This window comes from Rosa rugosa, chromosome 6 (genome assembly GCF_958449725.1).
Source record: "Rosa rugosa chromosome 6, drRosRugo1.1, whole genome shotgun sequence".
Classification (NCBI taxonomy): Eukaryota; Viridiplantae; Streptophyta; class Magnoliopsida; order Rosales; family Rosaceae; genus Rosa; species Rosa rugosa.
The window spans coordinates 43,004,247-43,075,779 of NC_084825.1; the positions used below are offsets into that span (position 1 = coordinate 43,004,247).

Sequence of the window (71,533 nt, forward strand, 5' to 3'; positions counted from 1 at the left end):
GCTTGCCATTGTCAATCAGATTCTTGGCATCCTCATCCCTATCACAGATCAACTAGAGGAGTATGTTTGGGGACCGACCTCTAATGGTTATTAATCTTTGGATTAAATTCAGTTTACCTCCCTGAGGTTTGGGGGTAATTTCATGTTAGTCCATGTCCTCTCAATTTAATCAGTTTACCTCTCGAGCTTTTCAATTTTCCTCAACCGTGTCCATTCCGTCCAATTTGGACGTTAAGTTTGACAAAAAAGCGCACTTTAAGGGCTAAAATTGTCATTTCAAGGAAAAAAAACACCATGACAAAAAAAAAAACCATGACAAATTTTTTTTTTTTGTCATGGTTTTTTGTTTATTTCTCTCTCATTGAAGAAGAAGAAGAAATTTTTTTTTTTAAATTGTCATTTAAGGAAAAAAAACACCATGACAAAAAAAAAATTCTTCTTTTTTTTTGTCATGGTTTTTTTTATATTTCTCTCTCATTGAAGAAGAAGAATTTTTTTTTGAATTCTCTTCTTCTTGAAATGACAATTTTAGCCCTTAAAGTGGCTTTTTTTTTTTAGCAAACTACATATACCCCCTTGATAGGATTTCAAAACACAAAAAACTCTACAACATTTGGTTTTGAACATTTAAGGACAAAAGTTTACACTTAAGGACAATATACTCTCCACTTGCCACATGTCATGAGTTAATTTACTTTTTTACCCTTAACTACTTATTTTGACTTGTAATCCCTTTGTAAGGATTAAATTTTACAAATAAGGACAATTTGCTCTCCACTTGCCACATGTCATGAGTTAATTTACTTTTTTACCCTTAACTACTCATTTTGACTTCTAATCCCTTTATATTACTTTTTTTTGTTTTTCTGAGAATAATCCCTTTATGTTACTGTTTTTTTTTATCAGAGAATAATCCGTTTATGTTACTTTTTTTTCCCCCTTAACTACTCATTTTGATTTCTAATCCCTTTATATTACTTTTTTTTTTCTTTTTCTAAGAATAATCCCTTTATATTACTTTTTTTTTTTTTTTCTGAGAATAATCTGTTTATATTACTTTTTTTTTTCCTGAGAATAATCCATTTATGTTGCTTCTCAAAAGAAAAAATATATATATATATATATCTTTCTTTTACACGTTGCTAAGAGAAAGAATCTCATACCTCACTCTCCTACTACTCTTATCTCATCGCCTAATCCTACTATTGCACTCGTCCAATCCTGCTACTGCACTCGTCCAATCCTGCTACTGCACTTGTACTTGTGTCCAGTTCTGCTACTCATGTTCTGCTACTGCACTCGTCATTGCCTAATCCTGCTACTGCACTCGCTGCACTCATACTCCGTCTAGTTCTGCTACTGCCCTCGTACTCGTGTTCTGCTACTGCACTCGTCATCGCCTAATCCTGCTACTACACTCGTCCAATCCTGCTACTGCACTCGCTGCACTCATACATGTCTAGTTCTGCTACTGCACTTGTACTCGTGTTTTGCTACTGCACTCATTCAATCCTGCTACTGCACTTGCTGCACTCATACTCGTCCAGTTCTGCTACTGCACTTGTACTCGTGGTCTGCTACTGCACTCGTCATCGCCTAATCTTGCTATTGCACTCGTCCTGACCTGCTACTGCACTCGCTGTACTCATACTACATGATGTTAGAACTACTACAGGATGTTTGGTACTGTGTTGACCGTTGCACATCTGCTACAAATTTGGCAAACTTTGAAGTAAATATATAACTTATAGTGTACAAACACTCCATCTCGCTAAGTACAGACCACACACAGAGAAGCAAAAAAAGAAGCTCAAATCTGAACAAACAGTCAACTACAACTAAAGCACAATGAGTTTGGGAATAAAAGCATCCCCAAAGTTGGACCTGCCTAGCAAACAATGCTCTTGAAGGATAATATTACATTATAGTACTAAAAAATGGAAACAAACGACTCATAATTTCTTGCAATGCAGATTGCATAGCAGCCTAAACAACAGTAGCACTAATAACAAAGCAACCAAAATCAAAAGGCAAAACCATATATGGCGAGACACGAATTGTAAATAACTATGCCAATACCATTCAACCTGCTGGCATACGCGCATAATTTACAATGATTGAAGAGTACTTATGAACCCGAAGATTCAACCCAATTCCTCTACCATTGATTTACCATAATTTTCCTAAAGATTTCACGATTTTAAAGTAGCACCTCTTCTTGCTCTTCAATTTCAATTTTGAATCCTGTTTCTGATCATCATGAAGTGGGTCTGGGTTGTTAACAATACCAGAATCAGAGGAAACAGAACAAGAATAAGAAGCAGTACCTGTAGAGGCAAAGACACATCGTTTGAATCAGACAAGCAAAGCTGATTAAGCTCGGCCAAGGAAGAGTTCGTACTCAAGGATGCCAGAATTGAATCGAGAAACCCAGAACAGCTGCCGGAAACCACGAACAATGCGACAACCAACGCTACCCAAAAACACCAATTGTTCAAAACACCAGCAAAACTAAAAACTAATTATAGCACGAGGTGGAGCACGACGAGAGGATAAATTTTCCTACCTCATACACCACCGGTGATTGCCGGATTGGCCGGAAAATTCCCAGAAACCGACTGAAGATTCAGGCTTCACTCCGTCGCCGTCCGTTGTCGCACGAGAAAGCCGAGACCAGAAATAGATCGGCGTTGAGGAGACGAACCAGACGCCGGTGGTCCGCCGTCACTTGGTCGCCGGAAAACAGAAATTTCGGTCGGGTCTTCTTCTGGGTCGCTGGGTCTCGAGAATGGGTCGAGTTGTCTCGATGCTTTGTTTTGGGGTGTTTGTATGGGTCAGTGGCATACGTGTAAATATCTCATCAAACTAAGCATTTTGGTCTTTTTCCATTAAAATTAGGAGTCAGGCTTGCATCATTTCACTTTTGGGCCTGGGCTCATGTCCTTATTTGTATAAATCTTTTTGAAAGTAGGTTTTCTGTGTTTACATCTTTGGTCATGTGCTACTATGTAATTTTCTATTTTTTTTTTTCCAGACTTAACGTTCAAATTGGACGGAATGGACATAGTTGAGGAGAATTGAAAAGCTCGAGGGGTAAACTGATTAAATTGAGAGGACATGAACTAACATAAAATTACTCCCAAACCTCATAGGGATAAACTGAATTTAATCCTTAATCTTTAATAGTTATTTTACCTTAACAGAAAAAAGGTATTAATGACATTTTCTGTAGTTATACATCAGTTTCTTACCGATCAACGAAATGAATTTATTAATCGATACATTAAACCATTCATATGATTTTCATACATGAGACTATGAGAGAGAGAGAGAGAGAGAGAGAGAGAGAGAGGAACCTTCATATAAAACGACAAAGGGTTGAAGTCAAAATACAAAATTGGATAGAAAAAGAAAATGATTAAGAAACACAATGAAGGATTGAAGATGAAGATAAAGAGAAACATAACAGACGACGTCATTTGAGGGTTGCCAATTCCCATAAAGACTCCTCCTTCCAAGTTCCAACGTCAAAAAAAAAAAAAAAAAAAAAATTCTCTTCCTCGTTTCAGAAGTTGGAAACCCAGAAACACAAAAAACAAATTTCACTCCAAAGAGTCACTAGGATCCTCTGTTTGTTCGTGTTTCTGGTACTTGAAGCTCACCTTGTGGAATCAGAAGAGAGAAAAAGATGCATCTATGGCCCTCAACGATGATCAGAGACTCCTTCAAGCTTGATTACCTCCGAAGGCTGGAATGGAACCTCCAAAGAATGAATAGCCAAAAAGCATCATCAAGTTCAGTCAATCAGAAACTGATGGACACCCAGAATGGTGCTTCAGGCAATGAAGAAGTGCCAGAAATACCAAATTCAAAGGATCATATGCAGATGCTTCTGTCTTACTGTTTCTGCTGCGGAGGTAGCTGACTTTACCTCAACCCCTTTTGCTTTAGTTACAAATTTTGGGTTGGAATAGAAGTTATATCATATGGGATTTGAATTATTTGCTATTTTTTTTGAGGAGGGTGTTGACTAAATTTTGAAGATCTAGTCTGTTTTAGCTTGCAGAGGAAAGTTTGGGGCTTTAATGTGTACTCTGCGATTTCTCTGGGAGAAAGAACCTTTCTTTGGGCTAAGCCATTGTTAATTACGTACTGTAGAATGGAAAATGCTAGTTTGAATATAAGAAGTGCATGCATTCTGCAGACCTTTTTACATATTATCCTGTTTAGCACTTTAGCATAAACAGAAAGTGATGATTGTTGATACTTAATAGCCATTAGCCAGTAATATGAGTCCAGTCCTCATGTTCTAGGAATTGATCAGTTGGAACCTGCTTTTGTGAGCCTGTTTGCCTCAACACTTGGTATACTTTGATAAGATTGTTGCTTAAATTGTTTAATGTAAATGGTATTGTTCTGTTCATTTCAAATTTGTTTGAGGGGGTTATTGAGCCTGGTTATTGAGGTGAGAAGACGAGATGCCAGAGATATTTCCAAAGCTTCTAGGACACTAGGAGTATAGCATAAGCTGTGGATTATGATCAAACATGAGGAATGAATTGGATATGAATTCTCATGTATTGAAGGTAGAAATGCAAGCTAACCTCCAGCTTTTGTTCAACTTTGAGGAAGTAAATTGATTAATTATGAGGAGTTCATATCCCACCATTTTGTGAGGATTGAAAAGATTTTCTTAATGAAATCCATCTGCTTCCTTCAACAGACTTGCGCAAAAGTTCAAAGTTAGCCTTCATTTCTTCCTTCAACCAAATGATTTGGTTATCCAATCCAATCTTGCCCACCAAACAGGCCAAGAAGTTTTGGTTACCAGTTAACAGTTTATAGTTCAACCATCTTTATAGTCTCCTTGAGCTAAGAATGGTGACATTGCATGACCAAAAGGATATAGGAACTCTCTGATAAACTACATTCTTGTTAATACTTCTTACTTTCTTAGATAGTACCCTATTAACATGTGTTGTAGGGTGATTTAGTTTCAAAATTGGTGGAGGATCTGATCTTGGTGTGAGGCAAAGCTGTTTCTTTTTCTGTACTCACAAAACTTATTGTTGCTCCGATGTAGTTATGTCTGCAAATGTGCAGAGAACGAATACCCAAGAAGGCTTTGATTTGAATGCTTTGTATGCTAGTCAATGGTGCAGATTGCAGGCATTATGAACTTCTTAGCTAAATGTAGAGGATGTAGTACTTCTCAAAATTTATAGATGTAGTAACCAGAATATGTGGGTTAGTTGTGAAGGTCAACTGTTGTGATAAAAGGATCATATGCTGGCTTCTTTAAGTATTCTTGCCATGGATCAATTAGTTTGTGATTTTCTCAAACCACTTATGATTTTGAGTTATCTTTCTCCCCTATTGGAGGTTATCGGTTCTATTCTCCTGTCCTCTTTTAATTCCCAGCAATCGTCTTTCAGATCCTACATTAATGAGTTCCCTGGCCTAATAGACTCAAGTATACAATCACTTGCTGTAGAGAATCTAGTAAATGGTAATCTGATATGAGTGTTCTTTTCTTGCAGCATTCGGAGATCACGAGGAGAACTGATAAATCCTTAGGAACTGAATATTAGTAATACTAGTATGTTGTCATTAGGTTCTTCTTTTATTCGTAGTATATGTACAAAAGTAAATACAGCTTAATCTCCAATGCTGAAGTTTAAACTACAGATAACTCATTAAGAAAAAATCATATGCACACAGTTTCTTTCAAGTATGGAGCAAGATATACCGGTACAGTATATTGCTGTGAATGTTACTTTATCCCTTCTGTTATTTAGGCTCAGTTGTATGGACTCGCCTTTTACATGTACATCCTCATCCGACATGCTTCTAGGCGTCTAGCACCAAGACCAATCCTTGCACATGAATATTCATCGCCTTTGGCCTGAACTTTCGCCCTGACTCCCCCTCCATGGACAATCCTTGCAGAGGAAACCTTTAAGTTTTCGGGGCATTGGACTCTCACCAATGTTTTCCTTCCTAAAACCGGCATTTCTCCCTTGGGAGCTAGAAGCCATCTCAGAACACCCCCCAGGGTTGTCCGGAGAGTCTTCGGTAAACGGCCGTGTACATACACGGCCCATGTGCAACAACTCTGATTGGTTACACTACGTGGGCCCAGATATTTTGGATCAGATGATCAACTTGGATAATGTATCCGACGGCTCAGATTTCACCACATACGCCGTGCACATTCACCCTCCGTGTACTGAAGAATTTTCGAGGGTCGTCTGAGACTCCAAGGCCTTTGAGCAAGCGTTTATTTCCAGAGAAAGATCGGTTGTATGGTCCAATCCACATGACACCCCACCCCCCCCTGGGGGGGGGGGCGCCATTATTGATAACTGCAAATGTTGGTTGCTGTACTAACCATCCAACCCAACCACCCCTAAAACCAAACCCAATAAGTAACTCTATTCTCTTCTACTCCAAACCTCCTCTCCCTCTCCCTCTCACTCTTTCACTCGTTGTTGTTTCGCTTCCTCCATTTTCTCCGGCCCAAAAAATGCCGCACCCGATTTCGGAGGCCAACGAGCAGAGCCCCTTTGGCGCCTTAACCGCCGAAGAGTTCTACTCCCGCCACTCCGTCTCCCACGGCTCCGACTACCTCACCAACCCCAGAGGCCTCAAGCTCTTCACTCAGTGGTGGACCCCGCTCCCTCCAGCGGAGGTCCTCGGCGTCCTCGCCGTCGTCCACGGCTTCACCGGCGAGACCAGCTGGTTCGTCCAGCTCACCGCCGTCCACTTCGCCAAGGCCGGCTTCGCCGTCTGCGCCATCGACCACCAGGGCCACGGCTTCTCCGACGGCCTCGTTGCCCACATCCCCGACATCAACCCCGTCGTCGACGACTGCATTTCCTTCTTCGAGTCCTTCCGCGCCCGCCACGCGCCGTCGCTGCCGTCCTTTCTGTACGCCGAGTCCCTCGGCGGCGCGATCGCGATTCTCGTCACGCTCCGCCGCGTGGGGAGGCCCTGGGACGGGCTCATCCTCAACGGCGCCATGTGCGGTATCAGCGCCAAGTTCAAGCCGCCGTGGCCGCTCGAGCACCTGCTCTTCCTCGTCGCCGCGGTCATCCCGACGTGGCGCGTCGTCCCCACGCGCGGGTCGCTGCCGGACGTGTCGTTCAAGGAGGAGTGGAAGCGGAAGCTGGCGCTGGCCAGCCCGAGGAGGCCGCTCGCCAAGCCACGCGCCGCCACGGCGCTTGAGCTGCTCAGAGTCTGCAAGGAGCTGCAGGGGAAGTTCGAGGAGGTGGAGGTGCCGCTGCTGATCGTCCACGGCGGAGACGACGTCGTTTGCGACCCCGCGTGCGTGGAGGAGCTCTACAAGCGCGCGTCGAGTAAGGACAAGACCCTCAGGATCCACCCCGGCATGTGGCACCAGTTGATCGGTGAGACGCCGGAGAATGTAGAGTTGGTTTTCGGAGAAATGGTGGACTGGCTTCGTACCAGAGCCGCACGCGCCTCCGATAATGGTGGTGCCTAGTCGGATTTCCTTGTTAGTCAAAGCATAGACCAATGGCAGCATGCCACATGTCATGCAGTTTAAATAAAAGGAAATGGGACTGTTATGTATGAGCTACCAAGAGTCAGTCAGTCAAGTATATGTCTCTATCAATTTTAAGACGATGATTTTGAGAACAAAATTGATTCACAGGTTCAAATCTTACCGATTTCATAAGATAAAGTGCCATAATGAGCGGAATGAGGATAAAAATTATCATTTATATTCGGAAAAAAAAAAAAAAAAAACCCCGAAAAATACCGTTCTTGATGTTAGAATAGGTCACCCACATTTATAGGGCAATGATGAGAAAATAGAGATCATTCAGAAAGCTAGAGAGTTTCTCATTCTAGTTTCTGAGAAAGAAAAAAAACGAGAGATGGATTCGACCATGATGTGGATTGTGCACAATGCAATGAACAAAGCGCATGCGAAGATGAAATCGAAAGGAGGGGTTCTTGAGCGGTTGAATGGGATATCCAGGTTCTATGAACTGGCGGCGATGCAATTGGAGGGGTGTTTGAAGTTTGTTCGGCAAGAAACCAGCTACATTCTCGAGAGCAGTGATGAACAGGTGCTTTCGGACTTGAGTGAGATACGTGACCGCCTTCAGTTGCGTCTCAAGGAGTCTGAGATGGCTATCAAGGACAAGGACAGGGAATTGGCTTCTCTGCAGGCGAATCTCAACAAGCCTGCGAGGTCAAAGAGTGATCCTCTTGAGGAGTACATGGTTAGTAATCGAGTGAGTGGCGATAATGATGGTAGAGATAGTGAGATTTGTGAGTTGAAGAATTCGGTTGATCAGCAGGTTTGGCATATCAGACAACAGCTTGAGCCGGAGCACAAGTTAGAAGGTAAGGAAGGTAATGCAGAAGTAGTAGAAGGGTTGAACAATAAGAAGATTGAGCATTTGGATTCGGATATAGGGGTGTTGAAGGAGACTTTGGATCTTGCTTTTGGGAAAATGCAGAAAGCTATTTTTGGTTCTGAGGTCGGGCCAATAGAGCAGCAATGGCAAGGAGCTGTGGAGAGAGATACAATGTCTGTCTTGCTTGAAGGGTTTATGAGGGATTTCCGAGAAAATGTTGAAGAACAAGTGTGGAAGAAGCAAGAGAAGTGGGTTTGTTTTGGCTTGAAGGAGTACTGGTCTGATTTGATGAATGAGGTTGAGAACTTGCAGCGCGATTTAGAGCCTTTGGCTGTTCAAAATGAGGTACCCAAGTGTAAAACAAGTGAAAAGAGTTCAGCAGATGATTTTGATCATGTAAAGCGTCAGCGGTCCTCAAAGGCTGAAGAACTTATGCAAGAACAACATGAAGAGGAAAAGAAAGGGCAGGAAGGCCACTCTGTTTCTAAGATGATAAAGAATCATGAATCAATCATCCAGAGGAAAAGTGCGGAGGCGGAAGAACTGAATATTTTGAAGCGCGAAATTCTTCGACATAAAGCGAATTTGTCTAGCAGGAGAGAAGAGGACACATTTGTGAAAAGAAGGATGCAAGAAGTTATGGTGAGGCTAGACAATTTGAGAGATTGGGATGCCAAGCTGCAAGAGACTTTTGCTAACTATGATAAGTTTGTTCATGGGCAAGAAACTCCTTCAGAGAAGAGGTCTCCGAAATCTGATGCAAATTTTTCTGAGAACTTGGAACTTGATACTTTGTCAGAGATATGGGAGAAGATGGATAAAGTGCCTTACGGAGTAGATGCAGAACTGCAAAATGAGGGGACAATGCTGAAGCTAGAACAAGATGAATCAGACTTGAAAGATGTCATAATGAAAGAGATCTATGTTACTATTTTGGAAGGTTCAGTAAAAGAAAAATGTATTGACATATACGATAACGAGTTGGAAAACTTGCTGTGGAGGGATATATGGCAGGTTTTATTCACAGAAGTGATGAATCAGTGGAAAGAGAACACTAAACGTAACAACATTGAATCTCAAACCAGGGAAGAGTTCTACTGCACTATACACTGCACAGTCCTTAGTGAGGCACTCAAGGATTATGGCTCAAGTATAAACATAGCATTAGCAGAGTCTCGCAATTTGAGGGCTGAAAATAACTTAGAAGCTGCAATAAGAGAGGATATATGTTTGACTCTTTTGCGTGAAACGACTAAGGAATGCACTAAATGGAAAGTTGATTATGAAACTGCATGCCTTCTTAGGGAAGAGATAGATCAGCTGGTTTTTCATGAGACTGTCAAAGATATTGTTGATGCTGCGAGTTATCATTTGGCTCAACCTCAGGATATTGTTGCTAGGAAGGAATGGAATAAATGGAAAGCTGACTATGAAACTGCATGCCTTCTTAGAGAAGAGATAGACAAGCTGGTTTTTCATGAGACTGTCAAAGATATTGTTGACACTGCGAGTTATCATTTGGCTCAACATCAAGATATTGTTGCCAGGAACTTTCTTCAGAGCGCGGAAAGTTTAGTTAAGGAGGATATCTATATGGTTTTCATCAGAGAAACTATCAAGGAATGGAAGATGGAGTTGAGTGCTTTTAATATGGAGAGTCTGATTAGGGAAGAAATATATCATTTTGTCATTGTTGAGGCGGTGAAAGATGCATTTGTCCTGTTCAGAGAAGAAGCTGATTCTGGGAATCAAGACAAAATCTCTGAAGCCATGCTTTTCACAAACAAGTTAAACAATAGTAGACAGGTCAATACAGATGAAAATGTGAATGAAAAGATTGGGTCTCCTTTAAGCTGTTCAGAACTTGAGGAAGACATGGTGCAAAGTGAAAGTTTTGGAATGAAGGGATACAATGCAGACCTTGACTTTGTAAGCTTGGAATGTGAAGCAGGTCAGCTGGGTTCTAGTGTAGGCATAATAGTTGGTGATTCTGAGAAGGGTTATAATCAAGTGCCTCCAGAAGTAGGTTCTATACATTACGAAAAGTTGTCTTACTGCCAGCCAAAAGCAAACGAAAAGGTGCTGTTAAACCCATCTGACTCTCTGTCTACACCTTTCCTCCAATTTTCAGAAGAGTTGGTGAATTTTCAGCACACTACAAAGGAAAAGTTGGAGATGAACTTCTTGAGGTATTGTTCTATAAACGAATACTTGCTAATAAAGCTTTGATTAATGTAGGTAGTCTTGCATAACACCTTATGATGGTGCTGCGAGTAGTCTAAGGATTCACTGTCCAACAGTGATTGTACTTAATTTTCTTGTCGACTCTGATTTTTGTTTTGTAAATAAATAATATGATATGACATTATAAATTGTGCCTCATATGATAACTTTTAGCAAATTTTAGTGTTATTGTCTCATTAGTGCAGGTTGACATGAAATGCCATTTCATACTGCAAATTAGATACCAGGATTTGGACGTTTTTGTCACAGCATTCAGTAGTTCCAGATGTCTATATATTTTAGTTTACAATATCTTTTCGTCTACTTTTGACGCCAGAATTCTATCTTCCCATTTCTCATCTTCAAAATCAAAGTCTACAACTAGAATGTTCCTGGAGTTCATTCTTGTAGACTAATCAGACTGCTCTGATACTTTTTGACAGAATGGACAACATGAAGCATCATGTAGATAAACTTTCTGTACTGATTTCTTCCTTGAGAAAAAAGGAATCGCTTTATAGGGAAGCTTTTAGAAGGAGATGCCAAGATCTCCGGAAGGCTGAAACTGAGGTTCTAAGCTGCAGTTATAATGTTTTGGTTTTGAGTTGCTTCTGAATTGATCATATTGAGTTCAATATTGGATTTTGACTTTTTATGTGGGTATTATATAGGTGGATCTCCTGGGGGATCAAGTTGATGTTCTACTAGGTCTTCTTGAGAAAATATACACAATATTGTATCGTAATTCACCGGTTCTGCAGCAGTATTTTGAGGTATGATGGATCAATGTGCCGTGTTGGATGCTATAATTTCTTGAAGATCCACCCTTATCAATTGGTTTTGTAGCTTAAATAGTTAATTTCCTTGGCGTTTTGATTCTCACTCAATTTTTCTATAGGTCTCGGACATCTTAGAGTTGATCAAGAAGGAACTAATTGGAGATTTCAATGCATCTATAGATTGACTTTTGTGTGGAAGCAGAACAGAGAGGAAAGGAGGCTAACCAAAACAAATGACAGAAAGTCAAATACTGCAGGAGAAGACGAATAGGAAACCAACAAGGAAAAAGAAGAAAAGAATACAACATTTATGCAACATTGGAATGTAAGACGGCGAACTGTACTATGTTGCATGAAGATCCAAAAGCAAAACTAAAGATCAAGCTGGCATTGATCATTTTATCTTGATGTTTCCAAACAGGTTTGTCCGCCCGTATACTTCTTGTCCTTTCTGATTCAGTGAAGGATATATATGTAACAAGTCCACTAAAGATTTCAACTCATTGACTGTTTGATCATTCTAAGCTCTCATGGCCACACTAATTCATGCAGGGTTGTATTCTCTTCTAGTTTTAGCTCTCTACACCAACTTTGTAAACCCTTTCTACCAAGTTAGTGGATTCACGGCACAAGTCCCGGCAGCACCCCCAGCAGCACCACCGGCAGCACCCCCAGCAGCACCCCCGGCAGCACCACCGGCAGCACCCCCGGCAGCACCCCCAGCAGCACCCCCGGCAGCACCCCCGGCAGCACCCCCAGCAGCACCACCGGCAGCACCCCCGGCAGCACCCCCAGCAGCACCCCCAGCAGCACCACCGGCAGCACCCCCAACAGCACCCCCAGCAGCACCACCGGCAGCACCCCCAACAGCACCCCCAACAGCACCCCCAACAGCACCCCCAACACCTAAGTTACCGCCGCCACATGACATAACACCTCCAGGAGGACCACCACCAAAAAGGTCGAAAGGACTGAGTGGTGGACAGAAGGCGGGGATAGTTTTCGGAGTGCTAATCGGGGTAGGGCTGCTCGGTTTTGGTGCATTTGTGTACAAGAGACGTAGTGATAACGTGAGAAGAGGAAGATATGGAGCTGCAGCCAGGAGAACCTCCCTTTGAGTACATGCATCTTTATTATAACAATTAGAAATTGAGGTAGGAAGGAGACTAGGGAGACCTACATTTGTTAACTCAATCATTTGTTGTTTCTTTTGTTTCACTGTGTTTGAATTTTCATTTGAGTGCTACTCAGTATTGAGAAAATTTGCATTTTGCAATAAATAGTGTTTTAAAACACAATTACCATTACTTGAGAAAGTGTTGCAGACAACAGTTATTCAGAATAACAGCCTTTTGTAGATTCATCTCTAAAGAAATGATAGTTACATGAATTTGATGATAATTCATTTCCTTTTTCTTTCAAAAATGAAAAGAAGAGGACTATCATCCTCCTGCCCTCCATCCCTAATCCAACATTCGCCGTCAGTTTGCATCGTGCATGTACTGCTATATATCTTGTTTATGTCCAAAATTACGTACGTTGTTTGAGCATCTCATTTGCTACCGTTATCGCTACTGCATTATTTATTTCGACACAAACACAATATCAAGTATCAGCATGATGAGATAATTCCATGAACAGTGTTTAACAATAAATAAATATATATTCTGGTTCAGGGATAAAATGGTAATTGCACTAGTAAACATGTTTAAGAGATTAATCAAAGGCCATTTTTGTTTGATTGTTTGAGCGGCTGAATCCTCAGAAGTTAACAACCTAGGTTACTCAGGTATGTTCTTCTCTCTGATTTGGTATTACTGTATCCATTTTTGTTCTTTGATAAGAGAATGTATCAGATCGGTGATATATAGATTCCTTTAATCTGATAGAGATCTCTCTGATTAGAATGTAATGTCTGAAAATATGCAATGCAAAAATCACAATCCAGAAACTTGGTTTGTTTCTATCAAATTGTTGTTAATGGCAAGTTTTCATGATGGTTTCTTTCTGAAATTGATTTTGTTGACTATCTGTGGCTATTGTTAGTGTCACCACCCGAAAACTTACTTTTGATGTAGTTGGGAGGGAGTTAGATGAAGAATTAGGGAAAGGCACTGATCATTTATTTATTATTTTTATTTTTTATGGCTAATTGAAATTTCTATTACAAAACTACGGAAAAGTGGCAGAAGTACTGGATAGAAAGAGAGTGGAGGATGCATGTTTAACCTGGTTTTCACATTCCACATTCTATTTAGCTTGCGCTGCAAGCCAATCTGCAATACCTTTAGCATTTCTGGGCAGTACTGCAGTAGACTCCATCTATTTATTTATTTATTTTTATTTTTGGGCAATCTAGACCCCATCCATTCACTGCTGAAACTCAGATTGAAGTTCTAAAGGGTAGATTTTCACCTTGATCAAGAGGGCAGATCTAAACTTCTCATGCATTTAGACCAAACTGCAAAAGAAATCCAACAAGTCACCTCCCTTTTCATAACTTCATTAGACCCCAACTGATCAATTATGCACTCCACGTAGCCATACAACAAATATTGTTACAGAGGCCAAGCTAACTTTATAACAAAAAAACGCAAAACCAAATTAACCACACTTTATTAGTTCAAGGACACAGTAACCAGAAATTAATGTTCAATAGTTTCAGGAAACTCCTGACATATTGGGCACAATTATGGTGAGGTCGATCACAACCCCTTCACAACTGCTTAACCACTGTACAAGCAGCATTAGCAGAAGCCCTTGAGAGGAAATGTTAACTTTAGGAAGGCATTCGGCATTATTGAGGAGCAATGTTATGAGAGCAGTGGCTAGATTGTATGGAATGCAACTTTCTGTCAATATAAATTGCATGCAATGGCAGCATGATCTAACAGTGTGTGCGCCCTTTTTCTAATAAGGCAACCAGTCTCTCTTCCTTCCAGGTATCATAAAATAGGAATAGACTCATCATGCACTTGCATTAACTTCGTCCTCATATGAATATTGCTTGAAGGGGTCTAGGTTCTATGAAAAAAATTCCTAGTGATTGATTAAGTCAACCACTCATTGAGTTGGTGATCCTGTAACTTTCCCACGGAATGCCTGGAATCCATCTATCCCGCCAGTTTACAATTGATATTTGACATCTCCAGGCACTGATCATTTACTTAGGAAAACAAGTTTTTCATATTTTTACAACAAATTGTTCATTTATCTACAAACGGACTCATCTAGAAAACCTTGACAATGAAAACGGGAGGGAAAATACTGAAATGGACCTCATCCAAACATTATGAATAGAAATTCCACTGGAATCCTAGAGTTGATAGTAATTTGCAAAGTGAGTTCCTTACAATGAAGTATGAGTTCTCTATTATAAGTGCAAGGGAAACAAGTAGCGGACAACACTTAGCTTTTAGCTTAAGCATTCATTACTTAACTTATGAACTGCTAGTGCTTGAAACCATTGCTTAGTCTGGTCAAGAATGATATTGCAGAGGAAAGATAAAGTAAGAACCAATTTTGGTACTAAACATTTTTATAGTAAGAGAGGAGTTCCTCTGACAATTTCTTGGTTGATTAACTCAAATGTCTCTAGATGGTTTAAGTTTACTCAGAATGTTCAATATGTTTCATGAGTAGGAAATTGAATTTGGAATTTGATAAATACTTTGTAGTTGAGAACTGTTGTAAATCATTATGGCTATATCATGTAAATAGATATAGGGTAAATCATTATGTTGTTATAGGCTTACCCTTTCCATGTTTTATGGATGACTTTAGGAATCCTTGTTTTATGGAGGACTTTAGGGGTCCTTGTTTTATGGAGGACTTTAGGCTACATGTTCCCTATCTTCCACTATATGTAGTCCATTTCTCATCCATGTTATGAGATGAATACAGAAAATACTACACTCCTTCTCTGCATCTAAACTCTCTCTCTCTCTCAAGTTCTTTGAAGCAAAGCTCTCTCCATTTTCTGCATGAAACACTTTCTATGTTCGTTTTACAACACGTTATCAGCACGAATAGCTCTACGATTTGGATTGCAGATTGACAAGAGGAGAGGTGAATAACTCTTGGGTTGCAGAGAAGAGGCAGTTCATCATTCAATCAACTTCACTCTACCAGCTCTACAACCAAGTAGGTTTTTCCAAACAAAAACCGATTTTGCTGTTTCATTTTACCTTCTGTTCTCTGTGTTCCAGTATTTATTTGAAATAGTAAATCAACTCTAAAACTCACCAAATTTTGTATGCTGGAACCCCTGTGTGTTTACTGCATCTCTGTAAATTTTCATATTTTTCTGGGTAGTTTTGCTTAGTGTTTCAGTTCGTCTTTCGACTGTTGTTCAGTAAGAACTGCAGTCATGATTTATGACTTTTGTTGAAGCATCTAGTTTAACCTAATCCTCTATGAGAGACACTTATTTCTCTTGCACTATAATTGGCATAATTGAATGAGAAAAAAGGAAAATCAGTAGCTTTTAATTTAGCTATCAACTTCTTCAGTTCATGTATATTGTGGCAAATATTTATATATACTTGTTTGGACTTTGTGATAATGATACATCTTTCCTTCATTATTTATTATGATAATGTTTTGTGGTGTTACCTGCTCATATTAAATTTAAATATTTTACCCGCTTAAATTCTTTGCATTAGAATATATATGTGCGGAATGCAGGTACTTAACGAACCGGAAGTTCACACACATAAATATTGAACCAGAAGTTCATACATAAATATTGAACCAGAAGTTCACACGTATCGAACCCGTAGTTTCGATAACATTGAAAGGTTATGAATCTTTCCAAGTAGGCGCACCCAATTCGATGCGATGTCTAGGCAAGATACAATGAGGCTGTGTACTTAAGAGAGCCTCGCTCCACCCAAACCTCATACTCTTACCTGGTCGTATTTAATTGGAGTTACCAAAAGGGTTGAGTAATAACTTTTCATTCCTTGGCAGACCAGCTTGAGCCCAGCAGGCCCACTCTCCCTCTGCGGGACCTAGCAGCCTAGCAGGCCTCACACACCATTTGAATTACGCATGAAAGGCCGGATCACAAGCTCGCAGACTAAGCCCGATAGGCTTCACTATCAAGCCCACTCCTTTGGTCCAGCAGAATCAAATAAAAGGAAAAATGATTTGATATTGTAAATAGATTCACCATATTTAATATGTGTAATTAATTGCCAGAAGCATTTATTCACATAATTGTGTGATAATTAATATGTTATTTTACTAGCATGCAATTAATATCTCAATTGATTTGTGATTTCCATTTATCCAATTTGTGAGATTATTTCAATTTGCTCAATTCAATATTATTGTGTTACTTGTCTAAATTTTCGCACTAGAATATATGTGTAGAAAATGCAGGTACCTAATGAACTAGAAGTTCTAAATGAACCAGTAGTTCATTCACATATCGAACCTGTAGTTTCGATAATGCCATTTAAGAAACTTGAAGTTTCCTTCATAAATTCACCACACATGATAAAACCAGTAGATTTTACATGTTTAATCCGATTTTCCATACCATGTTATAGAACCTGAAATTCCTATTAGTTGCTTATGGACGATACTACCCAAAGCACTAAGATTATTTGTTCCTTTCCTGTAAGAAATGCCAAATCTCAACAAACTTGACTTTGTTGCTTTGGAGGTTTCCAGAAGAAACTATCTAAAGTGAACTCAAGATGTGAAAATTCATCTGATTGCAAAGAAGATGAGATCAACAATCAATGCTAACAATGTCGTCATTGAGGCTTTTAATATGAGTGCCATAATTTTCAAAGGAAACATATGGAGAAAACACTCCAAGTTGAGTATCCGATGAAGAGGATACACAGACTCTTTGGGTCGCTCTAGAAGAGCACTTTCACCATCAAATGACCATTTTCTTGCTTGAAGCAAGACATGATTGGCAGAACGAAATTAGCCCATATGACCGTCTGCCACTTGGCCAAAGCCCAAGAGGCCATGTAATCAGGCTCCACGTGGCCAAGGCCCACGTGGTAGGAACCATGATGCCATAACTCAGCAAGCCCAAGTTGAAAGGAACACTGGTCCGGCCCGCTGCCACCAGAATCAGCATGATCTTTGTTATCAATGTGAAGGAATTGACTGCTGGTCCCGCACCTGTTGTGCGATAGCCTAAGCAGTAGATGAGTATTACGCCGGTCGCGGAACTCGAAATACCAACTTTATTAAAGGGTCATTTTCTATCGATTCCACACTAGAGATCACGGATTTTCAGGCAGTTACTGAACATACCAAGGATTAGAACTCGAAGACATGGGTATAATTGGCCCCTTGTGCCATATCTATTTCATCTTAATGAATGAAACATCTTCGGATTTTGGTGATTTATGTTTTCAATTATTTTGGATTATAGAAATGTGGTTATGTTCGAATATATTTAATTCAATAAACTTATTCATACATGTGATCCATTGAATTAAATAAATGAATAGGCATATTCTGTGGGGAAGTTTGTTGTCTGGTTAAAAGTGCTATTACGCACACCATATTCCCAGATCGGAGATATTTTTCAAACTTATTGTCTATTCATACCTCTGTGACAACCGTATCAGGCCAATCCAACCTGATAGAGGGTTATGGCAAAACCCACTATATGTTGTCCAATGGTACTGAACCTACCATTAATGAGGCATTATAATCTCCACGTTCCAGAAGAACGTTATTGAGTATTAAGGATATTCGAACCAACGGTTATCACGCTGAAACCACTGAGAAAAATGAGTGTAATATCTTTGCATAACCTCCAAAGTGTGTGGCCAGAAGCGTACATTGGAGAAATTGGAATCTGTTAGCTAGAAGCTAACTAATTTAAGCAACTACTTGCTATGGCATGACCGTTTGGGACACCCAGGTCAAAGTATGATGCACCGTATCCTCAATTCATTGCAGGTGCATCCCCTTCTGAATAAGGGTCTTGTATATAATGACACGCTATGCCATACTAGACCATCATATGCAAAGACTAGTACATACATCACCATTTTTCTGCACAGAATGCAAGGGAAATTTGTGGACATATATATCCAACCACCATGTGGACCAGTTAAATATTAATGGTTTTGGTTGATGTATCGACAAAGTGATCACATGTTACACTATTGTCCACAAGAAAACGCTGCTTTTGCTAAACTCTCACCCAGATCATGAAATTGAGGGTTCACCACTCGGATTATCCCATAAAGTCTATAAGACTTGATAATACCGGAGAGTTTACATTGAAGTCTTTCGATGATTATTGCATATCCCTTGGGATTGATGCTGAACATATAGTTCCCTATGTTCACACCCAAGATGGTCTCGCAAATAGAATCTTGGTAATGCGCACCAAGCTTCTAGTTTTTGCGTGGGGCTATGCAATCTTGCATGCAGCTATGTTGGTCCCGTTGAGGCCCACTGCTACCCAACCTTACTCCGCGTTACAGTTGGTAACTGGGTACGAACCTGATGTTTCGCACTTACTCGCATTTGGGTATGCAGTCCGCGTGCCAATTGTGCCGTCACAACGTACAAAATTGGGTCCTCAACGAAGGATGGGCATATATGTCGGTTATGAATCCTCATCCATTATACGCTTTTTAAAGCCCTTGACAGGCGATCTCTTTACCGCTAGATTTGCGGATTGTTACTTTGATGAGACAGTCTTCCCGCCGTTAGGGGGAGATAAGAACGTTACCGTTCCTGATGAACGACGTGAATTGACGTGGAAAGTCCCCACTATGTCTCATCTTGATCCCCGAACCGCACAATGTGATAATGAAGTGCGGAGAATTCTAGATCTACAGAGTGTAGCCCAAAATATGCCAGACGCTTTCTCTGATCTAGCTAAGGTGACGAGATCACATATACCTGCTGCAAATGTGCCTGCAAGGATAGATGTCCCTGTAGGACGCGTCGTCCCAGATGGACGAGGTACGACCATGGCGGCTAACCAGTCACATATCCCTGCCCAGAAGCTAGGTAGACCACTAGGTTCGAAGGATTCTTATCCCCGGAAGAGGGTAAAACCGGCACAAACGAATCCACTAGACATCGCGATCTCAGCTGATCCATCTCACGAGATAATTCCAGATTATGGGTCCGTCCTAGAAGAGACAACGTTGGGGGACGCTCCAACGTCTGAACCCACTCCCGAGAATAGAGAAATCTCGGTAAATTATGCATGCTTAAGTGAGATCTGGAATCGGAATGAGATTATCATCGATGATATATTTGTATTCGCAGTAGCTACCGAAATTATAAATAACGATGACATCGAACCTCGCTCCGTTGATAATGTCAACGTAGAGACGACTGGCCAAAATGGAAAGAAGCAATCCAGGTCAAATTAGATTCCTTGACAAAGAGAAAGGTGTTTTGGACCTGTTGTTCCTACACCTCCCCATGTTAAACCTGTAGAATTTAAATGGGTATTTATAAGGAAGCGTAATGAGAAAAATGAGATTGTGATACACAAAGCTCGTCTAGTGGCGCAAGAATTTTCTCAACGCCCTGTGATTGATTACGAGGACGCGTATTCTCCCGTAATGAACGTCATAACGTTCCACTACCTTATCAATTTGGTAGTTTCCGAAAAACTGAATATGCAGCTTATGAATGTGGTCATAACTTATCTCTAGGGGGATCATAATACAGAAATATACCTGAAAGTTCCTGAAGAACTTAATATACCCGATGCAAATAGTTCTAGACCACGGAACACGCTCTCCATTAGTTTTGAGGCGTTCACTTTATGGATTGAAACAATCCAGACGGAGGTGGTATAACCGTCTAAGTGAATATTTAATCAGGATGGGATATGTGAATAATAAACTATGCCCATGCGTGTTTATTAAGGAAACAAGTTCCTAGTTTAGAATTGTGGCGGTCTATGTCAATGACATGAATTTGATCGATACTCCTGAAGAGATCAAGGAAACCGCAAAGCACCTGAAGTTGGAATTTGAGATGAAAGGCCTTGGGAGAACAAATTATTGTCTCGACCTGGAGCCCGAGCACAGTGCAGATGAAATTTTGGTCCATCAACCAAATTACATCCAGAAGATGTTAAGATGCTTTAATGAGGATAAAAGCAAGCACACCCATGGTCGTCTGAAGTCTAGAGAGAACCGTATCGTCCTGCAGATGATAACGAAGAGATATTGGTACCAGAAGTCTCATATCTAAGTGCAATAGGCGCATTATTGTACTTGGCTCAATGCCCTAGATAGGACATCTCATTCGATGTGAACTTGTTAGCTAGATATAGCTCTGCGCCAACACGCCGCCACTGGAATGGCATGAAAGACATTTTTCCGCTACCTTAGAGGTACAACGGATATGGGCTTATTCTATCCCTACGCATCAAGGAATGGATCAAACCCCCTTGATCCTCAGAATGATGCTCGCCTTGTTGGATATGCTGATATAGACTATCTATCAGACCCGCACAAGGCACGTTCCCAAACTGGTTATGTCTTTACCATTGGGAATACTGCAATTTCTTGGAGGTCTACGAAATAGACACTTGTTGCTACCTCTTCGAATCATGCTGAGATACTAGCTCTTCAAGAAGCAGTATGTGAATGTACATGGCTAAGAGCCGTTACAAAGCATGTTCGAAGCACATGTGGACTGCATTCCACCACTGATGAACCAACCATTATCTACGAGGATAATGCTGCTTACATAGAGCAGATGAAGACGGGTTTCATCAAAGGAGACAACACCAAACATATTGCACCGAAGTTCTTCTTCAATCAGCAACAACAGGAGCATCAGAAGATTGAAGTCAAGCAGATTCGATCTGAAGATAATCGTGCAGACCTCTTTACCAAGTCACTACCAAAGTCTACATTCCAGAAGCATGTTCAAGGTATTGGTCTACGTAAACTATCTGAATTACCTAACATGTAATTTTCAGGGGGAGTCGAAATCAGGGGGAGTATCCCGAAGCATATACACTTGACCATCGTGTACTCTTTTCGTCCTTCGTCCAGGGTTATTTTGTCCCACTGGGTTTTGTTACCTGGCAAGGTTTTAACGAGGCACATCTTTAGAATGGTCACCCCACTTATACTACATCCTGAAGATGCTTTGATTTGACATATATGCATTTGCTCATCTTTTCCCTTCGACCACGGGTTTCTCCCACTGGGTTTACCGGGCAAGGTTTTGGTGTAGCAAATCTAAATGCATCCCTCTCGTAGACATACTACCTACTTATGATGCTAATAAGAAGACTCCACTTATCTCCGAAGCTGTGATATTACTACTCCACACTCATACGCGTTGTGCTCTTTTTCTCCTTCGACCAAGGTTGTTTTTTTTCCACAGGGTTTTTATTACTTGGCAAGGTTTTTGATGAGACAACTTAGAAGCGCACAACCCATGCAACACTATTGACATGAAATATCCAAGGGGGAGTGTTGTAAATCATTATGGCTATATCATGTAAATAGATATAGGGTAAATCATTATGTTGTTATAGGCTTACCCTTTCCATGTTTTATGGATGACTTTAGGAATCCTTGTTTTATGGAGGACTTTAGGGGTCCTTGTTTTATGGAGGACTTTAGGCTACATGTTCCCTATCTTCCACTATATGTAGTCCATTTCTCATCCATGTTATGAGATGAATACAGAAAATACTACACTCCTTCTCTGCATCTAAACTCTCTCTCTCTCTCAAGTTCTTTGAAGCAAAGCTCTCTCCATTTTCTGCATGAAACACTTTCTATGTTCGTTTTACAACAAGAACAACCATTTTTTAGAATTATATTTGTATAGAACTTCTATAAGTTAGTTTATTATTAAGAATTTGAAACTTGATGCTTAGTTGATTGACTTTGTTTTATTGAATCTTCTAAATTTCTGGAGAAAAGAATGCTTCTACTATAAATTACACATCATGACTGCAAGAACCATGTTTTCAGAAGTACTAATTGTATTTTGCTCTTTTCATTCAGTGGTAGTACATTTGTGATATCTGGAATGGAAGTCATCAACAAACATAACACAGTTCAACAGCTACTAACTGTGGAGCAAGAAGTTCAGCGGATTTTGAATGCTTCCAGAAATGGTAACTGCAACTTTACATATGTGGTTTCATGTGATGCTATTAGCATTCACCAATGGATTTTGGTCTAAAACCACATGTTCTTTTTGTCCAGCTAAAACGGCTAAACTAAAACAAGCTAAAGAGGAAGCTGAGAAGGAGAATGCTGATTTCAATGCTCAAATGGAAGTTGACTTTCAGAGAAAACATGCAGAGGTAAGCACAGAAGTAGTGAAATTTAACGAACATCAAGTAAAATACATTAGTTTTCTAATACCACCACCACCACTCAACAGAAATTACAATTTCACTTGGTCAGAGTAATTTATGGAAATCAGTTTAATTTCTGAATATTTCGAGTTATTTTATGTCGATTTGTTCAGTAGCTTAACTAACACCTGAATCAAATTTCCTAATATCTTTATATTGTTCAATTATGGAGAATGCCCTTCTCAACTTGGCCATTTTTCGTCATTGAAAGTGTGATAGTTCTTCCATATATATGGGGTTGGTGCATTCTAGAAAATCTTAATGTTTTGCATTATATTTGTTCATTACTAAATAGGGAGGTGGACATTCAGGTCCTCTGAAGAGAATTGAGCAAGAGACAGAGGCAAAGATCCATCATTTGAAGATTGATGCTGCAAGAATATCAAATGACATTGTGCGGATGCTTTTGGAATATACAACTGTGACCAACTAAGATCATGCATGCCTTCATTTGTGATTGCATTATCTCTGCTTCAGATATTTATGACTTGCATCATTTACATAGTTCCTTTCACAGAAAAAAAAAAAAAACAGACATCTATCTTTTGATTAACCTGACTCTACTCTACCTTCCGGAAGAGCTCTCAACGGTTTTGCTGAATCTCGCACCTAAGAGTATATATTGCTTTGAGTTCATGCTAGAATTGAAATATGAGGATGTCTTGAAGGATTTGCTCTGCCACAATTCCGCAAGCAAGGAGTCCTACCGCCACCAGTACTGGCCTCGCTCTCGATAAAGTCTTTTGATCAGAAGCATTGTCTCTTTCTTTATTATGCATTGCCCAAGCCATTGCTGGTGGAAGAACTCCATATAGCATTGTCATACAATACCCTCCCTAATCCATGATTAATAAGTTCAGTCATGTACATAACCAGCATTTAATTGCATATTATTAGCTCTCTCCTGCAAGCATTTGGATTTATTTTAATCTTGCAAGCCTAGTCTCTATACTTACAGCAACGTCTGTGGCAGTAGAGAATGCATCCGGAACAGTAGTCGACACAAAAAGAGATGGAACAACAACCAATGCCACTGATGTGAAGCTAACTTTATTCCCTGCCCACCATTTCCTCAGACCAAAGAGCATGTTTGGTTTCTGCTACATGGTTAAACAATATGCTAGTGCCTTAGAAGCATGCTTAGGAAAACTGTTACTAATTGCCTCAAATTAGGGGATTTTTCAAAAGTTACCTGTGTTTGTGTGAGGGGAGAAATCGATGAGAGGCTATTTAGTTGTTCTTTGAAAAACTCAGAGAAGCCAAGAAGAGTGCCAATTAATGATGTTCCAACTGCAAGGAGAGAAAAGGCTTCTACCATATATGAAACCCCACTCCATTTCACCCTAAACAAGTTGCAGGCGTGGTATTCAACTATAGTTAGTCACTGTCACATGAATTTGGTTATAAATTATTGACTTAAACTGGACTTACCAAAGTGGGTTAATGGTTTTGTGTCATAGTAAGATCATGTTCTATATGCAAATTCAACAGGATTTGGAATACCTCATAAGCAATTCAACAGGGTCAACCATTTGGTCAGCTTGGGCAGATAGGCCAAGAGCAATTGCATCCCAAACAAGTAGTCCTAGCAAGGGAACAAGACTACCAAGAACCACCGAAATCCTTAAGCGTTTGAGATCACTGCCCAAATATGCACAAAGAACTGCAAAGGGAGACGAATGCCATGACATAGGATGTCTCAATGTTGCTTGCTGAACAGAAATCAAGTATTTATTCACCAAAAAATATATATTTATATTCCCTTACCAGGTGCCAGATCATGATACACCAAAGAAAATATTATGACAGGTATTGCAGGTGGGACTTTTCCCCAATCTCCACTTCCCTGTAGTCCTGACCAACCTCCAAACACAACTGCTAGCACCTCTATTGCTACTAGTAAACCTGTGAATCAATTTCTTAGTTTTTGAGTAAAAAAAATATGCACAAGCATTATTAGAGCTATATATGTTATGCAGGTTTGGTGTAAATGTTACCTATCATGGAAGCAGTGAGCAGTTGGTTAACTTGATCCGTAGCTTGAGTCCCACCGATGGAAATGAGAAGAGTGAAAACTGAAGTGAAAAAGATGCCAGAAACTGGAGCTGGGAGATTGATCAAGTGAAAAAGGATCTCCCCAGACTTGGAACTGTAAGAAATCATGGAAGTATAACCTAAGAAAATGTAAACCAGAGAGGCTAGAGTTCCACCCCAGTCTCCTAGAGTCTCTTGGGCCATAGTCCTAATTGAAATGATCTCCAACTCATTCTCTTTGTCTTCCTTTCCCTTCCTCCTCCTCATGCTTACATTGATTTCAATCAGTAAAAGAGCCTCAATCAGGAGAAATCCCCAACATATTACTATCGATATTGAACTTGGAATAAATCCCTACGAGATGAAAATGAAATGCTTGTGATTACGTTAATTTTTATCTCTCCCATTCCATTGTACAACAAATGTAAATTTAAACTAAAAAAGGGTGTTCTGTGTTCGTATCAGAAGTAACTTTGAAGCATTATATATTAGAGTATGGTCACCAAATTTGCTCACTAAATGATGCGTTACATATCAGTATAGTATAATACATGTTAGAAATGATACATGGCCACTGTCACATCATCTAGTGAACAAAAGTGGGTGAACAAGTTAAACCAGATGAGACTGAGAGGAAGGTAGTTAGACTAGTTACCGCTGGAGAAGCTTTCTCTGGGAGTGCAAGAATCCCTGAGCCTATACTAGTACCAATTATCAAAGCAACTGCCCCTGCAATAGTTCCTTTCTTCTTATTGGGATCCTTGATGGGCTTTACATCCAAGCTCAACCGTATAGCACCTGTCTTTGCCTTTTTTACAAAACCATTTCGAGTAAACGATGAAGTTTGCTGCTGCTGCAGTTGTTGGCTATAGGAACAAGCATGATAGCTGCAGATGGAGGAATATATGTTTATGGTCAAAGAATTTGAAATCATAAAGAAATTTGTGGAGCTGCAATTTAAGGAATAAGAGAATGGTGGTTACATGCTTCATACATCCTGAAATTACTGGTGCTATTTTTATGGTGTAGTCTAGCCCAGGAGTGATTTGTCTTTGGGTTGAAGTGACTTCTCGTATGCAAGGAGGTACATGAAGTGATGCATTTTGAATCCATACTCTGATTGTCTGTAAGAATGAGATCAGAGAGAAGTTTGGGAGATGAGACTGTAAATTAAGGTTCAGGTTTCCCAAGAATCTTGGAAGTGAACACTGATTGGTCAGTAAGCACGAAAAAGGGGGTCCATGGAATATGATATTTTTATCTACATTCTAGCAGAGAAGAGGATATTTATTTGTGTACTGTTTCTCACTTACATTAGGACCATACACTTAATTCCCTTCTCAAATTCCAATCCTATTTGTCCTTTTTTTTTTTTTGGCTAGAATCCTTTTTGTCTTTATTTCATTCAAACTGAGCATTATGTAATATGTATACCATCCAATATTTGTCAACACATTATATACCATTAAGTTTGAAGCTCGTCATTTGGATTATGGAAACACCAAAACACCCACTAAAAGCTACACCAAGTTCAGAGATATCAAAGTTCATATAATCCTCATACCCAAAATTTCAACACATGTTCTTTTTAGTTTCAAAAAAAAAAAAAAATTTCAACACAAGAAAAGCTGAGCAAAGACATGAGAAGATGTACGTGACATGGCCTCTTTCTATGTACGAAAAGTACCCTTTCCATGCTCTCTTTACCACCCCCTATGGGGGGTCCGAGTTCATTCAGGTATTTTGGTCATACAAGACGACGAACCCGAGCCTAGAGTTTGCTTTGGATTGTTCAAAGACCACGAACTCCAGGACCTGCCTTAATTTCCCTCAGAACAGGAATCTAAAGCTTATGTATCCCACGGCACAGAACTCACCTACTCCTTTTTTCTTCACTGCCTTCATTCCAGTTCTTAACCAACCTTTGGCTTACAATTGTTACTATTCTATTTCAGCTTATAGGAGGCATGCAGGGTGTGGATGGAATTAATCTCACATTATGTTATATGGTCATTAAACTCATTATGCTTAGGGTCGCATTTTCATTTCAGTCGGTGTGATAACTTGTCCCTGTAACGCGTTTTACTAATGTGGTCATTCTAATTTCATATGGTTATTAAACGCGTAATGCTCAAGGTCGCATTTTAATTTGATATGAGTGAACTCAATGCTTGTATTCAGATAGGCTTTGTAGGCAAGTTTACACCAGTTCAACAGAGGAGGACTTAGGAACTTGCTGCTTCTGTACATAAGTACAGAAGATGGAGTTTAGAATCTTATGGGAGTGTTTGTGCAACTCCTTTTAGCAAGTTGGTGATTTACTGGTTGTCCAGAGTTTGATCTTTTTTTATCAGATAGGGAACTGTAAGTACGTTCCTTCTAAGGTAAAGGTTCTTGCTTTGGCAAGCACTTATGTCAAGGTTTGAAGGAGAAGATGAGGCTCTTCCCTATCTCGAGTTCTTAACTGGCGCATCACATGTAAAAAGGGGCAGCAATCTGGGGATCATGTCTTTCTTCACTGTCCAAGTGCTAGTCAAAACTATTTAGAGAGGTGGTTGAATGTTAACTAAGGAAGTTATCTGACAAGGTTAAGTTTCGGAGTCCCCTTTGGGCTACGGTCACTTCTGAGTTAACCAATGACCTTAAGCACCTATTCTTATGGTCAGGAAGGCTGCAGCTAACTATTTGGGGAGGTGAACAGAAGCGAAAATGTTAAGTTTTACCTATCATGTATGTCTACATTCTTTCTTTCTTCAGTGTACGTATGACCTATAGTTTCATGTATGATTATTACAGTTGCTATAAATTTGCATAAATCTTGAAATTTAAAGGCGTGTAAGATTATGTCATGGTGAAAATACTCATTTAGTTCACGATGTACTTCATGAAATATTATGTGGCCATACAGCATTGAACTATGAATTTCCAAATATTGTAGTTTCATCTTCTAGTAGACTAATTGATTGCACAACAGCTTGAATACTTTGAATGGTCTGAACCATGACAGAGATATATATGTCGTGGCAATTGAGATTTCCTCCACAAGAATTTCTTCCTTTAATTGCCTCTCTGTTCATTTCCAGCCTATCTGTTTTAAGTAGTCCTACTTGCTTATAAAGAATAGAGAAATTATATATGTATCAAGCAATTGAAAAAATAATAACCTTCCTGGAAATTGTGAAGAGTATTGCAGGGTTACATCTCAAGAACCACACAATACATCAATAGTTGCAGGAAGTGCTACATTTGCCCAGTTGATGGTGTTTGCTGTTCTCCAAAGAATAAGAAATTCTGTGGTTGAAAGTGAACCGATGAGCAAAAACCTTATGAATGCCTCAGTAAAGCCACATTTGCTCCCATTATGATACTAAAGTTCATTCTTTAAATTTCCATTTTTTGGTTGCATAATGATCAACAACCAAAATTATCAACAGAAGATGGCCCTTATGGGAAATTTGGAATTGGTTGTTTCCTCAAAACATGTGATCACCAGACCAAGGCATGATACAAAAGACCTTTTCTTTTAGATTCATTTTTTCGGTATTGTGAATGTGTAATGGCAGGGAAACCAAGATCAGACCCAACACACAACAGATTCATATAACCAAGACCAATAAAACACCAAATTATCATCAAAGTGTTTAAGTAAAATAGATTTGAGAAAGAATGTAGAGAGAATTGTAGGGAGAATGTAATCATATTATTGAGAATAGGAGCCCTTTATATAGGGATTACAAAGTACTAGTTCTAATGTTACATGGAATACTAATCCGTGTAGGATTGGGAAATCTAGAACCTTCTCTCCTATTGCTACTCCTAGTTTGATAAGGCACACATAAAACTGATTTTCCTTCAACACTCCCCCTTGTGCCGCTCAAACTTGGTGGTGACGCTCAAACTTGGTGGTGACGCTTCATCCGTTGCCTCGTTAAAAACCTTGCTCGAGTGAAAAAACCCTGTGGGAAAAAATACGCTCGAGGAGGAGAAAAAGAGTACAACACGTCCTCTACTCTTCGAGATCGAACATGTAGACATCATAACTCCCCCTGATGTCGATATTTCCCCCTGATTGCTACAATCATGGAAGTTCGGATAACTTTCTCAATCCGATGCTTTTCACATGTTTCTCGAAGGTGGATTTAGGTAACGACTTAGTGAATAAGTCCGCTACATTATCCTCTGATCGGATTTGATTTACTTCAATCTTTAGAAGTGATTGTTGTTGCTGATTATAAAAGAACTTAGGCGATATATGCTTGGTGTTGTCGCCCTTGATGAAACCTAACTTCATTTGCTCAATACAAGCTGCATTATCCTCATAAATGCATGTAGGTTCATATGTGGTAGACTTCAAACCACAACTTCCTTGTATATGTCTAATTATAGACCTTAGCCATATACATTCACGTACGGCTTCATGTAGAGCAATAATTTCTGCATGATTTGAGGAAGTAGCAACAAGGGTCTGTTTTGTAGACCTCCAAGATATCGCAGTGCTTCCCATGGTAAAGACATAACCCGTTTGGGAGAGACCTTTGTGAGGGTCAAAGAGGTACCCTGCATCAGCAAAACCCATCAAAACATTACTGTCGTTTTGATGGAGGGGGATAGGGTGAGGCCGGCCACCCTTGGTGGTGGTGGCGGCGTTGGCGGCAACATGGCCAGCCACTTTGTCATGGTGGACGGTGGCTCCATGCCTAATGGGGTCCGATCCCATTCTTCCGTCATTCCTCTTCTCTCTGTAGGGATAAAATAGGCCCATATCAATCGTACCTCTTAGGTATCGAAAGATTGTCTTTACACCAATCCAATGGCGGCGTGTTGGCGCAGAGCTATGTCGAGCTAACAAGTTCACTGCGAATGAGATATCCGGTCTTATGCATTGAGCTAAGTACAATAATGCACCTATTGCACTTAAATAGGGCACTTCGGCCCCTAATGATTCTTCGCCCTCATCCTTTGGACGAAACGGATCTTTTCCGGGCTCAAGACTATGACCAATCATGGGAGTACTCACAGGCTTTGCTTTATCTTCATTAAAGCGCCTTAGAATTTTCTGAGTATATGCAGATTGATGGATCAAAATCCCATCACTACGGTGCTCGAGTTCTAAACCGAGACAAAACTGTGTTTTCTCAAGATCTTTCATCTCAAATTCGGATTTCAAATATTTAGCAGTTTCCTTTAACTCATCTAGAGTTCCAATTAGGTTCATGTCATCGACATAAACTGCTACGATGGCAAATCCGGAACTTGTTCTTTTAATGAACACGCATGGGCATATTTCATTATTAATATATCCCTTCCCAATCAAGTAGTCACTTAGACGGTTATACCACATCCGTCAGGATTGTTTTAATCAATATAGTGAGCGTTTTAATCTTATTGAAAACGCGCTCCGTGGTTTAGAGCCACTTGATTTGGGTAATTGAAGTCCATCTGGAACCTTCATATATATCTCTGAATCTAGATCCCCATAGAGATATGCTGTAACCACATCCATAAGCTGCATGTCAAGTTTTTCGGAAACTACCAAACTGACAAAAACGTTATAACGTCCATTACGGGAGAATATGTCTCCTCGTAATCGATTCCAGGGCGTTGTGAGAAACCTTGCGCCACGAGGCGGGCTTTATATCTAACCACCTCATTTTTCTCATTACGCTTTCTAACAAAGACCCATTTATGGCCAACAGGTTTTACATTAGGGGGTGTCTGCGTTATGGGCCCAAACACCTCTCTCTTTGTTAGTGAATCCAATTCAGCCTGGATCGCATCTTTCCATTTAGGCCAATCCGCTCTTCGTTGACATTTTTCGACAGAGCGAGGTTCGACATCATCATATTCTATAATTCCTTTTGCAATATGATATGCAAATGCATCATCAATAGCCATAGAATTTCTATCCATCATCTCATGTACACTAGTGTAATTCATGGAGATCTCTCTATTCTCTGGAATTGGTCCTGACATTGGAGCGTCCCCCAATAATGTCTCTTGGACATAACCATAATCCGGAATATTCTCATGAGATGGATTATTCACATCGATGATTAATGGATTATTTTGTGCCAAACTCGCTTTCTTTCTTGGGAGAGAATCCAATGAACCTATGGGCCTCCCGCGCTTCCTGGCAGGAGCCCTGGGCCTAGCCACAACGTCACCATCACTATGAGAGGGGTGAGTATTCCCGCCTGTCACGCGGGTGACCCGGGTTCGATCCCCGGCAACGGCGCCATTGACTTGGATACACATTTACGCAAGCGTACGTATCATTGTCAAGATAGGGAAATATTATGCCCAAAGTTTATCGTACCACGGGGATTAGTGGCTAACCCACAATCCTTAGGTAATCGGAAATAAAGACACTTAGCACACAAAGAAAATAAATAAAAATGTTAATCTAAGGCACCAAGCCTTAGCAATGCTCGGCTTTGGTTTGCACCCAAGCCTAATCAAAACTAAGAGCCTAGTGATGACTATTTACAATGAGGTAGAAATTCAATATTTTGAGAGTTGATTTTAGGTTAACAAAAAGTAATGAAATGTAAAGCAATTAATAAAAATGCAAAGAAATTAATAAAAGTGTAAACCAAATAGATGGGAATGTCAGGTGCTAGGGAGGTTCATTCACCCAAATCTCATGTGCCGGAAGCTAATCTAATGTAGATGCAAATCTCCTACTTTGGCGGTAGTCGTATCCAAGGCGGTTCAAGGCTCAAGGACCGAAATTCTCTTTCATGGTATTCCTACTCCGGTTCAAGGGTCGTAGGAACTCACTTGACATGAATTAGAGCCGGTTCAAGGGTCACTAATTCACATCAAGAGGCCTAGAGTTCGAGGAATTAGACTACTAAGCGACCCGCCCGCGCAATCACGCAACGGGTGTAAATCACCATGCTTATAACCCCTCGAATACGAAATTGAAGGTTTCTAGCTTAGGAATTAGAGGGGGTCAAGCCTCTAACTCCGTCCTAGACATACTTAAAATACACACCCTAGAGTTGACTAGGCTCCTAGACATATATTTTAACCCAACAAAAATAGATATAAGCATCCATCATATGAAAATTGCATCATTACATTAAAATAAGCATCTTTTACACAAAATTTGGGTTAGGGACACAACCCTAACCCCCAACAAGGAAATTACTCACAACCCATAATTATAGACATCAAGATTACAAAATTCAAAGAGAAAAGAGTATAGAAGTGTTAGAGAAGGGTAGACACAATTAGCTAGAAAGCTAACATGACTATCCTTGAATTATAACTCCCACAATTACCCAAGTCTTGAATCTTGTAGAGGAGAAGCCTTTGATGAATCCTTGAAGTTTTTGGGTGAGTAATCCTTCAAATTCCTAAAATAAAGCTAAAGAATATATGGAAAATAGAAGAGGAGGGTGGAGAAGAGAGCAGCCCAAAGGGGCTGCCCTGTTTTTGGTGCGGCTACTATCTGTTAGGGTTCTCTCAAAAGAATAAGATGAAGAGGGTATTTATATTAATTGTCGTGGCCACGTGATCGCATCCCACGTGATTAGTCTTTGCATAATTTGAATGCTCAATGCCACATGTCAGCTCCTAATTGGTCATACCAATTAATGGTACCAAACGTGCATGCATGTTGAATTAAGTAGCTAATTAACCAATACTTCATTGATTAATTAAACCATGCTTAATTGGTTAATTAAGGCATCCATAATTTTGTCCTTTTGTCGAAAGTCACGAATTGCTCTCATTTTCGCGTAATTTCTTCTCGTTTCCGCAACTTCACTTATTTGCTACAAAATAAATGACAATAGATTAATTACATATTAATTGACTTAATGATTAACTTAATTCTAGTATTTAGAGTGCAATTACGCGCATAAAAATGCGTGTAATCAAGGGGACGTTGGCGCCATGCTCAGTTGCCCTTGAGATGGCAACATGTCCTCTAATTTTAGGGACATCAATTCTTGCAGGCACGTTTGCAACAGGTATATGTGATCTCGTCACTTTAGCGATATTATAAAATGCATCAAGCATCGATTTTGCTACGTTCTGAAGATCGAGAATTCTCCGCACTTCAATTTTGGACTGTGCGGTTCTGGGATCAAGATGAGACAGAGTGGGGACAGACCAAGACAATTCCTGTCGTTCATGTTGAACATTTATGTTCTTATCTCCCCCTAACGACGGGAAGACTGTATCATCGAAGTGACAATCCGCAAATCTAGCGGTAAAGAGATCGCCTGTCAAGGGTTCTAAGTAGCAGACAATAGTTGGAGAATCATATCCAACATAAATGCCTAATCGTCGTTGAAGACCCATTTTGGTGCACTGTGGAGGTGCAATTGGCACATAAACTGCACACCCATATATGTGTAAATGTGAGACATCAGGCTCATACCCAGTCACCATCTAGGACGCAGAAAAGGGTTGAGTGACAGTAGGCCTCAGACGAATAAGCACAGCTGCATGCAATATTGCATAGCCCAAGCAGAAATAGGGAGATTTGTGCGCATTACCAATGCTCGAGCGACCATTTGTAGTCGTTTAATGGCAGCTTCTGGGAGACCATTTTGGGTGTGAACATGAGGAACAGGATGTTCAACTTCAATCCCAATGGACATGCAATAATCATCAAAAGTTTTTGATGTAAACTCCCCAGCATTGTCTAATCTTATAGACTTAATAGGATGATCGGGGTGGTGAGCCCTTAACTTAATAATTTGGGCTATGAGTTTAGCAAATGCAGCGTTCCTTGTGGACAAAAGCATGACATGTGACCAGCGTGTCGATGCATCAACCAACACCATAAAATATCTAAATGGTACGCAAGGTGGTTGAATAGGTCCACAAATATCACCTTGGATTCGTTGCAAGAATGGTATATTTTCTTTAGTGTCCTTTGTATAGGATGGTCTCGATCCTAATTTTGCTAAAGAGCAGGCTTTGCAGAACGAATGATGGGCTTTAGAAACAACCAATGAGGATTTTGGTTGAGCCACGAAGTCACAATTGACTGTAGAAGTAAAATTTGGAGACAAAAGAGCATTGGTGGCTTCAAAGCCACCCTTGGGCAGCAGGGGGACGGCAGCGCCGTCCAGTGAAGGCCGGTTTTGGGGGTGAACGGCGTCGTGAGGCGCAGGGGCTCTTTCGGGGTCCAAAATCCTATTTTTACTTCTTTTCGTTCTGAAAAATGGATGTCCGTGTGAAGTCTTTAATATACGGATCATCATATCATGACCTGGATGTCTCAAACGGTCATGCCAAAGCCTATATGTGTCGGAATCCCATAAATCATCTCTCATAACATGATTGGATTCAATTACTCAAATAGTGGTTGCATACAACCCACTAGATCAACACATAAGTTTCTCTAAGACTCTTTTATGTCTGTAGTCATTAGAAGTGATGCAAAGGAACTCTTGTCCATTCTCACAATGTGTTTCCACATGAAAACTATTGGCTCTTATATCTTTGAAGCTCAAAAGGGTTCTTTCAGCCCTAGGAGCGTAGAGAGCTTCAGTGACATTAATGATTGTGCCATATGGCAACAAGAATTGAGCTGGTCCTCGACCATGAATCAATTTAGATGACCCTGCCATCGTAGTCACTGAAGATCGAGTAGGCGTCATCTCAAGAAATAATTGCCTATTTCGAAGTATGGTGTGCGTAGTAGCACTATCCACGAGGCATTCTAGTTCTCCGGGAAACATAATTTTTTTTAATTTTTGTTTTTAAAGGAAGCGGAAATAGGACTAACTCCACGTCCTACCCCGAAATTTTATTAAGAAAAATAATAATGTTGGCGTGAGTCATGCCATGTAATTAGGATTGTGAATATTGTGTATTATTAAGATTATTCTGTTGTAATTAGTTTCCTAATAGGTCTTAGTGTATCTTGTATAAATACTCCGATCTTGGAGAAGGTAAATCATATCAGAAAATCTCAAATCTCTTATTCCTTTGTTCTTCTTGACTTGGTATCAGAGCCGAGATCCATTCAGACTCGGTTTGTTCTTTCCGCTGCGAATATAGGGTTCTTTTGATTCGGTCCTTTTTGATTTGGTTGAATTGGTTCTTTTGGTCGATTGATTCTCTTGCCTTGGTTCTTTTTGTCGAATTGGTTCTTTTGCTTCTGCAAGTCGTGAATTGGTTCTTTTGCTTCTACAAGTTGATTTCATCCTTTGTCCATCAGTTCATCCTTTTTGTTCTTGTGTCCGTCCATGTCCTTCCTGGTTCTTTGGTATTCTTTTTGTTACAATTTGTAGGGTCTAAAAAAAAAAAAAAAAAAAAAAAAAAAAAAAAAAGATGGAGGATTTGACTCTTACCGACGGGAATACTGGAGGATCTCAGAATGGAGGGGTGAACTCTGTGGCCCATGAGGTTGTGATTGTTCAGAATGTGACAGATAATTCAAGTTTTGGTGTAAAGCTCGATGACACCAACTCTGGTTGGAGAGGAGGCAATAATACTGGAGGACGTGGTGGTGGTCAAAGAGGCAAAGCGGCAGTCCAATTGGTGTCAGAACCTAACTTCTACGACATTGCAGGGCAAGATCCCTCACAGGGTAATGTTTCCTTGACTAAGGAAACTCGAGGTAAAATTGGTGTTGCTTTACATGTTTCTGACTTTACTGGTAGTGATACATGGATAATTGATTCTGGTGCGTCTGACCATATGACCTATGATAAGTCCTTCTTTATGTCTATGTCATCCCCTTCTATATCCCATGTTTCTAATGCGAATGGTGCATCTTTTCCAGTCTTAGGTATTGGGTCTGTTCAAGTTACACCATCCATTGTATTGCAAAATGTGCTTTATGTACCCTCATTGTCTCATCATCTTTTGTCTGTATCCCAGTTGGGGTCACAAAATAAATGCTCTGTAACATTTTATCCAATGTATGTTATTTTTCAAAATCTGTGCACCAGGGTGATCATGGGTAAGGGAGACCTGAGGGGGAGGCTGTTTCACTTGGATTACATGTACGTAGAGCCAACACAAGCACCGGAACAGCGTTTGGCCCTGACATTGAATTCTGACAGATTGAGTGAGCTATGGTTGTGGCATAGGCGTTTGGGTCATCCGTCTTTTGGAGTTATGAAGAAGTCCATGCCTTCATTGTTTCTGGGAGTTAGTGAGTCTAACCTGCATTGTGAAACTTGTGCTTTGGCTAAGAGTCATAGTTCTAGTTATCCTTCGAGTTTTCATTCTAGTACTATGCCTTTTGAGTTAATTCATTCAGATGTATGGGGTCCTTCTAAACATTCTACCCTTTCTGGAATGCGATATTTTGTGTTATTCATTGATGACTTTACTCGATTATCTTGGGTGGTTTTACTTAAGTCCAAAGATTCTGTTTTCTCTGCTTTTACAGCATTCCATAAGCTTGTTTGTACTCAATATGATGCTCATGTTAAGGTCTTTCGTTCCGATAATGGGGGTGAGTTTGTCAATCATTCTTTTCATGAATATTTCCAACACCATGGCATAATACATCAAACTTCATGCCCACAAACACCTAAGCAAAATGGGGTGTCTGAACGGAAAAATCGTCATCTTCTGGACATGGCTCGGTCTCTTCTACTTAGTGCTAACATGCCTAAGTATCTTTGGGGAGAGGTCATATTGTGTGCTTCTCATCTAATTAATCGTCTTCTGTCTGTCCCTCTTCAAAGTCGTGTCCCACTTGAGGTTCTGTCTAACTATGTTTCTATTCCATCTTCTAATACTCTTCCTGCTCGTATCTTTGGTTGTATTGCTTATGTTCATCTATATAAGAATTAGAGGTCAAAGTTGGATGCTAGAGCCCTTAAGTGTGTGTTTGTGGGGTATGGTTCTCATCAGAAAGGTTACAAATGTTATCATCCTCAATCCCAGAAGTTTTATGTCACCATGGATGTTACGTTTAGTGAAGATGCATGTTATTTTTTGCCTCCTGTGACTCCTCATCAGGGGGAGAAGTCTTGTTATTATGAAGATTTGTTTCGTGGGCAAGATGGGAGACTGGCATCCGAGTTCTCAAGGTTGGAGTGTTTGGGAACGGAACTTGACAAAGAGGACAGTAGCCCACCTAACGGAGAAGAGAATCTGGGTAGTCAGCTACTGACCAGTCTACCGGATCAATCTGACCGGTTGGCCGGAGAGGAAGTTCCCGATTCTGTTTCCGATGAAATTCCTAATGTCGCCAATGCCATTTTGAACAGTTCTTCTGTCTCTCCCTCTCCTTCAGTGGTCTCACCTACTCAGTCGTCACCCAAGGTATGTTCTAATCCTTCTTTATCTAATACTCCTTCTGTGTCAGCTAGTGTTCCATCTTCTGTGTCAGATATTGTTCCCACCAAAACTCTGCCTAGTCCTTCTGTGTCAGCTAGTGTTCCTTCTTTTGTGTCAGCTAGTGTTCCTTCTTCTGTGTCAGCTAGTGTTCCTTCTTCTGTGTCAGATATTGTTCCCACCAAAACTCTGCCTAGTCGTTCCACCCGTGGTCATCAACCCCCGAAGCACTATGAACCTACTCTAAGTGCAAAAGCTAAATACCCCGTTGCTAATTATGTGTCGACCCATAAGCTGTCTAAACCGTATGTAGCCTTTGTGAATCAATTATCTTCTGTGTCTCTCCATAGTAAAGTGCAGGATGCAATGAGGGATGAGAAGTGGATGCAAGCAATGACAGTCGAAATGGATGCTCTTGAGAAGAATTGTACGTGGGAGCTAGTATGATCATTACCACCCGGGAAGAAGACAGTTGGTTGTCGGTGGGTGTATACCGTGAAACACAATTCAGATAGATCGGTGGACAGGTACAAGGCAAGACTAGTGGCTAAAGGCTATACTCATAAGTATGGAGTGGATTATGATGAGACATTTGCACCAGTGGCGAAAATTAACACAATTCGGGTACTTCTTTCGTTAGCTGCTAATCTTGATTGGCCTTTACAACAGTTTGATGTTAAGAATGCATTCTTGCATGGTGATCTACATGAAGAAGTTTATATGGATTTGCCTCCTGGATATGGTACTTCTACTGGAGAGCAGGTGGTGTGCAGATTGAAAAAATCTCTTTATGGTTTGAAGCAGTCTCCCAGAGCTTGCTTTGGCAGGTTCACCAAGTTCATGAAGAAAATTGGGTACCGACAGAGCAATTCAGATCACACCTTGTTCCTTAAACATCGATGTGGTAAAGTGACTGCCTTGATTATTTATGTTGATGACATGGTTGTGACAGGTGATGACTTTGAGGAGATTCAAAGGTTACAAGGTCAGTTGTCTTATGAATTTGAGATGAAAGATTTGGGTAATTTGAAATATTTCTTGGGAATTGAAGTTGCTCGTGGGAAGGATTGTATTGTGTTGAGTCAGAGGAAGTATGTTCTCGACTTGCTGGCAGAAACAGGTATGCTTGACTGTCAACCTGTTGATACTCCTATTGAGCAAAACCATCGGTTAGCAGAGTACTTGGATCAAGTACCTACGAATAAAGCAAGATACCAGAGGTTAGTTGGCCGGTTGATTTATTTATCCCACACTAGACCAGATTTAGCCTATGCAGTTAGTGTGGTGAGTCAGTTTATGCATAATCCCAGTAAGACTCATATGGATGTTGTATTTCGTATTTTGCGGTATTTAAAGTCTACTCCGGGGAAGGGATTACTCTTTTCAAAACACAGTCACTTGGATGTTTCCGGGTACACAGACGCGGACTGGGCAGGTAATATTACAAATCGTAGGTCTACTTCGGGCTACTTCACATTTGTAGGTGGTAACTTGGTTACTTGGAAGAGCAAGAAACAGAAGGTGGTGGCTCGTTCTAGTGCAGAAGCTAGCAGAGTATAGAGGGATGGCTCGAGGACTTTGTGAGATGTTGTGGTTGAGAAATTTGTTGAGGGATTTGGGATTCAGGCAGAAAAAGGCTATGCCGCTTTATTGCGATAATAAGGCTGCAATTGAAATTGGTCACAATCCTGTTCAGCATGATCGCACGAAGCATGTGGAGTTAGATCGACACTTCATTAAAGAGAAGCTGGATGGACAGATCATTATGTTTCCCTTCGTTCCTACTGAAGAACAGTTGGCGGATATTCTTACAAAGGCTCTCTCGAGTAAAGCCTTCTATGACTCACTTGACAAGTTGGGCATCCGTGATCTGTATGCACCAACTTGAGGGGGAGTGTTGGCGTGAGTCATGCCATGTAATTAGGATTGTGAATATTGTGTATTATTAAGATTATTCTGTTGTAATTAGTTTCCTAATAGGTCTTAGTGTATCTTGTATAAATACTCCGATCTTGGAGAAGGTAAATCATATTAGAAAATCTGAAATCTCTTATTCCTTTGTTCTTCTTGACTAATAAGGTTACAAATGAGCTGGCGGACCAAACCAAACCAAGCTCAAGAGAAAGAGAACAAAAGCAAAAGGAAGCGGGGGACTAGGCCAAGACCGCATCCGATACAAACAAAGTAATAAGTAAGACAAAAATTAACAGGCAATACAAATTGGGACTCAAACCAAGAGCCCAAACAAAGTAACTAAGAAAACCGATAACTAGTACGCGAAGAGTAATCATGACCAAACTCAGAAGTAATAATGGACGGGAGGGCAATCCACCATACCGCTCTATCATGCAAAACACCATAACTAGCCAGCTTGTCTGCTACTTTGTTCCCTTCCCTAAAGATGTGTGATACATGGAAAGTCATTTGCTGAGACTTGAGTACACAACTAAACCAACGAGTTCTGAGCCTCCAAGGAATAAGGTTGGGGTTTTTGAAATATGTAAGTACTAGGGTGGAGTCCGTCTCCAACCAGATATGGGTCCAACGACGAACCCAAGCTACCTGAGTAGCCTCAATGACAGCCAAAATCTCCGCATCAATGGCACTAGGAACCTCAGCTCTTGCTGCAAAGGCCCCAACAAAATTTCCCTCTGCATCATGAAAAATCCCTCCAAACCCAGCCATATTACAGCCTCTAAAGGATCCATCAGTATTCACTTTTAACCAGTGGTCAGGCGGCGGCTGCCAAGTTACAGGCTTGAAGCTAGGGGCTCTACACAATAATGGTGAAAGGCCGAGTAGGTTGAAGATTGGAATGGTACTAACAGAATATGGGTAAGCTTTGAAAACCAGCTGCGCAGAGTCCTTCAGACAGAGAAGAAAGCGTTGGGAGAAGCGTTCGATGCAAAAGGTTCTGCAACTATTCCTAAGGCTGTTGCGCTCAGTCCAAGTTAACCAAAGCAAATTACAAACTGCCATCCTCCACAAAAGCTTCGACGCTGCAGATAAGCTATTTAATAGGTCTGAGGCAAATAAATCTGCCAAGTGTATAACTTGCCTGGGAGGAAAACGGAAAAGAGCAAAAAGCCAAGCCCAAAATTTTTGCATGACAGTACATTCCATAAATAAGTGAACAGATGATTCAGAACTTTTCAAGCAAAGAGAGCATTGAGAACAGAGATGCACACCAATTTTTTTGCAAAAAATGGTCAATTTTAAATCTACCTTGAAAAGCTTGCCATGCAACTAGACTCTTTCTGGGCTGAATAGCTTTATGCCATATTAGTTTACCCTAGTTTACAATCGCGCCAGGAGGAGCCAGAGAAGCATAAACCTCTTTTGCATTCAATGAACCTGAGTACTAGACCAAAGTGCCGTATCTGACATTGTCTCCATAGGAAACTCAATACCAAGAATTTGATCAGCCACATCCGGGAAAGTAGATGAAAAAAGAGGTGGTAAAACCCACTGCTTATCAAAGATAAATTTACTTACTTGATCCTGGAGAAATGAAGCCAACTCCGGCTCAATAGCATACATTGGATTCAGTGGAATGCCTAACCAATTGTCCTTCTAGAAGGAGACACTTTCACCATCACCAATTATCCAGCACACATTGGAAAGAATAGATGGCCATAGTTTCTTCAATCCGGTCCAAACATAGGTTTTTTTTATAGTAAGAGCACGGACGCAAGCCTGATCACAAGAACCTCGCTTGAAGAAAGCTAGCAGAAAGAGAGACTCCCATCACTACCTCCCAACCACGTTTTAATAAAAGAGATTTATTCAAGTGGAACAGATTTTTCAACCCTAGGCCTCCCTGGTCTTTAGGAGTGCAGCAAAGCGACCAAGCAATAAGATTTGAACCTGTTTTCAACGGGTCACCAGTCCAGAAGAAATTTTGTGTCCAGCTTTGGACTTTAAGGAGCAAGGATCGTGGCCACTCATACACCTGAAAGCAGTAAATTAATAGACTTTGGATTGTTGCAGATATAAGTTGCAGTCTGGCTGCTTGAGAGAGTTGTAGTCCTTTCCAAGAAGAAAGCTTGCATTTGACTTTGTCGGCTATAGCTCTAAAATATATTGCGTTTGGACGACCTTGAAAAACTGGTACTCCCAGATAAGTGAAAGGCAAAGAGCCTTCCCGAAACCCAAGTAGACGCTTAATTAGAACCTCTCTTGGGCGGGCATATTTACCAAGAAACACCGAAGATTTTGCTTATTAATTGCCTGACCAGAGTTGCCGGCATACTCATTTAAGAAACGCATCAACCTTCGAATACCCCTTGAATGAGCCTGCATAAATATTATTACATCATCCGCAAACAGTACATGTGAAGGAGGGGTAACGTTACCTGGGCAGGCCAATCTGTCCAAACGCCCTCTGTCAACCAGATTACTCAGACCACGGCTCAACACTTCCTCCGCGAGACAAAATAAGATTGGGGAGAGGGGATCCCCTTGTCTTACGCCCCTAGAGCAAGTGAAGAAGCCACAAGACTGCCAGGTAAGCTGATTTTAGAATGCACTCAATCCAGTTAACGAAAACAGCTGAGAAACCAAAAGCCTTGAGAACTCTAAGCAAAAAATCCCAGTCTAGAGTGTCGAAAGCTTTACTGATATCCATCTTTAAAGCAATGTTACCGCTCTTACACTTGATGTCCAAGAGATTTATGCATTCTGATGTCAATATAATTGGATCCGCCACAGACCTCCCTATGATGAATGCACTTTGATTCGGAGAAACAATTCTAGCAACAATAACTGAGGCGAGTAGCAATAATTTTTGTGATAATTTTGAATACAAAATTTGCCAAAGCAATGGGCCTGAAATCCGCAATACGGTCAGCTTCTTGCTTCTTTGGAATTAAGATTAACACAGTAGAATTAAAGTGGGGAATAATGGTTCCGCTTATAAAAAATCTTTGAACTGCTTGTACTACATCAGAACCAACTACGCTCCAGCATTGCTTGAAAAAACAACCACTGTACCCATCTGGACCCGGTGCACTATAATCATCCATTGAGTTAACTATCATGTGAATTTCATCTGAAGAAGGGATAGCGGATAAAGCTGTGTTCTCTAAGGCTGTAACCAAATTAGGAATTACTCTATTCACCAGACCAGTGTCAATAATATTACTATCCTTAGTAAAGGCTGCCTCAAAGTAGTATACAACATGATCAGCAATCTGAGCATGATCCTGCAGGATAGTATTTCCATTACGCAGGGATGGAAGAGATCGATGAAGGCGCCGGACTTTCACCATATTATGCAAGAATGAAGTATTTCTGTCCCCCTCACTCAACCACCTTATTCTCGCTTTATCTCTGAGAAAAGTGTCTTGCATTGTGAGTGCTTGTTGGAGATTGGCATGAGCCAAGTCTTCTCTACGTATTCTATCCTCAGAAGGGCCATAATCTGAAATTTCCAATTGAACCAAGTCGAGAGCAGCTTCAGAAGTATTAACTAGTTGATGGACATTCCCAAAAGTGTTTGCATTCCATTCTTTTAATCTTGACTTCAAAGAACGAAGCTTGGATTGTAAAACAAACATCGAGTTTCCCACATAATGAAAATCTGACCAAAAGGCTTTGATCAGGCTTTGAAAGTCACGGTGAAGCAACCACATTCGCTGAAACCTAAATTGTGGTTTAGAAATAACTGGCAACCTATTGCAACTTAATAACAATGGACAATGATCAGAAGAAACTTTGGTTAACGTCCGACAATCAAAAGAGCTCCAGGCTTCCATCCAAGTCAAATTGCAAAGTGCCCTGTCAAGTCTCTCATAAATTCTTCTATTTGTCCAAGTGTAAGCAAGTCCTCGTGTATGCACATCAAGGAGCTGGCAATTAGAACACATCTGTTGGAACTCATTACAAGAGACCGCATTAGGAGGCCTGCCACCCTTCTTCTCATGAGCCCCCATAACACAATTAAAGTCTCCAAATACTAGCCAAGGTCCAGACACCAAAGTGGTATGAACATAATTAAGCTCTTGCCAAAGCAATCTCCTACCCAAAATAGTTGTTTTGGCGTAGACTACTGTCATCAAGCATTGGATCCCATGTGAAACTGAAATTGAGATTTGTTGAGCGGTCGTGGAAACCACCACCGGATTGATATCCCTGTGACAAAAGAGCCAAAGATTGGGGTCTTGCATTCCCCTGTTATTAGTAGCAATGGGAACTAGTCCCATCGATCTCCAATAAGAAACAGGAATTGAGTCAAGTAAAACAAAAGGTTCGGACAAGCATATAATAACCGATTTGTGAGTACGCACCATTTTTCTTAATGCCCTCTGCGTATCAGAATTTGCCATTTCGCGGGCATTCCAATAGAGGAACTTCATTATAGATGCTTAAGACCAGCTCCCACGCTAATAAGAGCCCGTCCAGTGGGTTTACGGGAAACTTTTTTCTTGGACTTTTCAACCTGCTTCAAGACCTTCTTTGATTTTTTTGAGAGGACCGGGGTAAATTCACCCTCTTCCCTAACTATCTCATCATGCTGTTCAATGATCGGTGCATGATTACAATCCGTGACCAGAGTAGAAGGGTCAATCTGTGAGGCTACTGGAGTTGACGTAGAACTAGAAGCTTGGACTTCTACTACGGGGGTGATTCTAGGAAAACCGGGCGGTACACTGTCACTACATTCTGATGGGATGACAGTTAGTGGACCTACCTCCATCTGGTCAGAAGGTGGAATGAGTTTAACCTCTTCAATTACGGTCAGAGGCTTATCAGGTGTACAAGACACTTGCTTTGAACGATTCATTCTCCTACGCGACTTGACCGACTTTCTTTGCTTCACGGTTGATCGCTCCAACGACCTGCCTCGACTTACAGTGTCGTCATTAGGGAGCACTGCAGAACGGCATGAAGCAGCCAAATGACCAATGATGCCACAGTTGCTACAAATTTCTGGCTCTGTTTCATACTCCACTCCGATCACCACCACTTCTCCATTTGCCCTGGTTATATCCTGAGTTTATCTGGAAGAGGGTGTGAGAAGTCGACATCAATTAAAACTCTGGCATACAAGCCCACTGAACTCTGGCATACAAGCCCACTGTGCGATTCTTTGTCCTCGGATCAAGCTTGAGGGGCGTTCCCACACCTGCGGTTATTTCAAACAAGGTTTGCTGATCCCAGTAAGCAAACCCTAGATCCCAGCGTCTCACCCAGACTTGTGCAAAGGTATTCTTGTAGGTTAATGGCGAGAACTCAGGTGACCACTTGATTAGACAAAGCATCCCAGAGTTGAGTTGTACAGAACCTAATGACCAGACGCGTTGCATGTCAACCAAGCTATTAAACTGAAGCATGAAAAAACCTCTTCCAAGTAGCACCACGGTCCAAGGATCAAGGCCAGACTAGAGCGACCGTAAGTGTTGGACAAGTTCTGGAGTCTTGGTTGGCACAGTTACACGACCAATTAAATTGGTCTTGCAGCGATCAAGTCCCCGAAGAAAGGGTTCTTCTGATATGCGAATTGAAACCATACCATCTTCTGTGAATGGTGATGGCAGATCAGCAATGGCGAAAAGGAGAGGGGAGTCAGCCGCTAAGGTTGCTGCATACGAGGGTATTGGGGTTTTGGGGCTGCCGGCCGCCATGGAGTGGAGGCGGACGACGTTGGCTTGGACGGCGTTGGGTTTAGGGTTTAGGTTTCATCAAAAGATGAAAAGGAAATGATGGAACTTTTTCCGTGTATTATGAGCAAAGGAAGACAAGCTGACGTATGCAATTTTACACGAAATCAGGAAAAACTCCGGGAAACATACTTTATTTCAAAGAAAGCCCATGATTATCAAAGTTTCTAAATTTAATCCAAAACTCCGGGAAACATACTTTATTTCAATGAAAGCCCATGATTATCAAAGTTTCTAAATTTAATCCAAAAAGGATAATCAAGCTTAGACAAGTAGTAGTTACTCAATCTGTTTGGTAATTCCAATTTAGTTGTGACCAGGTAAGGTAAGGCGAGATTTTTGTGGAGCGTTGCTCACTTTTAAAACCGTTCTCTCAGTTCAAACATTTCCTAGACATCACAATTACTCTTGAGTACGCCTAGTGAGAAAGAGTTATAACCACTGTCTTTGTTGATAGTTTCCAAATTTTTAGATTTGGATTGAAACCAATGACGTTTATATGGTCAAGTTTTTAAGCTTACGAACGCTCTTAGTCCGTAGCCTACGAATGCTCTTAGTTCATAAAAATCGATGCTCACAGACGCTCTTAGTCCGAAGATCACGAACGCTCTTAGTTCGTATGTAGCGTGAATCCCCACGATTCCGCTTTTAGCAAATTGAACCCACGTTACAGAAAGGTGGGATATAGAAGAAGGGGTTTTGTAAGTCCCCGATGAAAAATAAATCTAAATTTCAAAAACGGGAACAACTTACATGTGAGAACTTACTCATGAATTTCGGAACTTGAAATTCTCAATACACAAGCGTGTTGATGAAGGCGTGTAGGATTGCAGGTGTGCTATCGATCCTGGGTCGGGGATTGCAAACTATCTTTCAATCCCTGCTGTGTGGCCAATACAGGTCTGGCCGAGGTAAGCCGAGGAGCTGGCCGACGGATGTGTGTGCAGGGGCGCGTAGGCACTGCAGGGGCAGGCATGCAGATGAGGCTAGCGTGGGCTAGGAGCTGCTGCAGTGATGCTTGAAGGCAGCGGTTTTCAAGGATTTTTTTGTTTGAAATTCGGAGCAGATTTGCCTCTGAACAGTTTTCACTTCAATTGATGTACAGGTCTCAAAATAACTCCGATAAGACTCAAATTCAGAGGTCAGATAGAATAGACAGAGACGAACAACTTTGATGAAGGAAGCATTTTGATATGAGGTCGCTATCAAGAAGTTTCGGGGCTTGCAAGCAGGCTTATCTGCACAGGAACAAGCGTCCTAGCCTGCTGTGCTGCAGGTGCAGTAGGCGTGCGGCGATGCTGCAGGGGCAGTAGGCGGCACACGGGTGCGTAAGGGGCGTGAATAAATAAGTATGCAACCCCTTGACACAAACAATTCAAATCAAAATTGTTGCCTATCAATCAATGTTTTGTATATGTTCTTCGACCCATCGTTATCCTGATTCAGTTGCAACTAAAACATTCTTTATTTTTACTTCCTTCACCGCCCATCACACCACAATAATAACGAGCTCCGATGCATACCACCCACAAAAAGTAACTCTAGTTAGGAATAATTTGTTTTTGTTTTTTGGTACGGTGTGAGGAAGAAGTAAATGTTGATAATTATGAATGAGACTTCTCATCGGCAAAGGGCTGAGCTTTCTCATCAGACAAGGCTTCCACATATATCCCACCCTTGATAATATGTAAGTCAGAAAGGCGAAGGTACCAGCCCCTGGTGAAGATGTACCAGCCCCTGGTGAAGAAGAAGGTTTCATTGAGGAGAATATGCAAGTCGGAAAGGCGAAGGTACCAGCCCCTGGTGAAGAAGAAGATTTCATTGAGGATCGCGTGGCTCTTGTAATGAAACATGCAAGTGATCTAATATTTGAGAGGAGTGATTTTTGGGGATATGAAGGATTTGCTGAGACAGCGGCAAACCTTCGTAGGCTGCTTGCTGCTTATGTCATGCCACTGGAGTCAAGGTTAGGAGATGCGGTGTTTTCTGCACATGATGGTACTGCTAGCTATCATCCAAGGGATACCAGATGCGCGCGACAAGGAAGTGTAGATACCTCTACTAGCAAGACTAGTTTGCTATCTCACCAAGCATAAGTAACACGCTCCTTGGGACACCCACAAGCCATGGTGAGGCCCAACCGCTACTTGCATCTTGTAGCCCTATGTTCAAGCTATGCTACGGTATCCGGAAGTCGCAAATCCGTCGCCGGGAAGCCACCTTTCCGGCCTTGCAAAGTTGCCTTCACAAACATGCTTTCTAGACTAGAATAGTGATTTATACATCCCACATCTAAGAAAATGTAAATGAAGAGCACTGCTTCACCTATAAAAGGAGACTCCTTCCCACTTACTCCACATCCCATTACATCTCTTGTAATCTTGTTAGGCCGCAAGGCTCGACACACTAGTACACATTCAAGTGGACGTAGTCTCCCGCTAAGGCGGGAGGTGAACCACTATACTTCGCTTGTGTCGCTCTCTCTCTCTCTCTCTCTCTCTCTCTCTCTCTCTCTCTAAAGCTAACTAGAGACCCCTCGGTCACTAACATTAACAGGAAGATTTTTCGAGATGATTGATCTGATTTCTAAATTCTTGCATATGTTTGGAGGCGAGTTGGAGCATATCTTAGACCTGAATAAATCTGCATTGATTAACTGGGGCATGCTAGATTTTGAAGCTGAGGTTTTCTACGAGATCGAGGAATGAATGAGGAATTTTGAGTTTACATTTGCTTGCAGGTGTTGGAGGTTAGGGACGTTTCCTTTGTGAAGCCATGTGAAGCACAATAAAGTTACTGGTGACAATATCGGGCCATTGCTCTTAAAGGAGTAAAGCTTTCGAATTTAGTAGATATTGTCATGAATTTTAGTTGTTTATATTTCAAATGGTTTGCTCGTTCGCTGGGCCGCTTCTAAGCAGTGGACAGAAAACGTCAATTCACCAAGTACATATGCTTCCATTAGAACAAAAAGAAGTATATTAATTCTTTCAAGTTGAGGATCAACAAATCCCAGATACCTAATTGTTTTTTCACTACATTGCTTATGAATGTTCTGGTATGGCGACGAAGTAAGAATCTTTTTATTTGAATGAGACTACAATTGGATACTAAAAAGCAATACGAGGAGCAGAATATATGAAAAAGAGAACGAAAACGAAAAAAACAACAACAAAGTGCAAAACGTGATTTTTTTTTTTTTCTGTAACCAAATATTAATAGTCTTACTAGTTATGAACACTATTACTAAATATTCACATTCAGCCTTCAACTCAACTACCAAACTATCCCTAAAAGTTGAGGTCCTTCAAATCAGCCTTCTAAAAATGTTCAATTTTTTTTTTTGAAAAAAGACATAAGGTCCATGAAACTTGCACCCAAATTATTAAGAGCTACTGTCAAGCTTCTTGTTAACTTGTGTCCTTATTGATTTTTTCTAGAAGATGTAATAGTCTCATTCTCTAAACTTTCTCACATAGAAGAGTAATTTATTCAAACACAACAAGTGTCACAATGTGAAGGAAAATCATCAAAGAATGAACAACTTACAAGAAAGTAAATTGTTGGAATAAGCTAGCGCACTCTAGGAGCATGAAAATTCACGGGCATGATACTGTACAATTTATCGGAGAGGAATACTTTATCACTAGACAATTTTCTTCATGCTAATTAACATGAAATATTCAACATCCACCAACATTGAATTAAAATCATATAACAAAGCACATAACTTAAATTTATATGATATCCTATTTCATAGCAAATCAATCCCAAAATTGAGGGAGTAGTCGATTTTGTACTATTCTTATCTATGAAACAGGGGCATACAACTGGTATGTGTACTCTTTATTTCATAATAAAAATCCGAAAAATGATTTTTTTAAATAAATTATTGAACTTTCATATAACTAAGCTTTATTATTCGAGGTCAAGAGTTCGAGCCCCATCAAGGGTGGGAATGGGGTGGGGTTTTTTTTTAAAAAAAAAACTTTATTATTCGAAATTTTATTTCTATTGAGCCTATATCCATTATCCCTAATTCTACGCAAATTACAAAACAAAGAACCAGCAATATTTTAGCAAATTTCGAGCCAAAATATAGAAAGGGAGGGAAACTGCATATCCCAAATATAAAATTTTGAAAAAGAAGAATCTCTTTCGATCATTCCATTAAGAACAAAAATTAAGCAAGGTAGCCCAAAATTCACTCATTGATTAGACTTTCCAATCTTAGGAAGTTCCAGGTTTATCACCCCTTTACATTATTTGGTTTTCTGTCTTGTTCATTTCTTATTTAACATCACTTGTTATTATGGCGGATCACAAATCTCTCACTCCAATAATCAAAAGAAGAAGAAGTGGAAGTAGAAGATCACCATGTTCTTGCATCTAGGCAAATCATAAGGAATTGTCTAACGGATGTTTTGAAGAAAACCATGATAGATTTGGATTCTTAATAGTCTGCCATTGTGGCAATCCCTTAAAGCAATGTACAAGCATTGTTCGAGTTTGACAAGTTTGACAAGCGGCTCATGAAGGCTAAGAAAAAAATGTATTCATTAAGAGTCGAGGGAACTGATGATATGGGATTCCAGTCCGTAGATACATATGCTGATATATACAAACACACACATTTGGCTCTTTTAGTGAGGGATCCATTTTTTTGTCATTTTAAGGGATCACTTATTAGACTAACCTTTCGATCACATATGGAAATCTCGACTGTTCAATTTTTAGGTCTATATGAGTAGATCACTTATACAAATTTTCAGCCAAATTGATAATTGCTAAGGCATTGAGAACTATGATTTACAATTATAAACATGAACGGTTCATGTTGAACAGATTTGATCCGTTCATTGATTCAATCTAGCCCAATACCCAAATGATCATCAATTTGGCTGAAAATTTGCAGAATTGATCTACTCATAGGGACCTAAAAACTTAACAGTCGATATGTGATAAAAAAAAAAAAAAAAAAAAAAGTGAGTCTCATAAGGGATCCCTTAAAATGACCAACAAAAAAGGGGATCCCTTAGTGAAAGGGCTATATATATATTACTAAAAAGTAATGTGAGGAAACGACAAAAGACTTCTAAAAATGTTCAAAAAAATGTTCGGAAAAAGACAAAAAAAAACACACTATAAAATTAAACTTTCTCTAAGGTTCAGTTGTCTGTGTGGATTGTTTTGATGTGCTGGATCAGTTGATTCTCTATTCAAGCTTCCCCTTGTGGGTATTCTTCTTATGGGCCTCTAGTGCACCATAGCTCACAAAGGATGGTTCAATAAGTATGTTTATGACTCAATTATGTAGCAACTTTGCTGAGAGTACTACTAACCATATACAGTACGTTAGTAATGAGGTGTGCCATGATGTTTAGACAATTTGATTGTGTTGGTTAAAATTAAATGGTGCAGATTGAGGTGCTTAAGCATTGTCCTTTTAAGGTAAATTGATCTTTGAGGTACAATCCAGGATTCGTTTAGAAAACTCTCTGCATTGTATCGATTTGCATAAGTAAAAAAATTAAATAAAACTTAGCTCAATTCTGTACCAACAACTATTTGAGAGTACTACTAACCATATACAGTATTTACTTTGTTTATTTGAGGTTGCATTATAGCAGTAGACATTGTCTAGCTCTGTCATCTGATTTGGCTGTTTAATAACTGATGACTAATGTTATATTTTATTTCCCTAATTCTGCACTTGTCACTGTTTATTGACAACTCTGATTTACTTATTAAGAGTCTAAGATGACTTTGTAAATCAATGCTTTCAAGTTAATGGCTAACATAAATAAATCCTATGTAGTGAAACTGAAAACTAGTTGATGTTTAATGTTATCCTTATCAGCTATCAAGCTGCTCGTAGCACTCTTTGCCATTGGACATCTTTCCCCCGATCTGATCTTGCGACTCTACATTTTTTTGCTTGAAAATGTTCATGAGATTACTTGTATAGGGACTAGATTTGGTTTTGTTAATTGCATATGCAGGAGGACCGCCACGTACCTAGAACAAAATATTGTCAATAGAACTTCTCAAGGTTATATATATATATATATATATATATATGCAGGTATGGTTTAGGTTATTTTCTGTACACTTCTGCACCAATAGATCCAATTATTGTTATAATGCTTTTATATGAGTCATTGAAATGATTGGAATCATGGTCACCAACTCTTTAATCCGTATTGTCAGTAATGCTATGAAGCTGAAGGGCTATATATATGTGAGTGATAGGAGCATAATTATGCGATGTTAATAGCGTTAATCTCTATACTTTCTTTGTTAGTTTAGTGTATTTTCTCGTTACTTACGTTGTTTATTTGTTTTATAGGTATCTTGGAGCAAAGGAGGAGAAAAGAAGTAAAAGAGGGATTGAAAGGCAAAATCGGCAAATCTGCCTATGCAAATCAGTCAACTTCAACATATCACTGAAACCAGCTCACAACGATCCAGAGGATGATCTTTATATATTGATGGAAAGCCTCAGATGTCTAGTTTCCGAATCTTTTTACAGCTCGTCAATATCATTTTTCTAGAAGAAGTTATTGTAGAATATTCTGTAAATATTTACTTTCCTTGTACATATAGATTTCGTTTCTCTGTATAATTGTAGGAGATCGTTTCCTATTAGGATTACTCTTGTATTACTTTATAAACCCTATTCTTTGGAGGTGAATAATATTGAAGCATTCCAAACACATTGAATTCTTATTTTCTACTGTTATGACCGATTTAGTACAAGGTCAGGCTGCGCGTGAATCTGAGGTTGGACGGGAATTTATATTTCGAAGCTCAAATCACACCGAAAAGCCTGAGGATGAGTTTGTGCATCATATTCCGACTTAATGGCGTAATGTGAATGGTTACAATGAGTCATCAAGTTCAAACGCCAATAGGAAAATTTCACCTAAGCACGTGAACCCTAATTCTTTTAGGTTTTGGATTTCCTACACAATAAGAAAGATGAAGGCAACCTCTAGGCATATAAAAGGATATCAATATGCAGCTCTCTCTCTCTCTCTTCCTCCCCTTCTTTAGTTAGTTTTGTTTCTTTTATGTTTAGCTAGTTTTTATTAGTTAGGGGGCTGCTTGAAGCCCCTAGACATGAACTACAAGATGATTTGACCTTTGATTTTATTTTCTTTAAATTCAAGATGAGACTTTAGTTTACTACTTTTCCATTGATGAATGCTTGCTTGTATGCTTTGAGTGCACGCTTAGTATGCATGTTAGGATTCTACAATTTTGATTGTTTGATGCTTGTGTCAATAGTTGGACTCCTCAAACCTTCTAGAGAAGCAATTGTTAGTTTTCACTATCAAGTAAACTAAGTCCTAGATTTAGCAAGGCGCTAAGTTTATTGTGATGTCTCAAACTCTTTTAGACCTTAATGATCTCTGCATGTTTAATCTAATAAGCGTACCTTTAAGTTACATTGCTTGGGAATAGTCTAGGTGTAGAGCACTTCCTGCCTAGCGTACGAAGTAAGAAAGTGTAATAGGTTGTGTTCAAGCATACCGAGCCAACCTGAGCATCTTCATCTAGATTAATTGAATTAGGATTGAACAAATTATCTTGTGTGTGATTGTCGGGGGTGGATGCATCTTCCCTAGATAGCTTTATACTCATTGATTTCAAAACCCATCTCAAAATCTGTTTTTGTTACTTTCTGTCCTTTATATTTTTGTAATTATTTTATATAGTAAACGATATCCAAAAATCACCAAATTTTGTATGCTGGACGCCCTGTGTGTCTAGTACGTCACTGTAAATTATCATATTTTTCTGAATAGTGTAGATTGTTGAAGGAAAATCGACTTAGTGTGCCTTATCAAACTAGGAGTAGTAATAGGAGAGAAGGTTCTAGAATTCCTAATCCTACTCGGATTAGTATTCCTTGTAACATTAGAACATGTACTTTGTAATCCCTATATATAGGACTCCTATTCTCAATAATAAGATTACAATTTTCTCATCAATTCTCTCTCGAAATCTCTTTTACTTAAACACGTTATCAGCACGAGCCCTAACCACAAGAGAAAAATCCCTTCACCAATTGGTTTAAGTATCCTTGCACCTAGCCCCTTGCTAGCCCGCCTGCTCCTGCAGCCTTCTCCGCCAGCCTACCTGCCAGCCCGCGCACCTGCCTGCCAGCGCGCCCCCGTGCCCTGCTCGCTGCTCTGCAGCCCCGCGCCTGTGCGTCCGCACCACGCTGCCCCTGCAGCGTCCCTGCAACTCTGCCGCAAGCATCTGCTGCTACTTGTAACCTCATCGACCTGCCAAGGCAGCTAATCTGCCTGCCATATCTCGGCCAAGCTTCCTGCAATACCTCGGTCACACCTGCCACCCATCTCGGCCTATTTTTCTGCCACACTCAGCCACCCTTTTTCCGGTTTCGGTCAAAACACCACATCAACTTCAAGCTTCAATTAACCAAGTAAGTATTTACATTAAAGTTCCCGTTTTCCGAAATTTAAATACTTCTTCTTTTCTCGGGGAATTGAAAACCTCCCTTCTTCTACATCCCATCTTTCTTATAACGTGGGTTCGATTCTTGAAAAGTGGAATCGTGGGGATTCACGCAATTAACGAACTAAGAGCGTTCGTAAGACTTCGGACTTAGAGCGTCCGCAAGCATCGATTGATGACCTTATAAACATCATTGTTTCGGTATAATCCAATCATTCTTGGAAATTGATTTCTTGGTAGCATAGCTCAGAAATTTTATTATCTATTAGTTGTCGTGGAAGTAATTACTCCGAGACTAATATATTTCTTCTTCTTATTTCAGGATGTCAAAGCTTGACTTTCCCATCCTTGACTCAACTGGCTCGGAATATCATAGTTGGGTCACGGATGTTGAGAACCATCTCACTTCAAAAGGGATCCTACCTGTAATTCAGGCACCAAACCCAGATCTCCTATTCGAGCGTACGGCTACGAATAATGCCACCGCCCTTATCTTGATAAGGCGCCATATGGATAAATGATAAATCACTCCGATTGGAGTACATGGCAATCAAGGATGCTAGAGAATTATAGGTTGCGCTAGAATAGCGTTTTGGTAATGTCAAGGATACCCTCCTCCCCGACTTGAAAATTCAATGGAGCAATCTACGATTCGCCGACTTCAAGTCTGTAGCTGAATATCATTCAGAAGTTCTACGCCACAAAACCATGTTGGGGTTCTGTGGACAACCTGTCACAGAGCAAGAACTAATTGAGAAAACTCTCTCCACCTTCCCCGTCTCAGCTATTTTGCTATCGAAGCAATATCAAACCGAATTCAATACTGGACGGATCACGAGGTTTCATCAGCTAATTAATATTATGTCTGTAGCTGAAAAACATGACAATATCCTCGTGAGGAATTATAATTCAAGGTCTATCGGAACTAAGAGCGTTCATGAGGCGAATTATAATAATGCACCCAAAGGAGGGCGCAAGGAGCGGAACCCTAAAAATAAGGGACACAAACCGACGTTTTGGTCCATATAACCGCCCTACAAAGGAAGGTAATCATTAGAATGAAGGACGAACACGTGGCAACGTGGGAGAGGAGGCCGTGGGGCTGCAGGACGTGGAGAAGCCGCCCGAGGCCGTGGGAATGGCGCCAACTCCTCTAGGGGACGCCACCCAAGTGCAAACAATGCACCTCAATTAAAGGGAGGAAATCACAATGACATGTGTCATCGATGTGGATCAAGTGAGCATTGGTTCAAGCAATGCAATGCAAGCAAACAATTAGCTGCGCATTACAAGGCATATAGAGACTTCAGAGAGCATGAAACCTATCTTGCCGAAGAAGAAGAAGATGGTGATGATGCCAACGTCAATCTCACCATAGCGGACTTCAAATCTGACAAAGAATTGCACAAGGATGCTGCAGATTTTGATTAGTGTAGTCCTTTATTTTTTCAAGAATTATGTAATGGCAATTATGCCTTAGTCAATAAATGACAATTTGTATTAACTCTTTCTTATGTGGCGCATCCAATGAAATATGATGTCTAGGAAACTAATTGAGATTAGTGGTACTTAAGAGAGCCTCGCTCCACCGACATCTCTCTACTTCCCTGGTCATATTTGATTGGAGTTACCAAACGGATAGAGTGACTACGATTTGCCTAACTTTGATTTTATGTTGGATTAGATTTTGGTCACGAAACTTTGATGTAATCATTGGCTATTATTAATAAAGTATCGATTTATTTTATTCAATGTCTTGGACATGTTTTAATTTCGAACTTTATTATTTTTCAATATGTTTCCCGGAGAGCTAGAATGCCTCGTGGATAGTGCAACTACACATACCATCCTTCGAAATAGGCAACTATTTTTATGGATGACGCCTTCTCGATCTTCCGTGACTACGATGGCTGGATTATCTCAATTGATTCATGGTAGAGGACCAGCCCAATTTATGTTGCCAAATGGCACAACATTAAATGTCACCGAAGCTCTTTATGCTCCTAGGGCAGGAAGAACCCTATTGAGCTTCAAAGATATAAGAGTCAATGGTTTTCATGTGGAAACACATTGTGAGAATGGACAAGAGTTCATTTGCATCACCTCTAATGACTACGAACATAAACGAGTATTAGAGAAACTTATGTGTCGCTCTAGTGGGTTGTATGCAACCACTATTCAAGTCATTGAATCCAATCATGTTATAAGAGATGATTTATGGGATTCTGACACATATAGGCTTTGGCATGACCGTTTGGGACACCCAGGTCGTGATATGATGATCCGTATATTAAAGACTTCACACATACATCCCTTTTTCAGAAAGAAAGGAAGTAAAAATCGGATTTTGGACTACGAAAGAGCCCCTGCGCCTCACGGCGCCGCTCACCCCCATAACCGGCCATCCTTCGCTGGCGCCGCCATCCCCCTGCGGCCCAAGAGTGGCTTTGACACCACCAATGCTCTTTCGTCTCCAAATTTTACTTCTCAAGTCCTTTGTGACTTCGTGGCTCAACCCAAATCCTCATTGGTTGTTTCTAAAGCCCATCATTCGTTCTGCAAAGCCTGCTCTTTAGCAAAATTAGGATCGAGACCATCCTATGCAAAGGACACCAAAGAAAATATATCATTCTTGCAGAAAATCCAAGGTGATATTTGTGGACCTATTCAACCACCATGCGGACCATTTAGAAATTTTATGGTGTTGGTTGATACATCGACACGCTGGTCACATGTCATGCTATTGTCCACAAGGAACGCTGCATTTGCAAAACTCCTAGCACAAATAATTAAGTTAAGGGCTCACCACCCTGATCATCCTATTAAGTCTATAAGATTAGACAATGTTGGGGAGTTTACATTAAAATTTTTTGATGATTATTGCATGTCCATTGGGATTGATATTGAACATCCAGTTCCTCATGTTCACACCCAAAATGGTCTCGCAGAAGCCACCATTAAACGACTACAAATGGTCGCTAGGGCATTGGTAATGCGCACCAATCTCCCTATCTCTGCTTGGGGCTATGCAATATTGCATGCAGCTGTGCTTATTCGTCTGAGGCCCACTGCCACTCAACCCTTTTCTGCGTCCCAGATGGTGACTGGGTATGAGCCTAATGTCTCACACTTACGCATATTTGGGTGTGCAGTTTATGTGCCAATTGCGCCGCCACAGCGCACCAAAATGGGTCCTCAACGATGATTAGGCGTTTACGTTTGATATGATTCTCCAATGATTATCCGCTACATAGAACCCTTGACAGGCGATCTATTTACCGCTAGATTTGCGGATTGTCACTTCGATGAGACAGTCTTCCAGTCGTTAGGGGGAGATAAGAACATCAATGTTCAACAGGAACGACAGGAATTGTCGTGGTCTGTCCCCACTCTGTCTCATCTTGATCCCCGAACCGCACAGTCCAAAATTGAAGTGCGGATAATTCTCGATCTTCAGAACGTAGCAGAATCAATGCCTGATGCGTTTTCTGATATCGCTAAAGTGACGAGATCACACATACCTGCTGCAAACGTGCCTGCAAGGATTGATGTCCCTAAAATTAGAGGACATGACGCCACCTCAAGAGTACATGAGTATGGCGCCAACGTCCCCACCCTTGGTGACGTTATGGCTAGGCCTACAGCTCCTGCCATGAAGCGCGGGACGCCTATAGGTTCGATGGATTCTCGCCTAATAAAGAAAGCGAGTTTGGCAAAAAATAATCCATTAATCATCGATGTAAATAATCCATCTCATGAGAATATTCCGGATTATGGTTATGTCCAAGAGACATCATTGGGGGACGCTCCAATGTCAGAACCAACTCCAGAGAATAGAGAGATCTCCATGAATTACACTAGTGTACATGAGATGATGGATAGAAATTCTATGGCGATTGATGATGCGTTTGCATATCATATTGCAACAGGAATTATAGAATATGATGATATCGAACCTCGCTCTGTCGAAAAATGTCAACGAATAGCGGATTGGCCTAAATGGAAAGATGCGATCCAGGCTGAATTGGATTCACTAACAAAGAGACAGGTATTTGTGCCTATAACGCAGACACCCCTTAATGTAAAACCTGTTGGCCATAAATGGGTCTTTGTTAGAAAGCGTAATGAGAAAAATGAGGTGGTTAGATATAAAGCCTGCCTTGTGGCGCAAGGTTTCTCACAATGCCCTGGAATTGACTACGAGGAGACATATTCTCCCGTAATGGACGTTATAACGTTTCGCTACCTTGTCAGTTTGGTAGTTTCCGAAAAACTTGACATGCAGCTTATGGATGTGGTTACAGCATATCTCTATGGGGATCTAGATTCAAAGATATATATGAAGGTCCCAGATGGACTTCAATTACCCAAATCAAGTGGCTCTAAACCACGGAGAGCGTTTTCAATAAGATTAAAACGCTCACTATATGGTTTAAAACAATCCTGACGGATGTGGTATAACCGTCTAAGTGACTACTTGATTGGGAAAGGATATATTAATAATGAAATATGCCCATGCGTGTTCATTAAAAGAACAAGTTCCGGATTTGCAATCGTAGCAGTTTATGTCGATGACATGAACCTAATTGGAACTCTAGATGAGTTGAAGGAAACTGCTAAATATTTGAAATCCGAATTTGAGATGAAAGATCTTGGGAAAACACCGTTTTGTCTCGGTTTAGAACTCGAGCACCGTAATGATGGGATTTTGATCCATCAGTCTGTATATACTCAGAAAATTCTAAGGCGTTTTCATAAAGATAAAGCAAAGCCTGTGAGTACTCCCATGATTGGTCGTAGTCTTGAGCCCAAAAAAGATCCGTTTCGTCCAAAGGATGAGGACGAAGAATCACTAGAGGCCGAAGTTCCCTATTTAAGTGCAATAGGTGCATTATTGTACTTAGCTCAATGCACAAGACCAGACATCTCCTTTGCAGTGAACTTGTTAGCTAGACATAGCTCTGCTCCAACACGCCGTCATTAGATTGGTGTAAAGACAATCTTTCGATACCTAAGAGGTACGATTGATATGGGCTTATTGTATCCCTACAGAGAGAAAAGGAATGACGGAAATTTGGGATCGGCCCCCAAGAGGCAAAACGCCACCGTCCAAAGGACTGCCGCCGGCCATGTTGCCGCCGCCGTCCAGGGTGGCCGGTCTCATCCTACTCCCCTCCATCAAAACGACAATGATGTTTTGATGGGTTTTGCTGATGCAGGGTACCTCTCTGACCCTCATAAAAGGTCGCTCCCAAACAGGTTATGTCTTTACCATGGGAAGCACTGCGATATCTTGGAGGTCTACAAAACAGACCCTTGTTGCTACTTCCTCAAATCATGCAGAGATTATTGCTCTACATGAAGCCGTGCGTGAATGCATATGGCTAAGGTCTATAATTAGACATATTCAAGGAAGTTGTGGTTTGAAGTCTACCACAGATGAACCTACATGCATTTATGAGGATAATGCAGCTTGTATTGAACAAATGAAGTTAGGTTTCATCAAGGGCGACAACACCAAGAATATATCACCTAAGTTCTTCTATAATCAGCAACAACAATCACTTCTAAAGATTGAAGTGAATCAAATCCGATCAGAGGATAATGTAGCGGACTTATTCACTAAGGCCCCGTTTGGGATTGCTTCGCTTTTAAAAAAATCAGCTTTTGTTCAAAATTTTAGATTTTATTGTGTTTGGTAAATAAATAAAAAGCAGCTTTAATTAAAAGTTATAGGTCACTGGCAGCAGATTTTAGAAGCAGCCTAGAGGTTGCTTTTAGAAGCTGCTGTGGATTAAAACACACTCTGCAGTTGTTTTATGTACTGACAGCACTTTTAAAAATATTATTTACCAAACACGAAACTGTTTTAATTCACAGTTGATTATTCTCACAACACAGCAGCAGCAGTTTTTTTAAAAAGTCGCAGCAATCCCAAACTAACCCTAAGTCGTTACCTAAATCCACCTTCAAGAAACATGTGAAGAGCATCAGATTGAGAAAGTTATCCGAACTCCCATGATTGTAGCAATTAGGGGGAGATATCGACATCAGGGGGAGTTATGATGTCTACATGTTCAATCTCGAAGAGTAGAGGACGTGTTGTACTCTTTTTCTCCTCCTCGAGCGTATTTTTGTCCCACAGGGTTTTTTCACTCGAGCAAGGTTTTTAACGAGGCAACAGATGAAGCTTCATCACCAAGTTTGAGCGGCACAAGGGGGAGTGTTGAAGGAAAATCGACTTAGTGTGCCTTATCAAACTAGGAGTAGTAATAGGAGAGAAGGTTCTAGAATTCCTAATCCTACTCGGATTAGTATTCCTTGTAACATTAGAACATGTACTTTGTAATCCCTATATATAGGGCTCCTATTCTCAATAATAAGATTACAATCTCTCATCAATTCTCTCTCGAAATCTCTTTTACTTAAACATAGATTAGGTTTTTAATTAGATTTTCGACTGCTATTTGCTAGGAACAGTGGTCACTTTTGTGACATTGTTTTGAGTAGTTAGACCCATAGTCCTCTACGGGAAAGACCCTTGTTTACCCTTTGCTACAATTGACAATCTTACGTGTGAATAAGGAAAATCAATAGCTTATAAATTTAGCTATCAGTGAGCAGAGTGCTTCATTCACGCACTTTCACATTCTCATACCACTGAATGTGTTTGAGAGTCTTTTTTAAGGGTTTTCAGGGGGTACTTTACAACTTTGTTACCATTTATGCGGTGCGGCAGTCAACACAATAAGAACAAGTTAGTGAATTAGCTAGCTGCAAAACCGAGCAGTCTATCCAGTATGGAATATAATTAAGATTAATGCATGACAAAATAGGTGCTGGCCCTGTTTGTACATACATATCCAGTTCTGCCTTGTATTCTAAATTTCTAATTGAACAATCCCTCACCATAAGGGATTGTCCATTGCCAGATCAAGAAGTTTGAGATAAAGTAATATTGAGGATACCAAGTTGTACTTCTGAAATCTGTGTTCTTCTATATGTGAACAACTGAATTCTGATGGAAGAATAGAAAGTAGCTCTTATAGATATAAATAATTAAATATAGATATCCATGCTAGCTAGAAGCATTCAAGGAGTCTGAAACCTTCAGGTAATAGAGTAGATTTAAATTTTTTTTCAGGTGATAAGGACTGATGACTGTTTTTATAAATTCATGCAACCTTCTTTTTGTTTTGTTTCTGAGGGTACAGATACATTAAGAACCATTTGCTTCAAGATCCACAAGATGGGATTTAGTTCACAAGCACAATCTATAAGCATTATATCTAGTCATCGATGTAAAACCTAAGCATTGCATTAGTAGAAGAAAGGTTTGCATTTATTAACTAAAAAGAAACCATGAAGAACCAAACATTGTGAATGTACACATCAGTACGTAGCAAAGAAGATGATTGACGAAGCAGCTATGATTGGCTTCAAGACATTTTAGATCATATAAAATGCTGTCCTTACTTGTTCCTTGAGACCTTCACTTTCAATCTCAACACTATTCACCAGCTGCCCATTTTCATTTAAAGTGAGGACTCTTGTATTACTACCACCAATGCCACGATTTTGGTTCTTCATGAGCTCATCCTTGAGTCTTCCCATCTGCTTAGCTTCTCCATAAACAAGGACTATGGTAGGAGGCTTCAGCTCCTCCAAAAAGGCACTCGTCTAAGCAGTCAGTATGAGCAGAGAATGAAGCGTAATGGACTTTCATGTTGAGTGGACATTCCCTGCACCGGTAGTATTATGTGCTGGTGTACTCATAGCTGCTACACAGTATTCATGAGAACACCATTCGTGTCCTGGTGTACTCATAGAATCTGTAGAATCCATCCATCCAGTGAATAACTATTTCAAGATAATACTGACGATGAGTCCATTTATAACAAGCATAGAGATATTGTAAAGAAGATAAACATAAAGAGTACAGTGACAAGATGTGAAGTAATCAACAAAAACTACTGATATCAATCTTAACCTCGCATCAAACTAAAATATCAAGAAACATCAAAGTGATCAGACTAGACCGTATCAGTCTACAAAAGGTGAAGTAATAATCAACGAATCGAAACTCAGATGCTTGGAGCTCTACCTTGGTATTTTGAACAATTTGATCAGTGGCATACGTTACATAGCATATGAAACTGAGCAACAACTAACTAGTTAACACTTCTTTGGTTTGGTTCAAATATGCATATCATCGGGAACAACATAACTCAGAATAAATGTCAAGTTAATTCATGATTCCATTGTAAACAATTACATACCTCAATCTTAAGTATTGAGTAATCTAAGTCCTCCTCATCGAACAACGACATATTAAATTGATACTATGGTCATCACTTTCTTGTAATCTTTCAAAAGCAACTTGTAGATGGCCTTTGTTGCATACGCCATGAAGACGCGGCCTTAGAATGTGGTCTATCAAAAGTTAGAGATTGAACATTAGTTCTCTGGAAAACAACAAATGGAAACGAATTATGTAGAATTCATTCAGAAAGCTACGTACTGTGAACCTTCTCAAGAAAGTAAGGTGCAGCATGATCCAAGTGAAACTTGCAAGAAAAAGAATGGCCTAAATTGGTTTGCTACTTAGATGAAGAGTAACAACTAATCTGAGATTCCAAGGTAACAGATATCTTTTATACAAATTTTTGTTGAGAAGGAAGAAACTTTATCAAAAGAGACTTTGAAAAGTACAATTCTGTGGACAAGACTTCTAAAAAAATTTCTGTTACCTCATTGATGAGGTACAAATCTGTGGATTTAAGTTTATAATTCTGGGAAGAAAGCTCTAGCATTAATCTAATAACATCCTTTACATCAAATTAGACTTGTAAATCAGCCTTCGCAACAGAACTTTTTTGTTTTGTTTTTTGGGTGAACCTCCACGGTACATGGAAAATTTTATTAAAAGATAAAAGAAGTAGATTACATCAAGTTATGGGAAGGACACAAACCTTACCCCTTACAACAAGAAACCAAACAAATTAATAGGGAAAACATATCCATCCAAGACCAAAGAACCCCAACACTAGTGAAATTTAAAACTAGGGAGATATAAACGGTATCTCTCGTACGTAATGACTCAGTGAAGGGTGAAATTGAACCAAATCAAGTCAGACAAGAAGTGTCAAAATTGGACAAGGCATTGGCAATTTGGTTACCCTCTTGGTGGATATGAGAAGAACGGAAATTAACCAAATAAGAAAATTTTCCAATTTTAATTCTTTACATCAGAGATCTCAATTGTTGTTCAGTATATTTCCAACTCATTCTTTATTCTTGTCATCAAGTCGGTTAAAACAGTGGGCGCACGAGGTTCAAAGTTATACATCGTCGTCTAGCGGGGTACTATTACTATAATCAGACCTTTCACCTGTTCTGGATGTTAGCCCAAGGGATGAAGAAATGTACAAACATGGATTAGAGATAGGCTAATTAAGGCATACACTTCTATGCCATGGAAACAAAAAAAAAACAAAAACAAAAAACAACAAAACAAAACAAAAATAATCTTGATCAAAGATGTTAATTAATGAAAAACTTGATGCTCAGATAGTTAGATGCATGATAGAAGAATTCTTCACATGCAGTATGACATCTCATCAGGAATCTCTTATTTTGCAGTGCCCTAACATTAGTCATATCAGCAATGGATAAACCAGCAGCCATATATAGAATGGAATAGGGTAACAAGACGGCTATACATAGAGACCACACAGAGGGTATTGGAATTTAAGGTAAATTACATAGGCTACAGCTAGCCTTTGTAACTTGTTGCCTGGTCATGATGATCTGCTATCTCCAACATAGGCCATGTTCATTTGTTACAAGACAAAAGGGCATGTATATATATCTATCTAGGTTCCACTTGAGCAGGAGCTTCAGGCATAGATCCAATATTTGCGCTGAGCTATACCAGCATATCATTGTGTATATGGCTGTGCATGTTTAGGCCTTATGAAGCAAAATCAGATGGGATGGGATAGATAGATATATGGGTGAAGTGAATAGGGTAATGGGTTAGAGATAAATATGAAAATGACTGGAGGACTCGGGACAGCGTTATGGGAAGGTTGTGACAATCAACATGAGGATGATAGCTGAAACCACAGAATGGAGAGAAAGGGAGTTATAGCTAGCTGCGTTGAGAGGTTCTGTTACAGCTTGTTTTCTTGTCTGCTTGGAATAAATACTGACTTCAATATCCATGTCTTCACAGCTAGCTCTGCTCTCACTAGAGGCCAAGACGACATTTATGCCCTCCACACGAGCGCCCAGTACAGTTACACTCTGTTAATGAGGCAACTATATGGAGGCATTCAAAACTCTCTATGATGTCTTGGATTACACCACATTAATGAAACGAGCTCGATCTTTATGGTGCATGGGTTTCAAAAGAATGGATGCAACGTACTCTTGGTTTTGAGGCGATATGAGGAAGATTGAGGTGAATGTTAACAATAGTAGTTTATTGCATCTAAATAATTGTCAGACGACGTTGATGCATGTGAGAGTCTCGTGTTAATTAAATGCGGACTAAACACCATTGTTCCTTCTAGGGAGTAAAGATCATCATTCTATATTGTGAAAAAGTGATTACTATTATGAGGTTCTAAAAATCAGATTTGCATGAAAATGTATCGGGAGCTTTTGAGATAATGAAACCTCGCATTTATTAATTACTAAGATGGTTAAGTTGGAATAATATCACTGCACCAAAGTAGGCAACTAAAGAACATAGTCAAAGCTGACTCAAATGTTGGGTAGCTAGCTAAATGAAAGAAATATCCGACGCTTCTTACTCCCGAACTAACTATCGAATCAGCTTACTCTAAAATGGAGTTGCCATCATACCAATCAAGAGTGAATGACTTGGAAATAAACAACTGATATTTGATCCAGAGTTAATGGATCACTACTATGTGGATTAAACATTTAAACACAATAGTCTCACATATCTGATCGTTTTTTCTCCAGCTTCAATTGTTTTTTATTAGCTCATGGCATGGGTTTTAATTTAGGTTAAGTTAGTTTATGACTTTATGTTCATCTCTGTCATGCGCGGAGAAATCTTCCATGTCTAATAAACTAAGATCGACCACTAAGAACTGCACGAATGACATGATGGGATTAGTCTACAAGCACTAAGTAGTAATCAACATAAGAAAATAGTGGAACACTAAAACGATGTTTAGCTGTGAATTAGTGGTCCTTTTGTCCTTCCCCCTCTTAGTTTCTTATCTAAACAATTGTGGGAATAGGAATTGCCTAATTAACCACCACATCTCTGTTTCATGAAACGAAATGATCAAGCTAGCTAGCTAATGAAGATGAAATCAAGAATCAACTGCTTTCTGGGGACACATGATGGTATAGTGCCTAGCAACAAAAGCCTATCTTATCACTTGTACTAAGTAAGATGTTTTGATTTCAGTTTTAAGTGGCAACAACTTCATAAAGAAGAGATCCCCCCAACACAAAGCCTAGACTTATCGAGCAACACAAATAGACCGTTAGGCAGCAGTACTATTGGGGATGACGGAGTTTCGAGCACAAGGCTAGCTAGGTCCATCATCTATGAAAAAGAATGTACTTAGTTTTGATTAAAACCTTGACTTTCTGCACACATGTACTTCGAAGTCTAGAATTCTATGTCCAAGCACTTCTTGTTTATATGTCATTGATGAAATGGTTAAGGTACAAAACACCTATATGGATAGGGATGACAACAGAGCAAGTCGGAAAAGAGGAATGCAATATTATTCCCTATGCCATCTCCAAAATCATTATATGCTCTTGTTCCGTTTTCGATCTCTATTTAGATATATTGGGAATTTCTCGTTCCAATCATCATCGAAAATAGGACCTCATAACCCCCTCAAATCTCTGAAAACATATGACTTTCATTACAATTAATGTACGATAATAACCATAAACCATGCATACCGTAGGTGTTCATATTCGGTGCTAATATTTTTCTTGTTTTTATCTATTTGTTTTTTTTTTTTGAGAAATAGATAACTTCATTAACTTATCCATGGCCAGAAGGCACATACATCACAAGCTGTCTCATACCAACAGTTCTAGATGGCACAAGCTGCCAAGCAAATGACAAGTGACCCTCACTGTAGAATGCGCTCACTTATTACGTACAGTACCAAGCTAGATGCCCAAAACCCAAAACTATCTAAGCTTCTTGTTATAACAACCCTAATCGCCGAGAGACCTCAATTGGTGTACAATTAGAGAAGCTAACTTACATAGCACTAGACTCTAGAAAGCAAATACTAGGCACAGAAGAGGACCGGGAAAACCAAGAGTTTCCCAGTGCCCAATCCTTAGCTCGAGAATCCTCCGTCGTTACCACTCTAGAGGACTTGCTAGAGGCACGAAAGTGCGTAATTCCCTAACAAACGTAGAGAGTACAAACCTAGGGTTCTAAACCAAGGTAAAAAAAGAGCCCGAAATCACAGCCCAAGAAGAAGACCCCAGCTCAGGCCCAACCATGAAAGCTTGACCCAAGCCCATCGTCCATCTGCAGTCTCCAATGAACGACCGCTGCCACCCGAAACCAGATCCCGCCACCGCAATCGGCACCAGCCCTCGCCACTGCCACTGACGCCAGCCTCGCCGCCGCACCACAAGCCCCAGCCTCGCTGCCTCAACCCAGGTCGAAGCCGGACCGAACCACGTCGAAACCAGTCCAAAGCAGCCCGAATCCGGACGTCGCTGCCACCGTCCAACTCCTCCACCACGCTGCCGATCATGGAGATCCCGGAGGTGCCACATCGACCCTCGACCCGCGTTGCCCCGCCGCCCATTGAGCCCAAGATGTCTTCCGGTGCTCGTCGCCAAAACCGGCCAGTGCCGGACTCGAGCCGTAATCCCTCTCCAAGAAGCTGCCGGACCACTAGTTTTCAAATTCCCGTCCGGCAGTCGCGTCGAGCAGGCGAGGCGAGCCAACGCCGCCCAAGCACACCGCCGGACAAGAAGAAAAGTTGCAACCCTAAACCAAAAGCGATTCCGGGTTTTGTGGAGCACTAGAGAAAAAGTTAATTACATTCTTGTGGTGAAACGCTGTTTTTATCTATTTGTTGAACGCTATACGTTAGAACAAAAGATTTTTTTTTTTTTATGTAAAGTTGTGTAATAGCCAATTGGTTCCCTTTTTTTTTTTGGACGGGAAACAATTATATTGAAGGAACAAAGAATGGATTCCAAAGAAATAGCTATCCCAATTGATTCGTTTACATATATGCATCAAACTAGTTAAAGATGAATCAAGAAATACCAAGATATATAAAACGTTTTGATCTCATCCATTTGGCCTTCTCTAGTAGAACTGGAAACAAAGTCAAATATGTATTAGAACTTTAGAAGAGTAGTGGAAGTGGCAAAGTGCACGCCGGCATTAATTTGTTTATTAGCTAGTTTTCTTTGTTATCGAGCTCTATCCCGTTGAAAGTCGTAAGGTTAGGCCAATTCAGAAACTCATAGGAGATGAGACTTCTACATCTTTATGTATAAGTTATATCCAATCCACCGAGGTCATTTAAATTGATCGATTAGAATGTCAACTAAGCTATGTGTTGGGGACAAGTATAGACAATTAACGTAGTTTTAACTTTTAAGTAAGCAAGAAAATTCTTGGAGTGAAAATCATAGCTACTATAGCCTCCAATCCCACCACTAGCTACAAGGTTTCTGGAAAAATAAAAATAAAAACGTAATTAACCCTTAGGAAGACTATGAAGTACTTTTTGTTTGTAAAACACCCTAGGACTGAAAACCCTAGCCACAATAAGGTTTCGAATTTAGTTAGTCTTCGAGAATGACTAGCTTCATGTAGCTCTCATGATCATGCTGGTTCTGGTGCAAGATGGTTTGGTGTCTTCCTCTTAATTAAACAAAGGGTTAGACTCATACAACTTCTTCAATGTCATTAAGAAACAAACGGCTTATCAATAACTTGGGGTTTGTTGAAGGATGTCGACATAATGTGTGCCTCTACAAACTAGGGTTTAGAGTTGTAATAGGAAAGTGTTCTAGGTATTCAATTGTATTCGGGTTCTATTACCTTTTGTATACCTTGTAACTCCCTATTTAAAGGGCTCCTATTATCAATAATAAACACAATTACAATTCTCCTAGAACACGTTATCAGCACGAGTTCTAACCCTAGCCCAAAAGAAAAAGAAAAAAAACCCTAAAAACTATCTCTCACAAAATCTGCCGCAGTCCTCCCTAAACCCTAGCTCGCCCAGCAGCTTAGCCGCAGCCCCTGCTGCCCGAACTGCTTCCTGCCGACCTGCCGCACGCGCCCAGCCTCCAGCCAGCCTCCCTGCACACCACCACGCTGCCTGCACACCCGCCTGCGTCCTGCCCCCAACAGCCTAAGCCACCTGCGCGCTGCTGCTGCTGCTGCCCTCTGCCGACCTGCGCCCCCGCGCATCCTGCAGCCCACGCACCTGCAGCCCGAGCTGCTTCCAGCCAACCTGCTGCTGCCTACCTTCTGCTGCACCCCTTCTCCCTGCAGCTGACCGCAAGCCCTGCAGACAGCTCCGCATCCTCCTATTGCTGCCGAAGCTGCACACCTTCTGCCAGCGAAGAAAGAAAAAAAAAACAGAAAACAAAAGAAGAAGAAGAAGACGCACAGAAAAAGGGGAAAGAGTGGGCCCAGAAGAAGAAAAGAAGAAAGGGGAAAAAATGGGGGGGGGGGGGAGCAGGCTTGGGCCCGAAAAGAAAAAAAAGGAAGAGAAAAAAAAAAAAAAGAAGGGAGAAGGGCAGCCCACCAACTGCCAATTTCCGACCAGATTCCGGCAAATTTAGCTACACGCCTGCATCAACACGCGCGTGTTCTCAAGCCCAAAATCATCACGTAAGTTTTTGTAATTAAAGTTGCTGCTTTCATGTATTTTAAATTCTTTTATTTTATGCAGAATATTGGAATATATGTTGCCAAATGGTTTTGAGTATTTAACAAAGCGGAATTGTGGGGATTCGTGCTTAACGAACTAAGAGTGTTCGTATGAACTAAGAGTGTTTATAATTAAACGAACTAAGAGCGTTCGTATGAACTAAGAGTGTTCATAATGCTTGGACTAAGAGCGTCCATAAAGCATCAAATTGTGACCATATTAAAAACATCATTGTTTGGTCTAATCCAAAAGAGATTCTTGGAAATCGATTTCTTGGTAGCATAGCTCGGAAATCTTATTATTGTTAGTTTTCGTGGAAGTTTAGCTCCGAAACTAATTCGTTCTTGTTTCACCCCTTTTTCATGATGTCAAACTCGAACATACTCTATTTTGTTCCATTGGATTATGCAGGCAAAAGATACCTAACGTGGGCTCAGGATGTTGAGCTCCACCTTATTGCCCGTGACTTATTGCATACAATCCAAGAGCTTTGTCCTATAGAAACAGCTCCAGACCCTCAAACTGAGAAAGATATTTCCAGGGCACTTGCCTTCATGAAACGTCACATGGATAGTGACCTCCAGTTTGAGTTCATAAATGAGGATAGCGCTATAAAGCTTTGGCAAGCGCTTCGTGAACGATACGACAATGTTCGTGACTCCATTCTTCCGAATACAGAAGCAGAATGGAAAGATCTTCGCTTCTCTGAATTTGACACAGTCATGCAATTTTATTCGAAAGCCCTCCGCATCAGAGCAATGATGCACTTCTGTGGCAAGACGATCACAGAAGAACAATTGATTGAGAAAACCCTCAATACCTTCCCTGTCTATGCTATGAGATCCTGTGATTTATTTCGGACTCATATAAATGCAAGATGGATCACAAGTTTTCAACAGCTTATTGAAGCTATGAACAGAGATATTGATAGGCCTCAAGATGGCCATCAAGAGCATCGTCCCATGGCTAGAGAAATTCGCCATCGACGTCATGATCCATACAATCGAAATGCTCGAGAAGGTAATCGCCCAAGGCGACAATCACGCGACCGTAGGAGCCGTGATTTTGAGGGAAGAAGGGTTGGAAACCATGGAGCCAACGTTGGCCATGGTCATCACTTTCCAAAGCCACTGGTCCTAGGAACCATGCAAATTGCGCCAATGCGCCTCAATCAAGGGAGAATCCTCTTTATGGTGTCTATTTCTGATATGGAACGTCTGATCAATGGACCCGAATTTGCAATGTACCTAAGAAGGTAGCCGCGTCATGGTGATCAAGACATCGAGTTCAAAAAGACTTTAAATCTGGCGATGAAGACAAAATGCCGCAGATTTTTATTTCGAATAGTCTTTTATTTTCCAAGAAATATGTAATGGCAATTATGCCTTAAATCAATAAATGACATTTTGTTTTAACTCTTTCTCACTTGGCTCACCTAATTAAGTATGATGTCTAGGAAAGTAATTGAGATTAGTGGTACTTAAGAGAGCCTCGCTCCACCGACATCTCTTCCTACTTTTCTGGTCATATTTGATTGGAGTCACCGAACGGATTGAGTGACTACAATCTGTCTAAGTTTGACTTTTATTTTTGGATTAGACTTTGGTTAAGAAACTTTGATGTAATCATTGGCTATTAATAAAGTGTCGATTCTTTTGCTTAATGTCTTGGACATACCTTAATTTGAACTTTATTTGAAAAATATAAAAGCCAATGGTTTTCATGTGGAAACACATTGTGAGAATGGACAAGAGTTCCTTTGCATCACCTCTAATGACTACGGACATAAACGAGTATTAGAGAAACTTATGTGTCGCTCTAGTGGGTTGTATGCAACCACTATTCGAGTCATTGAATCCAACCATGTCATGAGAGATGATTTATGGGATTCTGACACATATAGGCTTTGGCATGACCGTTTGGGACACCCAGGTCGTGACATGATGATCCGTGTATTAAAGACTTCACACGCACATCAATTTTTCAGAACGAAAAGAAGTAAGAACCAAGAGTTGGTTTGAGGAGCTTCACATGCGCCTCATGGCGCCATGATTGTGCAAGACTGGCCACACATGGCCAGCACCGCCTACCCCCTGTGGCCAATACATGGCATTGACACCATGTATGGAGACTTGGCTCCTCTCTCTACTTCTCAAAATAAATTGTGACATTCTGGCTCAACCAAAACCTTCATTGGTTGATTATAAAGCCAATCTTTCGTTCTGTAAAGCCTATTTTTTAAGGATCACGACCATCCTATGCAAAGGACACTAAATGAATAATTTCATTCTTACAAAGAATCCAAGGGGATTCTGTAGATCGACTCAACCAACTTGCGGACTGCTTAGATGTTTTATGTTGTTGGTTGATATGTGGACACGCTGGTCACATGTCGCACTATCGTCCACTCGTAATGCTGCTTAAGATGAACTCCTAGCCCAAATCATATGGCTACGGGCTCACTACCCGGATCATCCCGTTCAGTCAATTCGACTTGAAAATGCTAGAGAGTTTACATCGAAAATTTTCGATGACTATTGCATATCATCGGGTATTGATATCAAGTATCATATTCCCATGTACACACCCAATTGGTCTGGCGGAAAAGCCACCATTAAAAGACTACGATGGTAGCCCAGACTTTGGTAATGCGCACCAATATTTCCGCTTGGGTTATGCAATATCGCATGCAGCTATGCTAATTCGTCTACCACTCATAGCAGCCACTCAACTTTTATTTGTGTTACAGCTAGTGACTGGGTTCGGGTCTAATATCTCGTACTTATGCATATTTGAGTGTGCGGTTTATGTGCCAATTGCGCCGCCACAGCGCATCTACATGAGTCATTGCAACGAATGCATATATATATAAGTCCGCTACGTAGAACCCTTGACAGGCGATCTCTATTTCGCTGGATTTGCGAATTTTCACTTTGATGTGACAGTCTTCCCGTCGTTAGGGGGAGATTAGAACGTCAATGTTCAACAGGAACGACAAGAATTGTCGTGGTCTGTCCTCACTATGTCTCATCTTGATCCCCTAAAAGTGACGAGATCACATATACCTGCTGCAAACATGTCTGCAAGGATTGATGTCCCCACAAGAGGACATGGTGCCACCCAGAGAAGATGGGTACGGCACCACCACCATGGATGGTGGTATGGTGACGCCACAAGGTGGCATAATGGCGTCATAGGCCATGGGTTCCGCTAGAGAGCGTAGGAGACCCATAGGTTCGATGGATTCTCGCCCTAAGAAGAGAGCGAGTTTGGCACAACTTGATCCATTGATCATTAATACTCAAAATCCGTCTCATGAGAATATTTTGGATTGTGGTTATGAGACATCGTTGGGGGACGCCTCAATGTTAGAACCAATTCCTGAGAATATAGAGATCTCTACGAA

At 40.4% G+C, this 71,533-nt stretch overlaps 5 protein-coding genes across 10 annotated transcripts; 3 read left to right on the forward strand and 2 right to left on the reverse strand.

Annotated features, from left to right (window-relative positions):
- The first annotated feature begins 6,263 nt into the window (after positions 1–6,263).
- LOC133714126 (caffeoylshikimate esterase-like) lies at positions 6,264–7,674 on the forward strand. The gene has a single exon (XM_062140205.1). The coding sequence runs from the start codon at positions 6,320–6,322 to the stop codon at positions 7,502–7,504; it is 1,185 nt and encodes a 394-aa protein (XP_061996189.1). The 5' UTR covers positions 6,264–6,319; the 3' UTR covers positions 7,505–7,674.
- A 90-nt stretch (positions 7,675–7,764) lies between these two features.
- LOC133714125 (uncharacterized) lies at positions 7,765–12,699 on the forward strand. Of its 2 annotated transcripts, XM_062140203.1 has the most exons (5): positions 7,765–10,579; positions 11,057–11,183; positions 11,285–11,386; positions 11,512–11,813; positions 11,945–12,699. In XM_062140203.1, the coding sequence occupies exons 1-4, from the start codon at positions 7,902–7,904 to the stop codon at positions 11,575–11,577; spliced, it is 2,973 nt and encodes a 990-aa protein (XP_061996187.1). In that variant the 5' UTR covers positions 7,765–7,901; the 3' UTR covers positions 11,578–11,813; positions 11,945–12,699. The 2 variants fall into 2 exon arrangements, with proteins under 2 accessions (XP_061996187.1, XP_061996188.1); XM_062140204.1 differs by lacking the exon at positions 11,057–11,183.
- On the reverse strand, positions 11,997–12,590 carry LOC133716823 (glycine-rich cell wall structural protein-like). Its single transcript, XM_062143478.1, has one exon. It carries the CDS (start codon positions 12,588–12,590, stop codon positions 11,997–11,999), a length of 594 nt encoding a protein of 197 aa, XP_061999462.1.
- A 375-nt stretch (positions 12,700–13,074) lies between the features above and the next one.
- On the forward strand, positions 13,075–23,178 carry LOC133718398 (V-type proton ATPase subunit G1-like). Of its 5 annotated transcripts, XM_062145238.1 has the most exons (4): positions 13,075–13,181; positions 22,387–22,499; positions 22,591–22,691; positions 23,041–23,178. In XM_062145238.1, the coding sequence occupies exons 2-4, from the start codon at positions 22,412–22,414 to the stop codon at positions 23,176–23,178; spliced, it is 327 nt and encodes a 108-aa protein (XP_062001222.1). In that variant the 5' UTR covers positions 13,075–13,181; positions 22,387–22,411. The 5 variants fall into 5 exon arrangements, 1 of the variants encoding a protein (XP_062001222.1); XR_009850274.1 differs by lacking the exons at positions 22,387–22,499; positions 22,591–22,691; positions 23,041–23,178 and adding exons at positions 15,445–15,535; positions 16,079–17,688 and having other exon boundaries at positions 13,129–13,181; XR_009850275.1 differs by lacking the exons at positions 22,387–22,499; positions 22,591–22,691; positions 23,041–23,178 and adding an exon at positions 16,079–17,704 and having other exon boundaries at positions 13,145–13,181.
- On the reverse strand, positions 23,082–25,984 carry LOC133718397 (uncharacterized). Its single transcript, XM_062145237.1, has 8 exons — positions 25,774–25,984; positions 25,435–25,666; positions 24,743–25,133; positions 24,513–24,650; positions 24,249–24,408; positions 23,938–24,088; positions 23,702–23,842; positions 23,082–23,581 (listed from the first exon to the last, which is right to left on the reverse strand). The coding sequence occupies exons 1-8, from the start codon at positions 25,890–25,892 to the stop codon at positions 23,384–23,386; spliced, it is 1,530 nt and encodes a 509-aa protein (XP_062001221.1). The 5' UTR covers positions 25,893–25,984; the 3' UTR covers positions 23,082–23,383.
- Positions 25,985–71,533: the final 45,549 nt, after the last annotated feature.

What these genes read in the sequence shown, in the direction of transcription:
- LOC133714126 (XM_062140205.1), top strand. Translation starts at nt 6,320, where the DNA reads ATGACACCCCACCCCCCCCTGGGGGGGGGGGCGCCATTATTGATAACT.
- LOC133714125 (XM_062140203.1), top strand. Translation starts at nt 7,902, where the DNA reads ATGGATTCGACCATGATGTGGATTGTGCACAATGCAATGAACAAAGCG. An exon ending in TTGGAGATGAACTTCTTGAG is followed by an intron (nt 10,580 to 11,056) that starts GTATTGTTCTAT and finishes ACTTTTTGACAG; the next exon opens with AATGGACAACATGAAGCATC. An exon ending in TCCGGAAGGCTGAAACTGAG is followed by an intron (nt 11,184 to 11,284) that starts GTTCTAAGCTGC and finishes GGTATTATATAG; the next exon opens with GTGGATCTCCTGGGGGATCA.
- LOC133716823 (XM_062143478.1), bottom strand. Translation starts at nt 12,590, where the DNA reads ATGATTGAGTTAACAAATGTAGGTCTCCCTAGTCTCCTTCCTACCTCA.
- LOC133718398 (XM_062145238.1), top strand. Translation starts at nt 22,412, where the DNA reads ATGGAAGTCATCAACAAACATAACACAGTTCAACAGCTACTAACTGTG. An exon ending in TTTGAATGCTTCCAGAAATG is followed by an intron (nt 22,500 to 22,590) that starts GTAACTGCAACT and finishes CTTTTTGTCCAG; the next exon opens with CTAAAACGGCTAAACTAAAA. An exon ending in TTCAGAGAAAACATGCAGAG is followed by an intron (nt 22,692 to 23,040) that starts GTAAGCACAGAA and finishes ATTACTAAATAG; the next exon opens with GGAGGTGGACATTCAGGTCC.
- LOC133718397 (XM_062145237.1), bottom strand. Translation starts at nt 25,892, where the DNA reads ATGGATTCAAAATGCATCACTTCATGTACCTCCTTGCATACGAGAAGT. An exon ending in GCTCACTGCTTCCATGATAG is followed by an intron (nt 24,651 to 24,742) that starts GTAACATTTACA and finishes ATTGATTCACAG; the next exon opens with GTTTACTAGTAGCAATAGAG. An exon ending in GTATCATGATCTGGCACCTG is followed by an intron (nt 24,409 to 24,512) that starts GTAAGGGAATAT and finishes CTCCCTTTGCAG; the next exon opens with TTCTTTGTGCATATTTGGGC.